This window comes from Peromyscus leucopus, chromosome X (genome assembly GCF_004664715.2).
Source record: "Peromyscus leucopus breed LL Stock chromosome X, UCI_PerLeu_2.1, whole genome shotgun sequence".
NCBI lineage: Eukaryota > Metazoa > Chordata > Mammalia > Rodentia > Cricetidae > Peromyscus > Peromyscus leucopus.
Genome location: NC_051083.1, coordinates 18,198,302 through 18,270,390, shown reverse-complemented (window position 1 = coordinate 18,270,390; position 72,089 = coordinate 18,198,302). Strand labels below are relative to the sequence as shown.

Genomic DNA, 72,089 nt, shown 5'->3' with positions numbered 1-72,089 from the left:
TATCATATGGTTACTATGATAGGACTCCCTAAGATTTCTAGTAACACTTATGATATTCAGCTAGGGTTTTTGTTTGTTTGTTTGTTTTTTGTTTGTTTATTTGTTTGTTTATTTGTTCGTTTCCCTTGGGCTTTCAAAGATTTAAGCTGGATCTATCTTGTCTTCAGGGAGAAGGACCCATATGATGACTGCACACACCCAAAGAGCAAAATTACACACTTTCAACACAAAAACACTGCTCATGCTTCAAAGGGAATGTAACATGGTTTGTTTTGAAGTGAAATGTGAATGGCTATGGACTGGGAACACAAATTCAGGTTATCCTAAATATCACATTACCACAGGGTGACAGTTTCTAGAAGTGTTACAGGGTTTCTGAGGTTGTTCCCTCAGCTTGCTGGCCCACCACCATTCTTGGAAATGCTTTTCTTGTCTGGATAACTGTTCCGGTTACTATTTCTAACCATGGGTCCTTGGTCTAATTCTGTGCCATGGGACCCGAGAACCTGGTGTGCTGGCTGGTTTTTGTTAACTTGACAAGAACCTAGATATATCTAGGAAGAGGACTCTTAATTGAGAAAATGGCTCCATCCAGATTAGATGTAAGCAAGTCTGTATGGCATTTTCTTCATTAATGATTTGATGTGGGTGGGCCAAGCCTATGGTGGGGGGGGGTAGTGCCACTTCTGGGCAGGAGGTCTCGAGTTGTATAGGAAAGCAGGATAAGTAAGCCATGAGGAGCAAGCCAGTAGGCAGCATTCCTCCACGGCTTCTGCTTCAGTTCCTGCCTCCAGGTTCCTGCTGTGACTTCCTCTAATGATAGTGTAGCCAGAGAGTTGGAGGCAGAAATAAACCTTTTCCTTCCCAAGTTGCTTTTGCTGGTGATGTTTTATTACAATCATAGAAACTAGAGCTAAGATACCTGCATAGTTCAGCACATGGACTGAGACTCAGATTTGTACTTATTATATCACCTAATAGTATTGGTGACAGGGGTAGAAATAAAAGGCCAGAGTTATAAGAAATCAAGATTCCATAGGTTTATGAGCATAATCAAATCTTATTTCACAATCAGAAAGGGAAAGAGCATGCCAATAAGAGTTACATTGTAATATTGTTCATTTATTTCATTGGTAAAATAGGAATATTATTTAGATTTTTTAATACTACCTAATTGTATTATAGGGTCTTTGTATCCTAAAGACTCATTTAATCAAGAAAATAGGTTTTTAGTGTATAAATACCATGAATATTGTTGATTTTTAAAAATAATTTGAAAAATAAGAGTCAACCCAAATCTTTGAGTATCTATAAAAAGAGTAAACTTCATTCTGCTTGCTAGATGTGGACACTGAGTTTTCCCAGCACCATTTGTTAGAAATACTGTCATTACTGTGATGCGTATTGGCAATGTTTGTCAAATATCTGAAGGCTGTAGTTGGGTGCTCTCATGTATGGATCTTATTTTTTGTTCATTTCATCTCCATGTCTGTTTTTGTGCCAATAACATGCTATCTTTATTACTATAGATCAATAACCTATCTTGGAATGATAATATCTCCAGTATTTTTCTTTTGGCTCACGATTGCTTTGGCTACAGGGTCTTCTGTGGTTCCATATTATATTATATTATATTATATTATATTATATTATATTATATTATGTTATGTTATGTTATGTTATGTTATGTTATGTTATGTTATGTTATGTTATACTATACTATACTATACTATATTATATTATATTATATTATATTATATTTTTCTGTGAAGAATGTTGTGGGGATTTTGATTGGGATGACATAGAAACCTGTAAACTGCTTTTGGTAGAACGGTCAATTTTACAATGTTCATTCTACTAATCCATGAATATGGAAGTCTTCCATTCTTTCAGTGTCTTCTGCTATCTCTTGCTTCAGAGATTTAAATTTTTCATTGTAGCTCTTTTATATATATATATAATAACTTGGTTAAGTTTATTCCTAGATATTTTCTAGCATATTGTGAATTTGAATTTTCTAGCATATTGTGAATTTGAATGTCCCCATGATCTCTTTGGTAGCCTGTTTTTGTTGAAAGGCTACTAATTTTTATAAGTAGATTTTGTATCCTGTCACTATGATGGAATTTTTGATCATTTCTAAAAAATTTCTAGTGGAACTTTGTACTCTCTTATGTATAATATCATATAAGCTACAAAATGGGATAATTTGACAAATAGTAGTAGGAAAGCTGAATGTACACATCTATAATAATGTAATTAGGCCCATATAATCAGCTCCAAAGTGGATCAAAGACCTCAATGGGAAACCTGAAACACAAAACCTGAGAGGTGAAAACATAAACAGCATCCTATAAGGGAAATAATTTTCTAAGTAGGATTCCATTTGCCCAGGAATTAAGACCAGCAATTGACAAGAGGGACGAAATAAAACTAAATCACTTCTGAACAGCAAAGAAAACAATCAATATAGTAAAAAGGAAGCCCACCGAGTGCAAGATTATCTTGGCTAGCTATACATCTGACAGAGAATTACTATCTAGAATATATAAAGAACTTAAAAAACAGCCAAGAAAACAAGCAATACAATAAAATAATGGGCTATGGATCTGAAGAGAGTTCTCAAAAGGAGAAATAAAAGTGGCTTAAGAACTATTTCAATGTGTTCAGCAACATCATTAGCAATTAGGGAAATACAAGTAAAACCAACTTTGAGATTTCATTTTACCCCAAGTCAGAATGGGTAAGCTCAACAAAACAATTGACAACAAGTGCTGATGAGGTTGGAGGGAAAGGGGAAGCCTCATTCACTGTTGGGATTGCAGACTGGTGCGGCAGCTCTGGAAATCAGTGTGGAGAATTCTCAGAACACTAAGAGTAAATAGACACTGCGCCCCAGCTATACCACTCCTTGGCATATTCCCAAAGGACTCAACATCCTACTCCACAGATGCTTGCCTAGTCACGTTCACTGCTGAACTCTTCACAGTATCTAGGAAACAGAAACAACTTAAATATCCTGCAACTGATGAGTAGATAATAATAATGTGGTCCATATGCATTATGGAAAACTATTCAGCTGTAAAGAAAATGTAAACATGAACTTTGCAGGTAAGTGGATGGATCTAGGAAAGATCATATTCAGTGAGGTAACCCAGACCCAGAAAGACAAACATTGTATTCTCATTGGAGGCTCCCACCTCTGAACCTTTAGATGTGATTACATAACGTGGTGTAGCCATAGATACGAGGAAAGGAAAAAAAACAGATCATGAGGATGGGGATAAGAAAGGAAAAGTAGAACAAAACTGGAGGAGGGGATTTAGCTGGGAAGGGAGAGCAAGGGCAATGCAGATTGAGGGGATGGAGGAGGGATAAATAATACTAAGGATGTTTGAAAAATTACCGGAAATTATGTTGTTTTATGTTTACATATATATATGTATATATATGTATATACATATATATACATATATATATATATGTATGTATATATATATATAGTTTAAATGAAGTTAAACCACTTGGGGTAACAATTGCTTCCCACAAAAGCCACAGACTATATCTAACAAAACTCCCAATTCCAGGAATGAGATATCTTCTTTTGAGTTATTAGTTAGGGGAGCCCACAAGACTCCCCAAACAGTATAGGCTATTACTGTTGCCCTTGGTTGCCTTCCAGACACTGAAGGTAAGATCCTGTTGCTGAAGGCACCACACATCTCAGACACAGGAATTAGAACTGAGGTGGAAATAACCTGAAACCTCCTCTCTGAGGACTAGCTCTCGTAGTATCTGAAGGAGCTGTGCAATCTGCCAAGGGAGAAAAGCAATAAGTAGTCCCACCTCACAGCTGTAAGTACTATGGATCACAACAGTGAACAGGAGGGTAAGGTGTCTGTCTGGAAGAGTGCAATACTTGTACTTATATCTTGAAGAGAACCATTGGCTTTTCTAATTAAACGTAAGGTCCACTCAATGGGAGGAACTCAGTGTCTGGTACTGTATATCTATCTGGCTTACTACCCATGGCTGGTGAGGTCATGGACCCTTGTAGTACCTAACACTGCCACTTCCCTAAACAAGTATAATTCCTAACTGCATTCTAAACATTTATCCTTAGAACCACAGATAAGCGTGGCTCTCACCCCTCATCAAAGAACTTCTTTTTGCAACAGATGGAGATCATTACAGAAAACCACAGCTTATCAAAAGTTCAAAAAAACCCCAAACAACTAACTGTGATGTGCACAGCCCCAACTGATACTACCTCTACAGTTAAGGCTAAGGAAATATCATAGAAGAGGGAGGTAGAATGATCGTAAAAGCCAGAGGACCAGACTATCTGCTGCAAGATAGCGTCTTCTAAGCTGGGCAGTGGTGGCGCACACCTTTAATCCCAACACTCAGGAGGCAGAGGCAGGTGGATCACTGTGAGTTCGAGGCCAGCCTGGTCTACAGAGCAAGTTCTAGGACAGCCAGGCCGCACAGAGGAACCCTGTCTCAAAAAAAATCAAAAAGGAAAAAAATGATACCGTCTTCTATATGGCAGGGGAGCTTCACCCATGAACTCTCAACAATATGGTTGCCTAAACAAGACCTGAGCAATTATAATATAGTTGACATGCTGGCATGGAAGGGGGAGACTGCAAAAGGCCTCATCTTTCCTAGATGAAGAGGTACAAGCAGCTTCTAAGAGAGGAAGAATGAGTCTTCTCGAGATCAACCCTAAATACATACACATATGAGCAACACTAAATGGATTCAGCAGGCTATATTTATATAAACGTGTGTGTGTGTGTGTGTGTGTGTGTGTGTGTGTGTGTGTGTGTGTGCGTGCGCAACAGTAATAATTACTTACTTACTTAATTAATAATAAAATAGAACAAGAGACCATGAATTTGAGAGTGAGTGGAGGACATGGGAAGAGTTTGAAGGAGGAAAGGGAGGAGGAAGTGATATAAATACAGAATTCATATAAGAAATTTACCAAAAATAAATTTAAAAAGAATTGAAAAAAAATTCAAAAATAGTAAGTGGTGTTTGTCTTAGTTTCTTTTCCTGTTACTCTGATAAAATATTCTGAAAAAAGGCAGAGTGCTGTGGGATGTTCTGTATGTCCTGTGGGAGCCCGTTCTTGGGTTCCTTGTGGCTTTACCCAGCAGGTCCGCATAGAGGATGATTAGGACCACGGGCCTGAGTGCAGGTGTCTGAGATGGTCTGCACTTGGCTGTGCTGGGGGATGGTCTGTATGTCAAGTTGCTCTGATTGGTCAATAAATAAAACCTGATTGGCCGTGGCTAGGCAGGAAGTATAGGCGGGACTAACAGAGAGGAGAAATAAAAGAACAGGAAGGCAGAAGGAGTCACTGCCAGCCGCCTGCCAGGACAAGCAGCATGTGAAGATGCCAGTAAGCCACAGCCACGTGGCAAGGTATAGATTTGTAGAAATTGATTAATTTAAGCTATAAGAACAGTAAGCAAGAAGCCTGCCACGGCCATACAGTTTGTAAGCAATATAAGTCTCTGTGTTTACTTGGTTGGGTCTGAGCGGCTGTGGGACTGGCAGGTGAGAGAGATTTGTCCTGACTGTGGGCAAGGCAGGAAAACTCTAGCTACAGCAGAGTAAGTGGTAAAAAGTTGATTTCAGCTCGCAGTTGAAAGTTAGAGCCCATCATTGCCTGGTCGGTCAGAGACAGGTGCCCAGGCAGGTAGCCACATTGTATCTGCAACAAAGTAGCTGTGAGAATGGGATGAAAGCATGAATGCTAAGACTCATGCAGCTTTCTTGTTTTGATTCAGTCAAGTATCCTCACCCATGGAATGGTCCCAGTCACAATTAAAATGTGCCTTCCCACATTAGTTAATGTAATCAAATCCTTCACAGACTTTCTCATAGACAACCTTAATCTACTCAATCCCTCACAGGCATGCTCAGAGCCTTGTATCCTCAGTGTCAGCTGACCATTCTATCACAGTGATCAAGTTACTTTAAGATAGTTAGAAATCTTAGTATGTCATAGGACCTTAAGAGCCTATCTGCCGATCAGAGTGCCTTCTGATCTCAACAGCAGCAATTGCCTCCTGCCTTTTCTGGGTTCATTGGTTACCTTATTGATACAGACTCTACTTGTATTTCTTTCAGCTCACTTCTGATCAAAATATATTATGTGCATGTATGGTTTAAATCAAGGAACTAGGTCTGGCCTGATTAATGTTCTATTATAACTGATTCCAACTATCTCCTTGAAGAGAACATATCCACCATGGAAGTACAGAAGTGTTTGAAGTCCACAGGTCCAGTAAATACTTTCTTTATTTCATGCATGTTCCTGGGCATATACAAGGAACAAATTTTCATTTGGGGTATAAGCAGACAGAAATAAAAAGCTGGCTAGCATTAAAGATATAAAAATATTGCATATTCCCTGAAGGAGGAGTACACAGACTTATCTCTCTTTCCTTTTGAAGGGGAATTTTAATTCCTCAGTGGGCTCACAGAAATATTTGTTTATGCACATCTGGCTTATTGGGCCTTTCCTTGTGTCTCTCTCCCTCTGGCCTCCAAGGCTCGTGTGGAGATTGATGAACCCAGGATTCCCTTCCAGACACTGTGATGACTGTAGAAATTGCTAGGATGACAGGAGCTAGAGAGGTCTAAAAAAAAGGGAGAGATCTGACCAGCACTTGATCTGTAAGAATGAACCAATAGTGAGTCAGTCTCACAAGGCAGTATAGTGTTTGCTGAATGTGAGCCAAAGCAGCAATATCTTGTATCTAAGCAGCAGTCTTCTTATCAATAATAAAATCATAGTTGGGGAGTGCTCACCCATACAACATTTCAGATGGGCTTAAGACTGGTGCCTGAGGAGTGTTTCTAAGTCATAATAGTGCTATGGGTAACAAAGCTATTTATAGCAAGCGGGTTTCTTGAGACTATTTTCTCAGATTATCTCTTAGGGATCTCATTGTTTTCTGTATCCAGCAGACTATTGGCTTCAGGCATTGTGCAGGTGTTATTATATCACAAAATCTTAGAATAGCATCTCTCTCAACCTGTGGGTCACGACATGGGGTCAAATGACCCTTTCACGGGAGTTGTATATCAAATATTTACATTACGATTCATAACAGTAGCAAAATTAAAGTTATAATGTAGCAACAAAAATAATTTCATGGTTGGGGGTCACCACATGAGGAACTGTATTAAAGGGTCACAGCATTAGGAAGGCTGAGAATCACTTTCTAAGGGGCTCCCTGAATGGTGGTCACCTTGAAGGACAAACTACTGTCATTGTGTAGACTCTTGTGAAGTCCAAACCTGTGAATAATTTAATTCACTAATGACTTTACAATCTTTGAGGCCTTTTCTATTCTGTATTACTCAACTAATACTTCTGCTTAGTTGGTAAAGGTGTCTACTTATACCAGGAAATACTGTATGTCCTGAGACTTAGGCATATGGGTGAAACTTATCTGCCAGTCTTCCCAAAGGTACTCACGTGGGACAAGTTGAGTCTGTTCCCAAGTGGAAGATTCGGTGGAGAGTTTTAAGAATTTTCCAGGCCGGGCGGTGGTGGCGCACGCCTGTAATCCCAGCACTCGGGAGGCAGAGGCAGGCGGATCTTTGTGAGTTCGAGACCAGCCTGGGCTACCAAGTGAGTTCCAGGAAAGGCGCAAAGCTACACAGAGAAACCCTGTCTCGGAAAAAAAAAAAAAAAAAAAAGAATTTTCCATGGATTAGCCTCAGGTAAGAGCAATGTTCACTCTCTTTATCTGGAGCTATTCCGTGGCTTCTCCTTATGCAAGGGCCTGTTTCTTACCCCCCCCCCCCCCAGAATACTGTGGATGTATTATCTATAAAATACTTCCCTCCAAACTAGAGGTGCTCACTTGGCTTCAAGTAGAGAAAGAGGGCTTCTAGAAGTGGCCTTTGCTGCCTGGTCAGCCGGACTTTTCCCCTCTGAGGTCTCATCTAGCCCAGTTGATGCTGCTTGCATGGCATCATTGCAATTTCAGAAGAAAGGAAAACCTGCGCTACTGGCTGTGAACAGCAAGTCCAAGAATCCAGTAGTTGTTTGGTCTATGAGGTCAGACGCCTCAGCGGGTCTTCAGTATATACTGGAATCCAGAAGAAGTAGGCACTAACGCCAGTGAAGGAATGGACTTCCTATCAAGGGGAGGGCAAGCAGGCAAAGAGCCAAAGCTTCCTTCTTTCATGTCCTTATACAGGCTTCCAGCAGAAGGCATGTTCCAGATTAGAGGCAGAGTTTCCCAGCTTAAAAAATCCTGATTTAAGTTGTGTCTTTCTACCTCAAAGATCCAGATTAGAAGCAGATCTTCCCACTTCAAATTAAGCAAAATTCCCTCACAGGTGTGCCTTACATTTTGGGGGTTTTAGTTAATTCCAGATGTATTCGAGTTGACAACCAAGAATAGCCATATGAAGTCCACCCCTTGTCAACTTGACACACAATCATACATCCTTATGTTATGCTTAATTTCCAAATGAAAACAATAACTGAGCCATAATAATGCCTAAACATGCTATAACTCTCCCAGGTATAATTGCAAATGCATTGTATATTTTTAACTAAGTCATAATTACACCTGACATGATATACCTATCCTTTGTACAACTCTGTAAATGCATTATAAATTTAGAATAGGTGCCAATGTCCCTTAAGGGACAATCTTTTAGTATCTCAAACTTAAATATGATAAGCATTGATATTTATTCTCTTAATTGGTGTTACATCACATGATAAAGGAAATTGAGGAAAGAAAACATAAATATCTGTATAAACACATTCCTAACCAAGTATGACAGAAACATTCATGTCAATTATAACCCCCATTTCTGCAACTAGTCAGATGGTCTTAGCTAGTATTTATAACTTACCTTCCTCTACTACCCTTAGTTTTGGTTACTATCACTATGATGAATCACTACGAACAAAATAAAGTCAGGTAGGAAAGTGTTTATTTGGCTTATACTTCCACATCCATATTCTATCACTGAAGTAAGTCAGGACAGGAACTCAAACAGGGCAGTTATCTGAAGGCAGGAGCTGATGCAGAGACCATGGGGGCATGCTGCTTACTGGCTTGCTCCCCATGGCTTGATCTACCTGCTTTATTATAGAACCCAGGACCACCAGCCCAGGGATGATTCCTACCCACAAAGGGCTGGGCCCTCCCACATCAATCACTAGTTAAGAAAATGCCCTACAGTCTTGCCTACAGCCAGATCTTATGGAGGCATTTTCTCAACTGGGGTTCCCTCTTCTCAGATAACTTTAGCTTGTGTCAAGTTGACATAAAGTTAGCCAGCAGTAAGCAAAAGTTGATAGACCTCCCAGTAGTGTTTAACAGGAGAGCTGGAGGCTGTCGGATAATGTCTCTCCTTCCATATAGTGATATGGGCATAGAGGAAGATCAGGAAAGCATACTTAGAATCTGTATAAATGTTAACCTTCTTTGCTTTGCTTAGCTCCAATGCCCTTGTAAGAACTGCCAGTCTGCCAGCTCAAAGCTGGTATCTGAGAGGCAAAGTGCACTTTCAACTGTCTCATTGAGCTGGTGCCTACCACATAATCCAGCCCCACGGTTCCCTGTTCCATAAAAGAACTTCCTTCTGAAAAGAGAGTCCAATATGGGCTTTCTAAGGACATCTCTTTAAGCTCCTCTTGGGCTCCAGAGTTCTGAGAGTCATTTCCCCACAGCTATGTTCTGAGCCTCCAGCCTCTTCTAGAAGGAAGGCGGCTTTATTTAGTGAAGAACAAACTCTTGACTGGTAGGCCCCTCTGGGGTGGGGATATGTGCAGCTGTAACATGAAACTATCTCTTACATTAGAGACTGCAACTTTTGCTGGACCTCACAGCTAAAGTTACAAGACAAGACTGCTATCCTACTCTGTACTCAGCCTGTTTGTTTAGCCAGCCTTTAAAAGAACAATGTAACAATTAACTTTACTTTCTCTGGCTTTCCCATGTAATCAACTTCTCCAACCTGAGCTAATACAAAGCCACAATCTTAAATTATGTACTTTTCCATGCTCCTGACCCAGAATAATGCATCTTTTGCTGAAAGCAGAATATACAGAAGTGGAAAGCAATCTTCCAAAATTTGCCATAAAGGTTGAGAGGCACCCTTTGTGAAAATTGTTGATAAATGATGCTGGCAGTACTCTTTGTTGTCTGGGTCAACTGGATCCAGTGACTTAATCACTTGTAAAACTCTGTTAAAATTTTTTCTGGGAAGCATACTGTTCCTTCCCCCATGTGATCCTTTCTGTGCTGTTCAATCAAGGCAGAGTGAAGACCTTTGTGAGGGACAGACACACACAGACAGACACAGATACACAACATCCACACAACAGACAGTCACATACCATACAGACAGACAGACACAGAGAGAAGCACACAAGATTGATAAACACAGCTCATACAACAGACAGACACAGAGGCAAACAGACAAACACAGTCACCCACAGGGACAGACACAGGAACAGAGTCATAAGGCAACCTTCAGGCAGGCACGAATTCTGACTCGCATAATAGACACATAGAGGATGGAAGACACAGAGAACGAGAAGTAGAGAATTCTAATCTGGACTCACTCTTGGTTAAATGACTCCAAGGGGAAGTGCTTTTATTTCTTTCCTTAATGTGACACCGATGCCTTATTGGTAGCTATAAGTTAATCACTAGTGCTTTTAATTCACACAGGGGACTGCTTATATCTTAGGAGGCAATTATTAGTTAGCCAGAACTTTCCTTTAGAGGATAACAGGCCTGCTCATCCATGTTGTTTCATAATCTGGTTGTTTCTCAAGGTTCATTTGGTAGCTTCAAGAATTAAGAGGGCTATTGTTACTACTGCCCTAAGGTAGGCTGGCCACTAGATATATGCGTTTTTGAGACAGAGTCTCACTATGTACCCCTGGCTGCATCTGTAACTCACTCTGTAGACCAGGCCTCAAACTCAACAGAGATCTGCCTGCTTCTGCCTCCCAAAGTTCTGGGATTAAAGACATGCACCACCATATCTAGCCTAAATCTAATTATTTGCTTAAGCAGGGCCACAGGTCTTGGTCAGAACTCCCAAGACCACCCATTTCATTTCTGACCTATAAAGATCAACTACTTTTCTAATTGGAAGGCTCAAGTCTGCAGTTTCAAGTGGAGCACATTTTAACTAACTGAAGGAATGTTGTGTCTCTGGTTCCCAAGTCAAGAGATGCATTACCCATGCCTGGGTATCTTTTATTAGCTGATACAGAGTAAGTTATTGCCCAATGTCCAGAGATTCATAACCAGCAGAATCCTGCGAGTCCTGAGAATCCTGTGAGTTGTTTGAGAGCCTCAGACAGCAGATAAGAGACAGTGGACTTTATCCCTTCTTTACGTAATGGCTTAGTCCCCTGTGACCAAATGAGCTCCAGTATTTTGCAGTGTCCTGGAACAGCTGAGCTTTAGATAAGGACATTTTATGGCCTATGTTTGACAGGAAGTTGAAAAGGGCCTTACTGCCCCCCTGCCCCCCAAGCTTCTTCTGTGGGGGCAACAGAGAAGGATGTCTTCTACCTATTAGAGGACCAAAACATGAGAATGAGAAAATTCAGAAAAGTCTTTTGTCAGTGACTGCCCAAATACATGGGACCTATCTCTAAACTCTTGGATCAGCACTGTCCAAGTCACTTGAGCAACTACATCCTGTATCTAAGGGATCCTTAGAGGTAAAAAAAATGCACAAGAAGGCATAAGCTATATTTTAAGTCCACAACTGTGAACCATTTAGTTCCCTCGGGAATTTGAGTCAGCTCTTGCAATAATTGGCAGCTACAGAATGGATGGGAACTACAACTTCATTACTGAGGTCAAGGTCCTTGTATTAGCATTTGTTTCTTTTCTGTTGCTATGCTAAACTGCCATGACCTGAAGCAAGTTAGGGAAGAAAGGAGTTACTTGGCATGAAGTTCACCAGGGCTATACTCTGCAGTGACAGAGAAGGCATGGCAGTAGACAGGCACAGTGACAGGAGCAGGGGCTGCCTGATAACATTTTCATCCACACACAGGAAGCAGAAAGAGAGAACAGAAAGTGGGGTGAGGCTATGCAGTCTCAAATCCTACCCTCAACGACAAAGCTCCACCTTCTAGAGGTCCCACAACTTTCCCATACAGTGCCACTAACAAGGGACCACGTGTTCAAGTACATGAGCCTATAGGGGACATACATCATACAACCTCTACAGTCTACTCCAGTCCCTAAATGCTCGTGGCCATCTCATGATGAAAAATGCATGTAACCCAACTTCAGAATTGCACATACACTTTAACAATCCCAACACTGCTCAAGAGTCCAAAGTCCAAAAAGTCTCTTTAGAGACTCAAGGTAGTCAGTCTTCACTATGACCCCTCTGCGATCCCCACCCCCAACACACACATCATTCTCTGCATAAGCCTGGGGTGTGTCTTAGTGAAAAGGCAACCTTCATATAAGGCATTTCAGACCATTTTCTCTTTTTCTTTTCTTTTGTATGAAACATGAACACATCTTTATTAGAATGTTTAAGTATATATACATATATATGTATATATAATTTTGTTGCACTTATTTAGTCTGCATTTGTTTAATGATGTAAGGATGTGTGTTTAACTATGTAAAGATGTGCTGCATCTATTTCCTCTTGCCTCCTAAGGCACCTGATTGGTCTAATAAAGAACTGAACAGCCAATAGCTGGACAGAGAAAGGATAGGCAGGGCTGGCAGGCAGAGAGACTAAATAGGAGGGGAATCTATGCTTGGAGGAAGAACAAGAGAAGGAGGAAAGAAGGAGGGACATGTGTGGGGTCAGAAGCCAGGCAGCCGCCAGCCAGCTAGACATAGAGAAGCAGTTAAAGTGAGATAATACAAAAGTAAAAAAAGTAATAAGCCCCAAGGCAAAAGGTAGATTGTAGCATGAACCTTAAAAGTTCTTATTAATAAAATCAAACCTGTGGTCAGTTATTGGGGTGAACTGGAAGATCAGAGAACCAGAACAAGCCACAGCTAACCTCACCTGGCCAACTTCTCAGCTGGTCTTGTTTCCTCAGACTGGAAGCCTCTGTGTCCTCATATCTGAATGGCTCTCAGCTGAACTGTGCTGAAGCCTGAAAGCTTAACCAGCCAAATGCTTCTAGTTTCTGGTCCTCATGCCTTATATACCTTTCTGCTTTCTACCACCACTCCCTGGGATTAAAGGCTGGCTTTCTGGGATTAAAGGCATGTGTCACCATGCTTGGCTTTTTCCAATGTGGCCTTGAACTCCCAGAGATCCAGAGGGATTTCTGTCTCTGGAATTCTAGGATTAAAGGTGTGAGTGCCACCATTTTCTAGGCTTTGTATCTAGTGGCTGTTCTGTCTCTGACCCCAGATAAGTTTATTAGGGTGCACAATATTTTGGGGAACACAATACCACCACAGTAGATTAAAAAGAAACAGATTAATTTAAGTCAAAAGAGATAGCCAGAAATGAGCCTAAGCTAGACCAAGCATTCATAATTAATAAGAAGTCTCTCGTCATGATTTGGGAGCTGGTTGGTGGCCTAAAAGAAAAAATCCTGGTACACTATATATTTCATAATGTATGCATGTATAAACACATACACACACAAACACACACATACACACATACACAGTTCCAACATACAGTGGCATGGAATATACATTCCTATTTGAAAAGGGAGGAATTCAAGCATAGTGAGGAAAGATTGGCAAAAAGCAAGACTGAAACCTAGCAAGTCAAACACCAAATATCAAATCCTGAAGTTTCTTTTGTAGGGTCTGGTACTTCAATTCAAAAGGCTTGCATAACAGCACCCCTCCAGCTTTGCTGCTGGTAATATACATGTCTCTCATGAGCTGGTTCCTCTTCATGTATGCAGCTCTCCTTGGCAGATGCCTCACAACTATGGCATCTTCACCACCTTGGGAACTCTACCACAACCTAGATTTCACCATCACACCATCATAAAAAGATTTCACAGAGACTCCAACCCTGCCATGTGTTTCCTAGCTTTAGCAGCTCTCTGAAAACTGGGGAAGTCTCTATGACTCCCTTAGTCATGCTTCTCTCCCTTGTGTCCAAAATCAGTGTCACTGCCAAGTTTGGTTGCAAGTTTTAGATGGACCTTGGTCTACTTGGATCACAGTTACAGCACTTTCTGTTCGTTGAAGAAAATGAAAATCTTGCCTAGGCAATTGATTTACAGAAGCAAGCAATCCCTTAGGCTCTCTTTCACAAGCTGGAGGCTCAGCTGGTGGGGACCTAGCCTATTGTTTTCATGCAGAGCAGGAAACTTTTCTTTAATGGCATGGATCTCTTTAACAATTACAGCCTCTTTTTCAGCACATAACTTGACTGCAATCTAAAGCTTTCTAATGCTCTTTTTCTCTGTACTACACATTTTTTTTTGCTCTTTTTCACTGTGGACCTGTATAAGAGCAATCAATCAGCACTAATTGTGACAAGACTCAATGTTATGCTGTCTTGAAATTTCTTTCACCAAACAAAGTAGGCCATTGCTTTTAAATTCAGCCTCATGCAAGTTCTCAGGGCACAGGCAGATTATTTACCAAAATATTTACACAAATGCCACCTAGCCCAGTTTATAATAGAGCCCCTATTCCCTCTAAAATCTCAGGAGCCAGGCTTCCACTGTCCACAATACTCTCAGCATTACTGTCTTCCAAGATCTTACTAGATTGACCTATTAACCTCTGCTCACAGGATTCAATGTCTTTCCAAGTTCAAAGTTTCAAACTACTCCACATTTCTAAAATATCAAAACCCAAACCCCAAACCATCATGATCAGGTTCTTCATAGGAACATCCCCACTTTCCCAGTACTAATTTCTGTTACTTTTATGTTGCTGTGATAAAATGTCATGACCAAAAGTAACTTAAGGGGGGAAAGGGGGTTTAGTTTGGTTTATAGTTTCAGAGGGATAAACCCCATAATGGCAGAGAAGGCTTAGTGGCAGGGAGCCATAGTGGTAGGAGCAGGAAGATGGCTGATCACATTTATACCATACACAGGAAAAAGAGAAAGAACATGAAGTGGGTCAAAGCTATAAACATACAAAGATCCCCCGCATTATGTACTTTCTCCAGTAAGGTTCCACCTCCCAAAGGTTCCATAACTTTTCCAAACAGTGCTGCCAACTAGACTAGTCTCCACTTCCTACTGAGGTTGAAGTTGGGGTGTTACAGGGGTTACTGCAGGATGCTGTGGAATGTTACTTTAACAAGGCAAAGATGTGCTACATTTGTTTATGCTGCATTTGTTTAACTATGTAAAGATGTGTTGCTTTGCTTGTCTAAGGCACTTTATTGGTCTAATAAAAAGCTGTATGGCCATAGCTAGGCAGCAGAGAGATAGGAGGGCAGAGACAATAAGGAGGAGGAGGATCTAAGAGAGAGAGGGGGAATGAGGAAGAAAGAGAGGGAGATGCCTGGAGCTAGCCAGACAGCCACCAGCCAGACAGACACAGAGTAGGGCATACAGAATGAGAGAAAAGTAAAGAGCCCTGAGGCAAAATGTAGATGAAGAGAAACAGTATAAATTAAGTTATAAGAGCTAGCAAGAAATGAGCATAAGCTAAGGCCGAACATTTATAACTAATAATAAATCTCTGAGTCATGATTTGGGAGCTGATTAGGGGCCCAAAAGAAAGCCTGTTACAGCAGGACTTGATTTAAGATTATTAACAACAACTCGTACTCTCTTCTGGGTCTCTGATGGGAGAAGAGGTGAAGTCTTTTAAGCTGAATTTGTATAGGCATGGCCATAATGGCTCCACCAATCTTTTCTTGAATTGCCTAGACTTCTGGATTTATGTCTGCTTCCACCAGAGACACACAAGAGTTTTCCCTGAGGGTTATAATAACAGCAGTACATATGGTGTAAGCTAGGATATTTCTATTTAGCAAAGGAGTTGGGCTCTCAGACATGATATAGAAGGAATGGGTGAAGAAAAGGCCCTATTTACAACCTAGAGGTTAGGAGAAGCTTCTGGGTAGGGGATTTCCTCACACCACTTTTACTGTGAGTAGAGAACAGTTCAAAATTTGGAAGAAGAACTGATAATCTAGCTCTTGTATCTAGGGGAAAACCAATATTCTCTCCTTCTGTGGTTCTGGTTAACGGAGGCTCCAGATTGAAGATGTGAGAAATAAAGGGATGTCTGGGCCCTCTCATCACTCTTGCATTGCTTGCTGAACCATGAGGAACACCTCAGCCCCAAGGTGTCTTCACTCTTGGTGCTAGCAAGAGCTCTAGTCTTCTCTTTGGCAGATGGAACATGGCTTAAGGGCCCTTTTCTTTAGTTCAGGGCATTTCCATTTGAAGTGGCCCTTTTGTCAACATTGACAATGGGGTAGAAGTCATTTTTCCTTTTTCCTGGGGGTTAGTCTTGGCTTAATTTTCTGTAGCATATCAGTGAGGGCCATTATGGTTTGTGTGTGTGTGTGTGTGTGTGTGTGTGTGTGTGGTGTTGTTGTTGTTTACCCCTTTCCTTAATTTTTCTTGATCTTGAGTATAAATGATTTTCGTAGCACTTTTAATGAGGTTGTCTAGAGTATGTTCCAAGTCTAAGGGATCTTTTGCAACTTCTAGATGATGTCTGGGGTGGACAGAGTTATAGAGATCTCTTGGGATCATGTCGCCTTCCATAGAAACAGAAACTATGTCCATATATTTAACTAAAGCCTCTCTCAGGCCTTCACTTTTCTCCTCTGATCCCTGAGTTACCTGAGAAGATTGAAAACTATTTCAGGACTTAGAGTTTTCTGGATCCCTTTAAGACACAAGACAGAAAGTATCTCCACTGTCAGTCCTCCAGGTCTCGGGTCGGGGGCGGGTCATCCTGTGAGACTGCTTGTCTCCCAATTGGGAATTGGTTTTCTTCTTGTATTCACACCTCATCTATTACCGCATTCCTTTTGTCATTCATTTCATATATCTGTTCCCCATAACTTTCACCAGCCTCTAAATCTGCTGTCTTTTTAGTCGGGGGTCAGGTTCCAACTTAAGAGTAACATGATATCATCTCAAGCAAGCTCAAAGGATTGGGTGAGTCACTGGAAGACCTCCATACATTTGGCAGGGTCTTCAGAAAAATGTCCAACATCAGCTTTTATCTGCTTCAAATCTTGTAATGAAAAGTGCTTATGCACTTGATTGGTTAATATCAGTCTCATGACACTAAAGGAAATATATATATTTGGGGATGGACTTGGGCCTTGGCGGGTTCTTGGTCTTTGGGGTAGAGAGGGAAAGGATACTGAGAAATCATTATTCCAGGTTCTGTGGATAGCTGTAGCTGTGAAAAAGCCTTTAGGAGCTCAGGAGCCTCCTGGTATGAGGGCAGCCAAGAGTACTGAGTTGATATGGCGCTCTGCATAAATCTGGGCTGTGTCTTAGTGAAAAGGCAGCCTTCACACAAGACATCTCAGGCCATTTTCCCTTTTCATTATCTTTTAAATGAAACACAAATACATGTCTTTATGAGGATTCTCAAGAAAGAACAGTGCATTAGCACTCTTTTCATTTGATAGAAAATACAAGTGGCCCATGTTGTAGCAGGAAAAGGGTAAGAACTCCCCAAGTTAGTGCCAAGTGGCTCCACAGGAATTAACCATTCACCAAAGAAAGGAGGTTTCCTTGATAACATTGTCTCTGCTGTAGAGTCCAGCTAAATAGCCATTACTTTCCCAGAAGCCTTTATTCCAGCACCAGCTGACACCTTTGCTCTTGCCACTCAACTCTTCATGACTCGGGCCAAATGCCCACTCCTCAAACAAACTCACCTAGGTTGCCTCTGGAGTGTGCAGACCATCTCTTTTATACATTACTGCTCTGTCACCCCCAGGGGCACAATTGGAAGGTGGGTAACAACATAAGCTTATATCAAAAGCACACTAGAATACATCAGTATGGCACTTTGCCATACACTTAATAACATTATCGGACATATGCTTCCTCTTCAAATGATCGGGTGGGGGGAGACTGCACACCCAAAGAAAATTTCTCAGTCATGGTAAGTAACATTTATGGAGATTCAGTGAGCAAGGTATGAGGGATTCAAAGTGGCCTGTGTTCATCTATACCCTGCCCTGTACACAGGAATGAGGTCACAGATGACAGAAAACAGTATCTCTGGCTTAGTCCAGGTTTTCCCAATTCTTCCTGGTGTTACACAGAGTCATTCTGCCTGTTTGTTTCAGGTTAGTGGTGCCTTTTTAAAAGGAAGACTAAAGAATAGTAGCAGAAGAAAGAATGAGGGGGAGTTGAGGGGAAACAACCTTGTAAGGAAAAAAAATAAATAAACAACAAAACCCAAATGTAGTACAATGTTGATAACATAGAGCTGCTGGAAATACTGCTAAAATAGACAGTGTTATACACAACTGTGGCTAGGGTGGATGTTAATGAGCCAAACAGGGCAGAGGCCACAGACCAACATGAGAGCTTTTCAACGGGCTGCTGAACTGACTGGATTGGCTGTTTCGGCTTACTCTTTCGATGGTGAAAGAGCAGACTACAGCAGGCCTAGCGACCCCATGAGCCTGTCTCAGGTCCGCTTAGGGTGCAGAGACATCCAGGGGACATTCTTGCCTTCACACAACCGTGGGCAGTGCAGACTGCTTTCCAGGGCATTAGCATGTGCTGCAATCAGGTTGGTGTGAGGCTGCATCATTGCAGTGTCAGGAGGGAATATGTCCCTTAGGAGGGAACGTGTACTGGTTAGCTTTTGTCAACTTGGCACCAACTAGAGTCTCCTTGGGAGAGGGGACCTCAACTGAGGAATTGCCTCCATCAGATTGCCTAATGTAAGTCCATGGGGCCTTTTGTTGATGAATGAATGATGTAGGAGGGTTCAACTCACTGTGGGTGGCATCACTCCTGAGAAGGTGGGTCTAAGCTGTATACGAGAGCAGGCTAAGTAAGCCATGAGGAATGAGCCAGCGAGAAGCACTCTTATGTGGTCTCTGTTTCGGTTCCTGCCTTGAGCTACTGCCCTGCCCTGACTTCTCTCGGTGATGCACTGTGACAGAAATGTAAGCCAAATAAACCATTTCCTCCCCCAACATTGATTGGGGTCAGTGTTTCATCATGGCAGCAGAGAAGCAAAGTGGGTCAAAGAGACCCTTTCCTTGGTCTGGTATGTCTGGTAAGTTCTTGGGCCTGGTTTCCTTGATATGATTTTAATAAGTCCATATGCCCCCGTGGTCTTAATTCTCCCCAATAAACTTACAGAGTAGATTTCTTTCTACTCCCAGCAATAAGGCATTTATCAGTCTGTGCTGGATGGGTGGTGCCTGAGAGAAGGAACAATTTTTGGGTTAATCTAGAGGCTACAGGCAAACTTCTCCTTTACAATGGAGTTCAAAGCTGCTTATAAAATGGAGTCTTTTAGGGCAATGCACAGCCTGAAAACCACTGTTTTAAATAATATGGAGTAACTTAGAATAGGGCATAGCCTGATCTCAAAAAGGAGCCTTGTTGACGATAAATGGCTACCCATCTGTAAGACAAAAGAAGATGTTAGAACATCTTTCATGTCTCCTTAGCCTCCCTCTGCAGAGTATCCATTGCAGAGTATTCCTGTTCCTTTATCCTCTCCTTATGAGTGACCAGGAAGAAAGGAGAGATGTGTATTAAATTATGGTGATATTTTATTTGTACTAAAATGTGATTTGTATGTTAATAAATAAAGTTGCCGGGGGTCAGAGCTATTAGCAAGCCATAGCAAAAGCTGGAGGGGGTGCATGCCTTTAATCCCAGCACTTGGTAGGCAGAGCTAGGTAGATCTCTGTGTGTTCAAGGATACAGCCAGCATTGGAGACACACGCCTTTAATCTCAATACCAACCATAGAAGACTTGGAAGTCTGTACAGACAGGCAGTGACGAGGAGGTCATGTGGTTGGGTTTACAACCAATGAGAAGGCAGAACAGAAACTCTACAAAAAGACAGACACACAGGAAGTAGCTCTCTTTCGGAGAGGTAGGCAACAGTGACAGTGAAGGGTAAGGTTTTTAGCTCTTAGCTATTGCTCTGACCTCTTGGCTTTCATCTCTGTATTGGCTCTGTGTTTCTTATTTAATAAGATGGTTACATCTACATTAAATACCATATGCTATTGTGATGAGACCTCAATTTCCTGTATCTGTTCTTCCTCATGAGGGCCCCAAGGAAAAGAAGACTAATTGCTGTTTACAGGCATGGCATGACTCTATATGACTCTAATATCTGTGACCTTGATGACTTCTTCCTGCATTTTGCCTAATTTTTGCCTTCCTATGTTGGACCCACCATCAGTTACACAACAACATCAACTTTCAAGTAAAAGTTGTGCCTTGTATAATAAAACCTACATCTAGTGACTGATGGAAGCAGATGCAGAGACCCACAGCCAAGCACTCGGCCAAGCTCCTGGAGTTCAACTGAAGAGAGGAAGGAAGGATTATAAGAGCATGCGGGGGGGGGGGGGGGGGGGGGTGGTGTCAGGATCATGATGGGAAAAACCACAAAGATAGCTGACCCAAGCTAGTGGGAGTTCATGGACTCTGGGCTGACAACTGGGGAGCCTGCATGGGACTGAACTAGGCCCTCTAAATGTGGGTGACAGTTGCATGGCTTGATGTGTTTGTGGGTTCCCTAGTAATGGGACCAGGATTTATCCCGGGTACACAAACTGGATTTTAGAGCCCATTCCCTATGGTGCGATGCCTTACACAGCCTTGATGCAGGGGGAGGGGCTAGGTCTGGATCCAACTAGGTATGCCAGCCTGTGTTGACTACCCAAGGTAGGCCTTACCCTCTATGAGGAGGGGATGGGGTGGGATAGGGGAAGGCAGGGGGAGTGGAAGAAGGGGACAGAGGGGGAACAGGGGTTGGTATGTAAAAGGAAAGAAAAAAATTTAAATAAAAAAATTATAGAAAAAATAGTTGTGCCTTGTATATCAAGAAATTCAGCCAACAACAATTTGGGAGCAAAAACTGTGTCTGTGTGCCAGGAAATTCAGCCAATCTCTAATGATTGTATAGACAGATCAGTTCCTTTACAGGCTGAGCCTTGAATATCCTCCTTCGATGTTTCCTCTGACCTGTCTTTTCTTAAAATTCATAATCTGACAGTCCATATTACGTTTCTGAATGCAGATAGGAACTTAATACAGTAATGCTCAGTGTGATTTCCTCATTTAAAGAGGCTGTCAGTTGAGGCTACCTAGGTTAAGAGAGCCAACAGCTAATTCACCGTACACAACTCGGACTTGAATCCTTGTAATCTAGAGAATACAAAACACAAAAAGCAAAATGTCCAAAAGAATTCAGGAAAACAAGGTATCAGAATATTCTTTTCCCTTCGTCCGTCTAAGTCATAACAACTAGAATACAAAATAAAAAGGCATCTAGGGAAGAAACAAACAAACAGACAAAAAGTACACAGCAAAGGAGTCCTGAGGTGGGGATGGGGGAGAATACTGTGTCCCAAACAGAGAAAAAAACAGGCCTTGAAATGCTGGGCAAAGGGAGAGGACATTAAGACCTTGTGCAATCAGTGTTTCCAGCCTCCCATTCAAATATGGTTATACATGCTGCAGCTGTTGAGGCCACCTTCTTGCTGATGACAGCTTGTCTAACGCCTGACAAGTTATTGTTCAGGTCCTCGGTGGGATCTCTGCTTCCCCAACACTTTGTGCTGGGCCAGCATCAATCCACATGGCCTCCCAGATTCAGTCACCCGAGAGAAGTGTAATCCCCCTCCAACACCTGGCTAGTGTGTGCTTTTCTACCCAGGCAGGCACACACTTCAATGTCGCATGGAGCAGGAAGGATGTTCAGGCACACCCCTGGCTCCTAGATTCACAAACAGCAGAAATGGAGGGTTTAATGAGTTCTTCCATAGAAACCTGCCTAGTTGCAAAAACCATCCAGGTTCCCAAGGGAAACAGAGGTGTAAGGATAGCATAGATCACACTCCCCCCTTATAGGAGCCGATCTGAGTTCAGAGCTCAGGAAGGATGGAGGATGCTGAAGTTAAAGCAGGAATGAAATAGAACATCGCTTCAGTTCCCAACCAACACACCAAGATGAAGCAGAAAAAAAGGGGTTTTCAGTCTGATAGAGGCTTTCTCTCTTGCATCAGGGCCACCTTTAACCCAAGAGGTAAGGAGCTAGATACTCACTGTCACACAAAGTTTCCACTGAGTGAGTGGCGTCTGGGTTCATCTCCCCCAAATCCCAACAATAAAACTCACAGTGGGATAACGAGCTTAAAAATGAGTTTTGCTAGAGATTCACAGGTCTCGACAGAAGGATGGCAGAGCTCCCATATAGCAGGAGTGGGTCCCCAGAAATGGGAAAACATTGAAGGTACGTTGCCACCTGGAAGCTACTAAGAATTTACCACATGGACAAATGGGGGGGGGGGAGGTCAACTGGTTGTCTAGTTTGTCCATTCATGAGGAGTCCAGGTGTGTCTAAGTTTCATTCATGTCCTCATAGACAGTTTCCAGGAAAGATGCTGATTTAAGGGCATAAAATAAAAGAGCAATCCAAACTCCTTTTGGACATCTCTGGTGTCTGTCCAGGTCAGAAGCAAAGACATTTTAAGTTAAATAATTCTGGCATTTCTAGTCTCTGGCAAGGACAAAACTCCTCGTAGGGCAAAGGACATTACTGGCTCCTGGTATTTAGACAAGGAAAGACTGTTCATTTTCAAGGTCCTCTGCCTTTCCACAGCCCCTCAAATTTCTATCTCGTGATTTCATCAGGACAGTACACTTTTGTCACATATCACCATTTATTAGATGACAAATGGGTTGTTGATGCACAGGATAAAAAAGGATGGCATTTACAAATGGGGATTTTGGTTTTTTTATGCATATGGTTATTTCACCTGCATGTGTGTATGTGCATCATGCATGTGCAGTGTCCACAGAGGCCAGAAGAGAGCATCAGAGCCCTGGAACTGGAATTATGAAAGGTTGCGAGACACCACTTGGTACTCAGGTCCTCTGAAAAAGAAGACAGTGCTCTTAACTACTGAGACATCTCTCTAGCCTCGAAACTGGGAAATTTTTTTTCAGTCAGCTCATGAAGCACTTATTTACTGTGCTTTGACACCTTTTGAATTTGCTTCAAATGCTGAACAACCTCGAAGAGTCCACATTAAATTCTTTGGGAACTCTAATGATTTCTTTCAATTGGGCATTGTCAACTTCAAGTAGTTAATCACTCTGCTTCTTGTCTTCATGGCACTTGTCTCCTTTGCAAAACTCTTGAGCCACCACCGCACAGAACATTCCTTAGATCCGTGGCCCAAGGCATTGTGGATGTTTTGATTTGTTTCTGCTGCTTTATGACAGATTCTCAGCTCAATTAACAAAACTACTCAGATGTGCTCTTTGTCTAACATTATTTCCATACTCTAAGATAAATATGAATACACAGCAAACAGTAAGTAAAAAAAAAAAAAAACAGGAAATAAAACCAAAAACACCCTAGGAAATGTAGATTGAAATTATGTATAACATCAACATATTTGTTAAGAATATTTTTCAGTGTAAACAAGTGAGTTTTGACAATGTAAACTTTGCAAGCACTCCAGGATCAAATTAATACTAAAAAGCACAATACCCAAATCATTAAACCATTTACAGTCATCAGATCCAAACTAGTGAGTTAAAACAAAACAATGTGTCAGACACTTCAAATTGTAGTCAGGACCCAGAAAATGCCTCACACAACAGCTTTTCTTTACTGTAAAAATTTAAAATTAACTGTCAAGTTTCTGTGCTTTAACTAACGGCTATTAAAAATGAGAGAAAAAAACCAAACACACAATTTCTATATATTAATGTTAATAAAACACACACACACACACACACACACACACACACACACACACACACACATCCTGCACTATGACAGTCAATCTAGCCCAGGCTAGATTTCTACCCCATGCTCTTCTTGTCTTGTATTCCTTTCTGAAGCTCCAGTGCAGGGTTTACGGTCATGAGTCAACATTCGTAGCTTCTAGGTTTCTTTACATTAGACTATACATGAAACACCTTTTTACCCTTTATTTTTCAGATCTCTCAGTCATTATATTTTATAATTTTACATTGAAAGCAGGCTGCTTTATTTACAGGGTTTTTGCACAGGTTTCTCAGGTGGGAGGAGGTGAAGAGTAATACTGAAAACTGCTGCCGGGCACTTGGGTTCACAGTTACACTGTACTGTTTTTCTAGGTTAGAAAAGAAACTAGGAAATATAAATAAAGAAAAATGGATACATTTAAAAGTTTGGCCAGACAGGGGAGAGAGACAGAGTTCTAGTTTCTCTCTTTCATTCCTGTGGCAGGCTTATCATTTCATAGAAGAGATTAAAGAAAAGCCAAGAAACACACACACACACACACACACACACACACACACACACACACACACACACACACACACACACACTGAACTGCAAGGTGATTCTGTCAGAACCCTGTGAGGTCTTCTCCTGTAATACAAGGTCCTCCACCTCCCACCACCAGGGCTTTACCCCTCCCCACAGCAGAGCATGGGATTCGATTCCTGGGGAAATCTTAATGCTTGGAGGGCACTGTCTCAGTAGCTGACAGTCAACAGAGGGGTGTGAGTGAGTGTCTCCCATCAGCATATCCCAGTCCAGCCAGAGCCTCAACACAGGATCGCAGCTACAGCTCTAGACTCTTGCACAATTCCTACATCTGCAGCACCTTCCACTGGCACACGTTTCCTTTTACCACACTTCCTTTCTCCAGACTTTCCTGGTTCTTGAGGTGCCAGAGAATTTTGGAGAGTGCCCTTGGTGTTTGGCATTAGATAAAAGCCTCTTGGTATCACTAGCAGAATGTTGGTTCGCTGCAGTTCTGATCCTGTTTTGACTATTTCCACCAGATTAGGTCCAAAATCCAAGTTGAGTTTTACCCCTTTTGGATGATTTGTCCATTTTTAGTTTAGTTGACCCAAAAGGAAAAAAAGGCTGTTGTTAGTGTTGTGTAAATTTTTAGGGTCAAACTATGGCTCCTGCCAACTACAACAAGTAGGCTCAGCAGTCCATTGACCAAAATGACCGTTAAAGAGGCAAGTTACAGTGGAAAGAAAACAATGGAGATTTACTTAATGTGGCCACACTGAGAAGGACACAACACCCAACAAAGTGTCCAGTGACCCCCAAGTCCATCCTCAAGCTACTACCCTCAGGTTAAGGTATAACTACAGGGCAAGAGGAACGCCTAATTAACCATTCCTGGCCAAAATATGAGGAGGCCCAGTAAGTTCTACAAGGTTTGTGGATTTGTTTTCTGGGAGACAAGTTTCTCCTCTGGCTAGCACCAGGGCTGCAGGCTTTCCTGATGCTGGGAACAGATTCTTGGTGAAATGTTAATGCCTTGTCCATTGTTTCAGTGGACTGATAGCCATAGGGGAGAGGCAAAGTGTCTTTCTTCAGAACATCAGCTCCCTTGCTAGGTTGATTACATGACCTTGACTGTCTCCCAACCCTCCCTTCTCCTCTCTCTCTCTCTCTCTCTCTCTCTCTCTCTCTCTCTCTCTCTCTCTCTCTCTCTCTCACACACACACACACACACACACACACACACACACACACACACACTGCTCTCAATCTGTACTCTGAGACTTAATTGGTGGTTTCTGTCATAGTCATGTCCAGAATCTTTTCTATGATGTTGCTTTGGGTCAGTCCTGGGCACATGCAGCTTAACATTAAGCGTGAAAACCTCACCTACTCATGGAGAGTATCTGAAGATTCAGCTGTTAAGCTCATTCTACTCTTCATTTTCTGTGGACTACAGAAGCCATTTACCAATCTTCAGTCTGGAAGGGTCTGCCTTCTCTTATACACTTCATCGTCATGCAAGTCAAGGAAAGTCCATGGGTGGGATTCCTCCAGCTCTGAGGAGCATGTGGCTTTCCAGGAAGACCTTCACTTTCTCTTTGTCTGGTAACAACTGTTTCAGGAAAGCTAGTCTTTCTCGGTCTCTGAGAGAAATATACAAAAGCAGTTTTACAGCAGAGGAAAGAAGGACCTCATTTACAATGTCCTTTGAAGAACAGGGCATGCACACACTCTGGTGGTCTCTTTCTATTGCTTGTTGGAGTAGAAGACCCCATCCTCTTCAGTTGGTATGTGGAAAGACAAATGGAAGAACATCCTATTTTTCAGGAGGAGATCATCATAGCTTTCAGAAAATGTGATAAATGGGAAGCTTTGGTGTTCAAAAGCCAACAGGAGCCCCACCATATGCCCCACATGCAGATTAGGATAAAAGGCTCTCAGCTACTTCTCTATAACAATACCTACCTGCTTGCCACCATGATCCCAACCATGATGATATTGGACTAAGCCTCTGAAACTGTAAGCAAGCCCCAGATTGAATATTTTCTCTTAGGAATTGTCTCAGTCACGGTGTCTCCTCACACCAATAGACACTTTCCAATCAATATGCATGTTTACCTCCTTAAGTCCACCATCCAAGTAGCAGTGCATCACTTAATTTGTAGTGATGATGATCCCTCCTAGCATAGCATTCCTGTATGCTCCTGACACCCATTTCACTAACTCACAAGCTACAACCACACTATATGTTGTTATCTCACTCATCATTTAGAAAACAAAAAGATATAAAGTATAAAAGATGCCATTTTTCTCAATGAGTTCCTTGACTGACTTTACGGAAATCCAACTTTCTGATTTGCATTATTTTCTTTCCCGTCTCTTAAGAGTTTCCCAGGACAGGTTTCCTGAGACATTTTTTTTAATTTCAAAATCTTTCATTTACTCCTCAATGACAGATTTCCTGCATGTCTAAGTGTAGACAGGTTGGGATATATTTTCCCTCTCAATGGGCATTTGGAACAGTTCAGTCCACTCTGTTTCTCTGCATGGAGTCCCGAGAGAAAGCAAAAGTAACCCAACCACTGACTGGCTCAGGTCAGTGCAGCTCATTTGACTCAGAAAAGAAAGACAGAGAGCAAATAGTTGCCTTTCACGGAATTTTAGTTTTTAAACTGGCAAAAGTTACCTGGGGTCTGTAGAGATTCCTTGAATTTAGTACAAATTTTGCATTTGCCCTAGCTATTATTTTACTGAAGTAAGGCATGAGAAGAACAGCGCACAGACATGAAAGCAAAAATCATCTGTATTTTGCAAAGGAAACACACACTTGTGAGTCTACAGAGCAAAGCCATTCATGTGCTCACCACCATGACCATTGTACTGAAAATGACTGGCACTGTTCAAACCTGGCTGGTCATTGACTCTGAGGGTCCCCACGGTAGTATTTGGGTCATCATACATGTCTCTTTTTTAAAATATCAGGGCACAGGATTCGACTCCATCTTGTTGTTCACAAGGAGACACTCCTAGGTTTGAGACTGTATGTTTTCCTTGAGCCCCGTCGGCACTGGGTGTTTTTCAGGCAGAGTGTATCAGCAGTGAATGACTAAATAAATCCCTCCACATCTCAGCAACTCTGACATGATGGAACTGTAGCTCTCATCCAGAACTGAGCCCCCATTCACATGCTGGGAGGTGGAAAAGACCCACAAACCTCAGTTAATTGCAGGGCAAAGAGTTGTGCTTAGCAGCAGAATGAAATTCCTTCCCATTTTCAGATACTCGATAAGACATAGGGTATTTTCTGAACCATCGGGCTCAGTTTAAAGAAACGATCCAGTTCAGTAACTCCACCATCCCCTTGGTTACTGTGACTCCTTTCCCAAATCCTTGCCTCTCCCTTCTATCAAGTCCTTGAGCTAACACATGAAGTCCACCCTGAGTGTATTGGCATCTCCTCCACTCAGCACTCTGCACAATAGCTTCTTTGACAAGAAGGCCCAGGGCCACTACTTTTCAATACATTGTAATTTAGCATCGTCGTTATCTCTTGCAATTTTCCTGACAAGCTGCAAACTACAGCTACACCATGATGCTCTCTAAACAAAATAATCCCAAACCTAAACGGAAATGTGAATCATAATCAGTGCTTAAGCATATGATGTACATTTCAGGAACATTATGAAGAGGTTTCCAGGTACTTACTACAATCCTCTGTGCTTGGAACTCTGTATGCCAATAATTACTGAATATTATATTGCAGCAGAGACATTTTCAAGAAAGAAAAAAAAAAGGCAAGCTCCAGGTCTAAAGGGATGAGCTAACCCCTCGCCCCACAGACACACAAGATCTGAGAAACTGTATTTTGTTTCTCCACACATTCCAGGCTGCACATATGGGGAACACACACGGGGGGGGGGGGTGAGAGAGGAGCAGACAGACAGACAGACAGACAGAGACCAAGGCAAATAGAGACACACAGAGAAAGAGACACTGAGAATGCTCCAGAATAGTGAGGGGAGTGTCAGTGTTCAAGACCAGAGTGAGGGCACGTGACTCTGATGAAGCCAACTTTGTATCAAACAAGGAGGGCTGGGCTAGTCACTCCCCTCCACTCCATCTCCTGCAATCCTGCTCCTGTGCCTTAGGCTCAGCACTTGGTAGGGGGCTGTGGTCACAGATCTCTTCTCTCTGCTCGTGTCCAGAAGCAATCTGCTGTCATGAGCAGCCACTCACCCCCTGCATGCGAAGGGAACGACAGCAAGAGGTTCAAGAGGGACAGCAGGAGCCCGGAGGACTCGTCCAGAGTGATCCACATCTACAGACTGCCAAGCGGTGTCACCGAAAGAGAGGTTCTCTCTCTGGCGCTGCCGTTCGGGAAGGTGTCCAACCTACTGTTTCTGAAGGAGAAGAACCAGGCCTTCATGGAGATGAACACAGAGGAGGCCGCCAACACCATGGTCAGCTACTACACCTGCGTGACTCCTGAGCTGCGTGGGCAGCCGGTCCACATGCAGTTGTCCTGCTACAGAGAGCTCAAGGTGAGAAGATCCCGCAGCAAGGAGGGTGCCTCTAGCCAGGAGGGCGAGCCCAGGCAGGCAGGTGCCTCCGGCCAGGTGGGTGCCCAGCCAGGCCTGCCAGCTGAGAGCTCAGACCAGGCAGGAAACGTGGGCTCGGCCGCCGCTGCCGCCGCCGTGGACACAGGGAGAGTGGTGGCCAGGCGAACCCCTGTGCTCAGGATCCTTGTGGAGAACTGCTTCTGTCTCGTGACCTTGGAAGTGCTGCACAGGCTCTTCTCCAGGTTTGGCACAGTTCTGAAAATCATCACATACAGTAAGAACAACCGGTTCCAGGTGCTGTTGCAGTATGCGGACCCGCTGAGTGCCCAGCGTGCCAAGCTGTTCTTGGATGGGCAGAACGTCTACGACGCCTGCTGCACACTGCGCATCACCTTCTCTGGGTTCACTGACCTCACAGTCAAGTACAACAACGACAAGAGCCGCGACTACACGCGCCCAGACCTGCCCTCGGGGGACAGCCAGCCCTTGCCAGCCCAGAACAGGGCCACAGCCCTCGGTGCCCTCGGTGCCCCCGTCGCCATCTCAGCTTCTTCCTGTGCAAGCACTGGATTACCTCACACCTTTGCAGTCCCTCAAGCTGCAGGCTTTGCCTTTGTTCCAGAGGTGTGCAGGGCCCCGGCGCCCCTGGCCGTGCCAGAAGTGGCTGTGGCAGCGGTGGCAGCAGCTGGAGCAGAGAGCCAAGTCATCACCTCAGGCTCCCCGGCTCTGGCGAACGCTGTCCTCCTCGTTGCCAACCTCAACCCTGAGAAAGTCACTCCCCAAAGCCTCTTCATTCTGTTCGGCGCCTATGGCAATGTGCAGCGGGTGAAGATCCTGTACAAGAAGAAGGAGAACGCGCTGGTGCAGATGGCCAATGGGAGCCAGGCTGAGCTGGCCTTGAGGCACCTGAACGGGCACAAGCTGCATGGCAAGTCTCTCTGCATCGTGCTGTCCAAGCACCGGAGCGTGAAGCTGCCCCGGGAGGGCAAGGAGGACCAGGACCTCACCAAGGACTATGTCAACTCGCCACTGCACCGCTTCAGGAAGCCCGGATCCAAGAACTTCCAGAACATCTTTCCGCCCACTGCCACCCTGCACCTCTCCAACCTGCCCACCTCGGTCTTGGAGGAAGACCTCAAGAAGCTCTTCTCCAGTGGCGGGGGTTCTGTCAAGGCTTTCAAGTTCTTCCCAAAGGACCGCAAGATGGCGCTGATCCGAATGGGCTCGGTGGAGGAGGCCATACAGGCTCTGGTGGAGCTGCATGGTTATGCCCTAGGCCAGAGCAACCACCTGCGAGTCTCCTTCTCCAGGATCACCATCTAGAGGACCCTGCTGGGCTCACTGCAGACAGCTTCCACCGCTCGAGGAAAGGACACTTGAAAAGCCACTGGACTGACCTTAACACTTGCTACTGGAGAGAGAGAGAGAGAGAGAGAGAGAGAGAGAGAGAGAGAGAGAGAGAGAGAGAGAGAGAGAACTTACATGATTTTACAAGGACTGACTGTGGCCACCTTAGGTCTCACGCAGCCAGCCCCCTTTTCTGGGAAGGAGCTGCAGACTCTGGGCCACATCAGGGGCCCTGGACTCTATACCTGCCACTTTCCCGCCCTTGAGACCTGCCTGCCCCCACCCAGCTACTGTTGTGGTTTGCAGGGGAAGTGGCCTCCAGAGACTCATGCCTCTGAACTCCTGGTCACCAGCTGGGGGCACTCTTTGGAAAGGCTGTGTGCCTTTAGGAGGCAGACCTCACTGGAGAAGCTGAGTCACCTGGAAGGGCCTGAGGGTTTCCAGCCATGCCCCACTTCCTCTGCTTGCCCTGCTCCTTCCTGACTGCACCAGTGATGCCAAGGGCCAGCCTCCTTCTCTTGTTCCTGCGCCTGTTCCTGCCGCCATTGCTTCTGCACCAAGGTGGGATGTACCCTGCCCCCTTCCTGCTTTCTGGGAGGGGGTTTGTCCTTGAACGATGAGAAAAGTAACAAGGCAGAATGAGGCCTGGGGAACATGTGCTATGCAGGGCTTCGAACTGGTCTGGGGGAGGAAGGTGGCAGAGTTGAGAAATTTGTGCTGGCAAGGGCCTACAATGCTCAGATAAGAGCTTCAGGGCCATTCTGGTAGTTTGGAAGGCCAGGAGAGCAATGCAGGCAGTGGAGGCCCAGCTTGTGACCTTTCAGAGGGGCATGAGACTCCTCTGGGAACTGGGCTGGAGGCCTATCTGTGTGAAATTCTGGCAGAGACCCTAGCTGCATTTGGCTTGTGTCCTGTGAACGTGAGTGGGGCAGATTGAAAATAACGGGGCACTTAGTTTGTTGGGAGAAGCTTGGGGACAGGATAGCATTCAGGCTCTGTGGAGGTTACCGCCCCATTCTCTCACACAGGTCTGCAGAGACAGAGCAAGGAGTGGAGCAGAAAGGTGTGAGACCTCTGCAGATGGTCAAGGAGAGCAAAGAGTTCAAAGTTACAGAGCAAGCATTAGCCCCGGGACAGACAAGCCTTGCAGTCTATACCGGCACAATGGGAAAGGTGCCAAGAGGGCAAGGCCGTGCCCTCTGCAGGCTGTGACTTATCACAGTACAAAGGTGTGGGAAAGGAGAGGCATGGACCGGGACACCGCTGAGGGTGTCTTCTGCTCAAAGAGACCACCCCGGACAGCCATTTGCTCTGACTGAAACCACCAAGGTGGACAGAGATGACTACCACTTGGGTCTCAGGGTATGAGGTAGGACATCTCAGGCTGGTGTGGCAGCACCCTCCACCTGCTGCTGGCTTTGCAAGCAGGCAAGAATGCATGGTTGCGGGATGCTAGAGCTTTGGGTCGAGGGTCCATGAAGCCACTGAAAGTAGGCAAAGTGTGGCGGGAGCATATTCTCCACAAGGAGGCCCCCAGGTTACTGCTATAAAGCCGGAGAGGCCAAGCCTAGTTTACAATAGAGACCCCAGGATGGAGGGGGTGCCCAGAGCACAGGCCATCCCACTGAGACAACATGTGGGTGGGCTCAGAGTGGAGCCAGACCGAGATAGGGACTACCTGGGCCCCAGCTGGGGGACCGGGCTACGCCAGGACTTTGGAAGCAAGATGGTTCCCATAGGAGCCCCCGGATAATGGACATGAAGCTGCAGCACTTCCTCTTCAGGATTCCGTCTCGGTTTGGTCTCATCTTTCTTTGCTGCGTCCACATGTGTACTCTCTGCCATTGCGTGTTTGTTGGAAATATATATCTCTCCTGTTTTTGATTTTGCAGGGGCTAACATTGAGAGAGTTGAGTCTCAGGAGAGACTTGTACTCCTGAACACTGTCGGTTGGAACTGTTCATGATCATGGGTGTCTCTGAAGTTGGAATGGGTATAGTTTGCCTTATAGTGGCCACGAGCCTGTGGGGGCCAGGGGCACAATGTAGTGGTTAGAATGTATACGCTCACGGGGTTGAATGCTCATTTCTTGGCTGGTGGCACCATTTTGGAAGGTTGTAGAACCCCCGAGAGGTGGAACCTTGCAGGAAGAAGGGAGTCAGTGGGGCCCGGGGTTCTTGTGCTTCCATAGCCCAGGCCAACTTTCTCATGGTCTCTGTGCTTCCCAGCTGTGAGGCAGAGTGGTCAGCCTTCTCTCACACCACTGCCACCACGCCTTCCCTGCTACGGTAGACTGTATCCCCGCAGACCGCAAAGACAATAAACCTTTCTTGCTTTAAACCGCTTCTTGCCGAGTATTTGCTCACAGCACTCAGAGAGATAACTCACGTTGTCACACACCCATGTTTACCACCTCAGCGGGTTAACCACCGAGGCTGGGCTCTCCTCCGGGTGAACTTGTGCTCCTGCTTGATGGCCAGGGTAGGCAAGCACTTGGGGCAGGGGTTCTCAACCTGTGGGCCACGACCCCTGGGGTGGACTGACCCCGTCACAGGTGCTGCCTGAGAGCATGAGAAACCACAGGTGTCTACTTTACGATGCATTGAAGTAGCAAAATCACAGTCATGAAGGAGCAACGAGAGTAATTTTGTGGTTGGCGTCACCACACCGTGAGGAACTGGATTAAAGGGCCGCAGCATTAGGAAGGTTAAGAACCACTGTCTTGGGCATTGGGAAAGGCCCCAGAGTCCCAGAGTGACAGCTCACATGTTCACGTGCTGTCCTGTCAGCAATCGTTCCTCAAACTGTTTGTCGATGCCCGGGTGTAAATAAAGCAAAGAACGGTGTCAGGCTTATCACCGTTCAGTTAAAGGTGAACCAGGGGTAGGGGCCCAGATGACACGGTGATGAAGACCAAACAGATGAGAGCAAATACTCCCAGCTGTGCCTCCCTGACCCAGAGTTAACAGAGCGAAAAGGTAAGTTCATGGTAATAAATGCGGTGAGCTGTCTGTCTATCTCCTATCTCAAACACGCATCCTGGCTCTCCGGGCCGCACAGGACAGCAGCCTTCAGCCGACTGCATAGTTGACGTGACAATAACAGAGTGAGCTTAATTATTTTCCTCTTTGGTTGGATCTAGGAAGTGGAGCAGACTCGAGGCTCCGGTCATCCTAGGCGGAATGAAGAGCTCATGCCCCACTTTAACAAATGGCCCCAATGGATAGAGCCTTGGGGTACCTGCTCCCTTCTTCTCCCCTGGTGCTTCCATCTCTGACACTCCAAGGTGTGGCTCTCTCCTTTAGCTTTGTTAAATTAAAGCTCACTAGCCTTCCCTGTGCTCTCTGCCCCATTCTTTGGGAGGGCAGACGCAATGCTGACTTCAGGCAACTTTCCTCGGTGGTCAAGGTGTGATTCTCCAGCTCTCCTGCCATGAGATATGGGTGCAGGGGCTCAGATAACTAATGATATAACCACAAAAGGCATGAGATCCAGGCCCACTGGGTGACAAGAGGCTCTCGCTCTTTCTCTTTCTGTCTGTGTGTCTGTCTCCCCCTCTCCCTCCCATCTCTCCCTCTCCCTGCCTCTCCTCATCCCCTCCACCTGGTTACTTTGGCCTCCCCAGGTCCTGAATGTTTTCATTTTTCTTGTCCACTCTCCCCGTGGTTCCTTTACATCAGGCCTCCACCTGCTTCCTTGCCGGCTCGTTCCCCTGGCAAGGGGCTCCTCTGGTGGCACCTCCCGACAGCAAGGCTCTTGTTGGGGTTTGATGTCTCTCGCTGGCATGAGACAACATGACCAGAAGCAACTTGGAAAGGAAAAGGTTTGTCTGGCTTGCACATCCTGGGCGGTCCATCATTGAGGGAAGGCAAGGCAGGAAGTTGAGGTGGGAAGTTCAAGTTCCTTGAGGTGGGAACTGAACAAAAGCTGTGGAGGAATGCTGCTTAGTGACTTGTTGCTCCTGGCTCATTTACTTTGCTCCCAACCTGGGAATACCTGCCCAGGGACGGCCCCGCTCACAGTGGGCTCGGACCTGCCATGCCAACCATTCATCTAGAAAACGCCCCCAGACCTGCCTACAGACCAGTCTGATGGAGACATTTTCTCAGCTGAGCTTCCCTCTTCTCAACTGACTCTAGCTTGTGTCGAGTTTACAAAATAGGAACCAACAGCGCTCCGCTCTAGAAGACTCCATTTCCCGGCCTCCCCTCACTGAAAGCCATTGGAGCTTGCTGCCTGTGCCCTCTCCCTAGGCCTCTGCCATTCTGGCCCCTTCTCCCTCCACATCCCCAGGATCCTCTAACCCCATGAGCCACTCAGCCAGCACTGGGGAGAACTCCTTTGTCTGCATCCTCCTCATGCCCTGTGGCCCTCCCTACACAGGAGTTTCTCCGCTGGTGGCTAGCCTGCTCATGGACAGCCCCACGGCTGCCTCTCCCTCAGGCCCTGTCCCTTGAGAGGCTGTGTTAGACTCTCTGACCTTGCCAGCCTGGCACTTGACCTTCTTTTTTCCACCTAGCTCCCCAGTCAGCTCTGAGTGACCCTCCTCTGCTTGTCTCCCTGCCAGCATTTGGACTCACTGGACTGGCTGATTTGGGGGATACAGGCTTTTCCTGTTCTTCTCTTCTCTTTGACCATGACCGTCTAGCTACTTCCACGTTCTCGGTTTTTGTTTTTTAAATACTGTAATATGTAAATGAAAGACCTAAAAAATCAGTAATATGGGAGATATACAATGTAAAAATAAAAGTAAATTCTTTGTTATCTAATATGATTTAATATGCCAACATAGAGCTTTTGTTAGAAATAAATGCTTTTTCTGAAATTGATATACAGTGGGAAAAACTAACAAAACCTGCATTTTGATGTATTATCCAAGAAGTTTTGTTAGAGAATAATCACAAAAGTTATAGTTTATAGTATCATCTGTGTTGGTGGGGCAGTACTGCTGGATCTGTATAATCAGAAGAAGGAAATTACAATCTTACATTTTTCCCTCATTGATGAAATAGCTTAATGTAAATCTGAACCTGCTAGAAAAAAAACATTGGTAAAATATTTCCAGGTTTTTACATGTAAAAGAAGTTTCTGAAAAGGGCCTCAGTAGTACTGGAACTATCTCTAAACCAACAGGGCTGTTGAGACTGCTCAGACAGTACGTTGTTTTTGCATTGCTAGCTGAAAGATCTGAATTTTATACTCAAAATTCCTGTTAGAAATACCTGGTATGTTGGTGCGTGCTTGTAACTCCAGCCCCTGGGAGCCAGAGACGGGCAGATCCTTGGCCTTGTGAGCCTACTTAGCGCACGCACGTGCGCGCGCGCGCGCGCGCGCGCACACACACACACACGAAATTTATGGGATAGATGGACTCTTGCAGGGCTGCCACAAATTTGAGAATAGACTGACTATATAGACTATATAGTGAGTTCCCAGTCAGCTTTAGCTACTTACTGATATTTTGTCTCAAAACAAAATGAAAACCAAAAACACTTAAGAATGAAACAACTTATTTTTATGAAAATCCAGGAAATATATTTGAATCATGGAAAACATGTACATTGTATATTAAGCACGTTATAGTTATAATCGTAATCAAATACATGTTAATGATTGTTCTAGCAGCCACGGAAAACTGTTTTCTTTAATAAGATTAGTCACTGTTTAATCATGTCCTGTTCAACTGGATTTATAGGCAATTGGGAGCTGCTGGAAGTGGGTGCCAGAAACAAAGCTATGGTTGTCTGAAGGAGAGCAACCTGTTAACCCCTGAAACTTCTTCTCCCCAGCCCCTTACATTTCTTTTAAAGCTATGAAGGCCTAAACACTTCAGACCATTTACCCAGTCACATATGAAAAGATGAAATGTTTTTCTTTAGAAGCTGAAACTCCAAATCTGGGTGTTACATTTATGATCTTGTGTGTGTCTGTGTGTTTGTGTGCACATATGAAGGTGTGCCTGCAGAAGCCAAAGGATAGCATGTGGGAGTTAGTTCTCTCCTTTCTCCATGTGGCTTCTGGGGATCCAAATAAGTCGTAGGCTTCGTGACAAGTGCTTTTACACACAGAGATACCTCCCTGGTTCCCCAAATCGTTTCAATCATGAAGAATGTGTCACAATGGTGGCTCTGGGAATAGATGACGGGTTCACCATTCTGGAAGATGGGGGAAGAGGCTTCCCTGGAGTCATCGTCTACAAATTCACTACCTATTGCAGGAGGGTGCCTCCCACAATACATTGCCTACCTGATGAAGAAGAGTATCTTCTCCAATGCAGTATGCACTGTCTCCCTGGGGACCAGTCCTTCCTGATACCTTGGCTTTGTACACCTGCTAACCCATGAGACTAAAAGAAGGCCAATGGCATCCCTGCTTGCCTTTTCCCAAATTGCACGGAAGGACATCATCCTCAAAAAAGTGTCAACAAAAGAAGGCAGCACCCCAAAGAAGTACAGTGTCCCATTTATAAGGAGGCTTCCCTCTCAGTGTGCTTTGTTCCTTACCAAACTGCAGGAGTCATTCATTCATAGCTTAAAGTCTCCCAGAATACTGGGAGGTAAGAAGCATGTTGAAAAGACAGTGGGAAAGTCAGCATCCCTATATTTGTTGTTTTTGAGTTTCAAAACTCCCAATTATGTCCCATGGTTCCCTGAAATGGGCAACATTCCATAACCTAGCACTTAAAGGAGTCGTTAACTGTGACATACCCATTTATATTACAAGGTATTCATCTCTAGCAATAAGAAAACATTTGATTTCTTCCAATTTGATATTTATCCATTTTAGAATAACTTGTATCACCACATTATACATTTGTATCTAACCATGTCAATAACACAGATGTCTAATGGGACAAGTAGACAAGGTAAAGTTAAAGAACACAGGTGTGAAGCCTATAAAAAGAAAAGAGTATATTTAAGGATTAGGTAAATAGCAAATATGTAACAACAAGTGAAGTCAAGGGCATCGCAGCACTGTAAGACAGTAGTCCCAAATATTACTTCCATCACAAATGAAGTATTGATGATCAAACATTGCAAAGACAGGGCTTTATGTAATAGTCAAAAACAACTCAGAAAAACAAAAACAAAAACCCAGAATGTGGAAGTAGCTAGACGGTCATGGTCAAAGAGAAGAGAAGAACAGGAAAAGCCTGTATCCCCCAAATCAGCCGTCCAGTGAGTCCAAATGCTGGCAGGGAGACAAGCAGAGGAGGGTCACTCAGAGCTGACTGGGGAGCTAGGTGGAAAAAAGAAGGTCGAGTGCCAGGCTGGCAAGGTCAGAGAGTCTAACACAGCCTCTCAGGGGACAGGGCCTGAGGGAGAGGCAGCCGTGGGGCTGTCCATGAGCAGGCTAGCCACCAGCGGAGAAACTCCTGTGTAGGGAGGGCCACAGGGCATGAGGAGGATGCAGACAAAGGAGTTCTCCCCAGTGCTGGCTGAGTGGCTCATGGGGTTAGAGGATCCTGGGGATGTGGAGGGAGAAGGGGCCAGAATGGCAGAGGCCTAGGGAGAGGGCACAGGCAGCAAGCTCCAATGGCTTTCAGTGAGGGGAGGCCGGGAAATGGAGTCTTCTAGAGCGGAGCGCTGTTGGTTACTATTTTGTAAACTCGACACAAGCTAGAGTCAGTTGAGAAGAGGGAAGCTCAGCTGAGAAAATGTCTCCATCAGACTGGTCTGTAGGCAGGTCTGGGGGGCGTTTTCTAGATGAATGGTTGGCGTGGCAGGTCCGAGCCCACTGTGAGCGGGGCCGTCCCTGGGCAGGTATTCCCAGGTTGGGAGCAAAGTAAATGAGCCAGGAGCAACAAGTCACTAAGCAGCATTCCTCCACAGCTTTTGTTCAGTTCCCACCTCAAGGAACTTGAAGTTCCCACCTCAACTTCCTGCCTTGCCTTCCCTCAATGATGGACCGCCCAGGATGTGCAAGCCAGACAAACACTTTCCTTCCCAAGTTGCTTCTGGTCATGTTGTTTCATGGCAGCGAAAGACATCAAACCCCAACAAGAGCCTTGCTGTCGGGAGGTGCCACCAGAGGAGTCCCTTGCCAGGGGAACGAGCCGGCAAGGAAGCAGGTGGAGGCCTGATGTAAAGGAACCACGGGGAGAGTGGACAAGAAAAATGAAAACATTCAGGACCTAGAGAGGCCAAAGTAACCAGGTGGAGGGGATGAGGAGAGGCAGGGAGAGGGAGAGATGGGAGGGAGAGGGGGAGACAGACACACAGACACAAAGAGAAAGAGCGAGAGCCTCTTGTCACCGAGTGGGCCTGGATCTCATGCCCTGTGTGAATGCATCATTAGTTATCTGAGCCCCTGCTCCCATATCTCATGGCGGGAGAGCTGGAGAATCACACCTTGGCCACCGAGGAAAGTTGCCTGAAATCAGCATTGCGTCTGCCCTCCCAAAGAATGGGACAGAGAGCACAGGGAAGGCTAAGTGAGCTTTAATTTAACAAAGCTAAAGGAGAGAGCCACATCTTGGAGTGTCAGAGATGGAAGCACCAGGGGAGAAGAAGGGAGCAGGTACCCCAAGGCTCTATCCATTGGGGCCATTTGTTAAAGTGGGGCATGAACTCTTCATTCCGCCTAGGATGACCAGAGCCTCGAGTCTGCTCCACTTCCTAGATCCAACCAAAGAGGAAAATAATTAAGCTCACTCTGTTATTGTCACGTCAACTATGCAGTCGGCTGAAGGCTGCTGTCCTGTGCGGCCCGGAGAGCCAGGATGCGTGTTTGAGATAGGAGATAGACAGACAGCTCACCGCATTTATTACCATGAACTTACCTTTTCGCTCTGTTAACTCTGGGTCAGGGAGGCACAGCTGGGAGTATTTGCTCTCATCTGTTTGGTCTTCATCACCGTGTCATCTGGGCCCCTACCCCTGGTTCACCTTTAACTGAATGGTGATAAGCCTGACACCGTTCTTTGCTTTATTTACACCCGGGCATCGACAAACAGTTTGAGGAACGATTGCTGACAGGACAGCACGTGAACATGTGAGCTGTCACTCTGGGACTCTGGGGGCTTTCCCAATGCCCAAGACAGTGGTTCTTAACCTTCCTAATGCTGCGGCCCTTTAATCCAGTTCCTCACGGTGTGGTGACCCCCAACCTCAAAATTACTGTCATTGCTACATCATGACTGTGATTTTGCTACTTCAATGCATCATAAAGTAAACATCTGTGGTTTCTGATGCTCTCAGGCAGCACTTGTGACGGGGTCAGTCCACCCCAGGGGTCGTGGCCCACAGGTTGAGAACCCCTGCCCCAAGTCCTGGCCATCAAGCAGGAGCACAAGTTCACCCGGAGGAGAGCCCAGCCTCGGTGGTTAACCCGCTGAGGTGGTAAACATGGGTGTGTGACAACGTGAGTTATCTCTCTGAGTGCTGTGAGCAAATACTCGGCAAGAAGCGGTTTAAAGCAAGAAAGGTTTATTGTCTTTGCGGTCTGCGGGGATACAGTCTACCGTAGCAGGGAAGGCGTGGTGGCAGTGGTGTGAGAGAAGGCTGACCACTCTGCCTCACAGCTGGGAAGCACAGAGACCATGAGAAAGTTGGCCTGGGCTATGGAAGCACAAGACCCCCCGGGCCCCACTGACTCCCATCTTCCAGCAACGTTCCACCTCTCAGGGGTTCTACAACCTTCCAAAATGGTGCTACCAGCCAAGAAACGAGCATTCAACCCCGTGAGTGTATACATTCTACCACTACATTGTGCCCCTGGCCCCCACAGGCTCGTGGCCACTTCATAATGCAAACTATACCCATTCCAACTTCAGAGACACCCATGATCATGAACAGTTCCAACCGACAGTGTTCAGGAGTACAAGTCTCTCCTGAGACTCAACTCTCTCAATGTTAGCCCCTGCAAAATCAAAAACAGGAGAGATATATATTTCCAACAAACACGCAATGGCAGAGAGTACACATGTGGACACGGCAAAGAAAGATGAGACCAAACCGAGACGGAATCCTGGAGAGGAAGTGCCGCAGCTTCTTGTCCATTATCCGGGGGCTCCTATGGGAACCATCTTGCTTCCAAAGTCCTGGCGTAGCCCGGTCCCCCAGCTGGGGCCCAGGTAGTCCCTATCTCGGTCTGGCTCCACTCTGAGCCCACCCACATGTTGTCTCAGTGGGATGGCCTGTGCTCTGGGCACCCCCTCCATCCTGGGGTCTCTACTGCAAACTATGCTTGGCCTCCACAGCTTTATAGCAGTAACCTGGGAGCCTCCTTGTGGGGAATATGCTCCTGCCACACTTTGCCTACTTTCAGTGGCTTCATGGACCCTCGACCCAAAGCTCTAGCATCCCGCAACCATGCATTCTTGCCTGCTTGCAAAGCCAGCAGCAGGTGGAGGGTGCTGCCACACCAGCTTGAGATGTCCTACCTCATACCCTGAGACCCAAGTGGTAGCCATCTCTGTCCACCTTAGTGGTTTCAGTCAGAGCAAATGGCTGTCCGGGGTGGTCTCTTTGAGCAGAAGACACCCTCAGCGGTGTCCCGGTCCATGCCTCTCCTTTCCCACACCTTTGTACTGTGATAAGTCACAGCCTGCAGAGGGCACGGCCTTGCCCTCTTGGCACCTTTCCAATTGTGCCGGTATAGACTGCAAGGCTTGTCTGTCCCGGGGCTAATGCTTGCTCTGTAACTTTGAACTCTTTGCTCTCCTTGACCATCTGCAGAGGTCTCACACCTTTCTGCTCCACTCCTTGCTCTGTCTCTGCAGACCTGTGTGAGAGAATGGGGCGGTAACCTCCACAGAGCCTGCATGCTATCCTGTCCCCAGGCTTCTCCCTACAAACTAAGTGCCCCGTTATTTTAAATCTGCCCCACTCACGTTCGCAGGACACAAGCCAAATGCAGCTAGGGTTTCTAACAGAATTTCACACAGATAGGCCTCCAGCCCAGTTCCCAGAGGAGTTTCATGCCCCTCTGAAAGGTCACAAGCTGGGCCTCCACTGCCTGCATTGCTCTCCTGGCCTTCCAAACTACCAGAATGGCCCTGAAGCTCTTATCTGAGCATTGTAGGCCCTTGCCAGCACAAAGTTCTCAACTCTGCCACCTTCCTCCCCCAGACCAGTTCGAAGCCCTGCATAGCACATGTTCCCCAGGCCTCATTCTGCCTTGTTACTTTTCTCATCGTTCAAGGACAAACCCCCTCCCAGAAAGCAGGAAGGGGGCAGGGTACATCCCACCTTGGTGCAGAAGCAATGGCAGCAGGAACAGGCGCAGGAACAAGAGAAGGAGGCTGGCCCTTGGCATCACTGGTGCAGTCAGGAAGGAGCAGGGCAAGCAGAGGAAGTGGGGCCTGGCTCCAAACCCTCAAGGCCTTCCAGGTGACTCAGCTCCTCCAGTGAGGTCTGCCTCCTAAAGGCACACAGCCTTTCCAAAGAGTGCCCCCAGCTGGTGACCAGGAGTTCAGAGGCATGAGTCTCTGGAGGCCACTTCCCCTGCAAACCACAACAGTAGCTCAGGTCTCAAGGGCGGGCAAATGGCAGGTATAGAGTCCAGGGCCCTGATGTGGCCCAAAGTCTGGAGCTCCTTCCCAGAAAAGGGGGCTGGCTGCGTGAGGCCTAAGGTGGCCACAGTCAGTCCTTGTAAAATCAGGTAAGCTCGCTCTCTCTCTCTCTCTCTCTCTCTCTCTCTCTCTCTCTCTCTCTCTCTCTCTCTCTCTCTCTCTCTCTCGACAGTAGCAAGTGTTAAGGTCACTCCAGTGTCCTTTCCTCGAGTGGTGGAAGGTGTCTGCAGTGAGCCCAGCAGGGTCCTCTAGATGGTGATCCTGGAGAAGGAGACTCGCAGGTGGTTGCTCTGGCCTAGGGCATAACCATGCAGCTCCACCAGAGCCTGTATGGCCTCCTCCACAGAGCCCATTCGGATCAGCGCCATCTTGCGGTCCTTTGGGAAGAACTTGAAAGCCTTGACAGAACCCCCGCCACTGGAGAAGAGCTTCTTGAGGTCTTCCTCCAAGACCGAGGTGGGCAGGTTGGAGAGGTGCAGGGTGGCAGTGGGCGGAAAGATGTTCTGGAAGTTCTTGGATCCGGGCTTCCTGAAGCGGTGCAGTGGCGAGTTGACATAGTCCTTGGTGAGGTCCTGGTCCTCCTTGCCCTCCCGGGGCAGCTTCACGCTCCGGTGCTTGGACAGCACGATGCAGAGAGACTTGCCATGCAGCTTGTGCCCGTTCAGGTGCCTCAAGGCCAGCTCAGCCTGGCTCCCATTGGCCATCTGCACCAGTGCGTTCTCCTTCTTCTTGTACAGGATCTTCACCCGCTGCACATTGCCATAGGCGCCGAACAGAATGAAGAGGCTTTGGGAGTGACTTTCTCAGGGTTGAGGTTGGCAACGAGGAGGACAGCGTTCGCCAGAGCCGGGGAGCCTGAGGTGATGACTTGGCTCTCTGCTCCAGCTGCCGCCACCGCTGCCACAGCCACTTCTGGCACGGCCAGGGGCGCCGGGGCCCTGCACACCTCTGGAACAAAGGCAAAGCCTGCAGCTTGAGGGACTGCAAAGGTGTGAGGTAATCCAGTGCTTGCACAGGAAGAAGCTGAGATGGCGACGGGGGCACCGAGGGCACCGAGGGCTGTGGCCCTGTTCTGGGCTGGCAAGGGCTGGCTGTCCCCCGAGGGCAGGTCTGGGCGCGTGTAGTCGCGGCTCTTGTCGTTGTTGTACTTGACTGTGAGGTCAGTGAACCCAGAGAAGGTGATGCGCAGTGTGCAGCAGGCGTCGTAGACGTTCTGCCCATCCAAGAACAGCTTGGCACGCTGGGCACTCAGCGGGTCCGCATACTGCAACAGCACCTGGAACCGGTTGTTCTTACTGTATGTGATGATTTTCAGAACTGTGCCAAACCTGGAGAAGAGCCTGTGCAGCACTTCCAAGGTCACGAGACAGAAGCAGTTCTCCACAAGGATCCTGAGCACAGGGGTTCGCCTGGCCACCACTCTCCCTGTGTCCACGGCGGCGGCAGCGGCGGCCGAGCCCACGTTTCCTGCCTGGTCTGAGCTCTCAGCTGGCAGGCCTGGCTGGGCACCCACCTGGCCGGAGGCACCTGCCTGCCTGGGCTCGCCCTCCTGGCTAGAGGCACCCTCCTTGCTGCGGGATCTTCTCACCTTGAGCTCTCTGTAGCAGGACAACTGCATGTGGACCGGCTGCCCACGCAGCTCAGGAGTCACGCAGGTGTAGTAGCTGACCATGGTGTTGGCGGCCTCCTCTGTGTTCATCTCCATGAAGGCCTGGTTCTTCTCCTTCAGAAACAGTAGGTTGGACACCTTCCCGAACGGCAGCGCCAGAGAGAGGACCTCTCTTTCGGTGACACCGCTTGGCAGTCTGTAGATGTGGATCACTCTGGACGAGTCCTCCGGGCTCCTGCTGTCCCTCTTGAACCTCTTGCTGTCGTTCCCTTCGCATGCAGGGGGTGAGTGGCTGCTCATGACAGCAGATTGCTTCTGGACACGAGCAGAGAGAAGAGATCTGCGACCACAGCCCCCTACCAAGTGCTGAGCCTCAGGCACAGGAGCAGGATTGCAGGAGATGGAGTGGAGGGGAGTGACTAGCCCAGCCCTCCTTGTTTGATACAAAGTTGGCTTCATCAGAGTCACGTGCCCTCACTCTGGTCTGGAACACTGACACTCCCCTCACTATTCTGGAGCATTCTCAGTGTCTCTTTCTCTGTGTGTCTCTATTTGCCTTGGTCTCTGTCTCTGTCTGTCTGTCTGTCTGCTCCTCTCTCTCTCCCCCCCCCCCGTGTGTGTTCCCCATACGTGCAGCCTGGAATGTGTGGAGAAACAAAATACAGTTTCTCAGATCTTGTGTGTCTGTGGGGCGAGGGGTTAGCTTATCCCTTTAGACCTGGAGCTGTGCTTTTTTTTTTTCTTGAAAATGTCTCTGCTGCAATATAATATTCAGTATTTATTGGCATACTGAGTTCCAAGCACAGAGGATTGTAGTAAGTACCTGGAAACCTCTTCATAATGTTCCTGAAATGTACATCATATGCTTAAGCACTGATTATGATTCACATTTCCTTTTAGGTTTGGGATTATTTTGTTTAGAGAGCATCATGGTGTAGCTGTAGTTTGCAGCTTGTCAGGAAAATTGCAAGAGATAACGACGATGCTAAATTACAATGTATTGAAAAGTAGTGGCCCTGGGCCTTCTTGTCAAAGAAGCTATTGTGCAGAGTGCTGAGTGGAGGAGATGCCAATACACTCAGGGTGGACTTCATGTGTTAGCTCAAGGACTTGATAGAAGGGAGAGGCAAGGATTTGGGAAAGGAGTCACAGTAACCAAGGGGATGGTGGAGTTACTGAACTGGATCGTTTCTTTAAACTGAGCCCGATGGTTCAGAAAATACCCTATGTCTTATCGAGGATCTGAAAATGGGAAGGAATTTCATTCTGCTGCTAAGCACAACTCTTTGCCCTGCAATTAACTGAGGTTTGTGGGTCTTTTCCACCTCCCAGCATGTGAATGGGGCCTCAGTTCTGGATGAGAGCTACAGTTCCATCATGTCAGAGTTGCTGAGATGTGGAGGGATTTATTTAGTCATTCACTGCTGATACACTCTGCCTGAAAAACACCCAGTGCCGACGGGGCTCAAGGAAAACATACAGTCTCAAACCTAGGAGTGTCTCCTTGTGAACAACAAGATGGAGTCGAATCCTGTGCCCTGATATTTTAAAAAAGAGACATGTATGATGACCCAAATACTACCGTGGGGACCCTCAGAGTCAATGACCAGCCAGGTTTGAACAGCGCCAGTCATTTTCAGTACAATGGTCATGGTGGTGAGCACATGAATGGCTTTGCTCTGTAGACTCACAAGTGTGTGTTTCCTTTGCAAAATACAGATGATTTTTGCTTTCATGTCTGTGCGCTGTTCTTCTCATGCCTTACTTCAGTAAAATAGTAGCTAGGGCAAATGCAAAATTTGTACTAAATTCAAGGAATCTCTACAGACCCTAGGTAACTTATTGCCAGTTTAAAAACTAAAATTCCGTGAAAGGCAACTATTTGCTCTCTGTCTTTCTTTTCTGAATCAAATGAGCTGCACTGACCTGAGCCAGTCAGTGGTTGGGTTACTTTTGCTTTCTCTCGGGACTCCATGCAGAGAAACAGAGTAGACTAGACTGTTCCAAATGCCCATTGAGAGGGAAAATATATCCCAACCTGCCTACACTTAGACATGCAGGAAATCTGTCATTGAGGAGTAAATGAAAGATTTTGAAATAAATGTCTCAGGAAACCTGTCCTGGGAAACTCTTCAGAGACGGAAAAGAAAATAATGCAAATCAGAATGTTGGATTTCTGTAAAGTCAATCAAGGAAGGCACTGAGAAAAATGGCATCTTTTATACTTTATATCTTTTTGTTTTCTAAATGATGAGTGAGATAACAACATATAGTGTGGTTGTAGCTTGTGAATTAGTGAAATGAGTGTCAGGAACATATGGGAATGCTATGCTAGGAGGGATCATCATCACTACAAATTAAGTGCTGCACTGCTATTGGATGGTGGACTTAAGGAGGTAAACATGCATATTGATTGGAAAGTGTCTATTGGTGTGAGGAGACACCATGACCGAGACAATTCCTAAGAGAAAATATTCAATCTGGAGCTTGCTTACAGTTTCAGAGGCTTAGTCCCATATTCTTGCAGTCATCATAGTTGAGATCATAGTGGCAGGCAGGCAGGCATGGTTCTGGAGGAGAGAGCCTTATAACTTAATCTTCAGGTTGAAAGTAGCAGAGACAGAGAAAAAAACACACAAAGAGACAGAGACTTGGCATGTTGTGGGCTTTATCAACCTCATAGCCCACTCCAGTGACACACCTTATCCAACAGGGACACATGTCCTAATAAAGCCACATATCATAATCCCTCTCAAACAGTTCCACTAACTCGGATTGAAACATTTTCATTCAAACTACCACAGAAATTCTAGGGAAATCACAAAAAGGTATTTTAAAATAGCACAACCAATATTCTAAGAATGACAATAATGGAATCACATAAAATGTTCAATTAAGATTAGAAGATCATGGGCTAGAGAGATGGTCAGTAGTTAAAAGCTCTGTTCTTCCAAAGGACTTTGGGTCAATTCCCAGCATCCTCATGGTGGTTCACAACCATCCATAATTTCAGTTCCAGAACATACAGGATACACAGACATACATGAGTATAAAACACTCAAACATAACATAATATAACGTAACATAACATAACATAACATAAAGAAATGTAAAAACAAGAAAAAATTGGTATAATCAAAGGGTCAAATTGGTGTAATCAGAAACAAAAATAACATGGAGTGAGAAGAAAACATTTGTTGGTGACTATGGGTCACATGGATCAGATTATAAAACGTCTTTAAAATGGGTACAATATAAGTACTCCCAATAAACCACTAGTGTTCAGGGTGGATTATGAAAACAAGTTATAATTGGTATGCAAGGCATTAATATTCAACAAAATGACTGTTTTTGTTGTTGTTTAAAAAAGAGATTTAAGAAAGGCTCACTCCAAAGAAAGTTGCAGTAGGTGCATTAATTACAAATCAAGCAGATATCAGATCAAGAAATGGCCAGTAGGAAAGATAAACATTACAAGTCACAAAAGTGTCAATTCTCCAACAGAACATCATATTCTCAAACAAGTGTGCCCCAGTGACAGTGTCAAAACATGTAAGACTAATCTTGGCGAATGGCATGGAGAAGTTCATAGTGGTAATGGAGAGCTCCACTCTCCTCTGCCAGTTATTGGTAAACCAAGGAAGCATATGATGAGGAATCGGGTAGAGACGCTGAAGATCATTGGCAGTCATCTCACTCTGCTTAGTATTTAGAGAATATGCCATATCCAAACATAGTCGGATTCAAGTATCTCAAGGCAACAAGAAACAATTGCAAAGAGAATTCATTCTTAGATACAAAAAAAATTAACGAATAGAACAGAAGCAATGTAAAAGACATTTCAAAAGTTTTAAGATATCATTAATATCATGGATATAGAGATGGAATATAAATTTGTTGTAAACACATGTATGCACATACACACACACACACACACACAAACACACACACACACCCAACTATCCATATATGTATGTGAAATCTTCATTGAATGTTATGTGAAACTTATGATTTAAGTAACTTTAGATATAAAGAAGTAAGGATAAAGACAAAAGCTGAACTTATTATGCATTATGTGATCATGAACTAAATTTTTGCCCACCAAGAAGAATTTTAGCAAATCGACACCTTTGAATCTTTCACAGGAACTGAGAAACTAAAAGCATGGTAAATGAGGAGGAAGAATTTTTATAATAGGCAGTGGTATGGATAATAAAGCATCAGAGGCCAAATTTTCCATAAAGCAATGCAATAATTTCAGGGAAATGGGCTTCAATTCATCTTAAGCTTCTTATAAATATTCAGGATCAATAAAATTTGTAGTACCATGTCCATACCCCATGCACACTCCTTTGTTCTTTCCACAAATGAAGACTAGCAAGCACAGCGATTGGTCATTAATACCCCCTTACAATAAAAAGAAATAGAAATGTATGATGAACTGGCTGGTTCAAAGAACAAGAATCTATGTAAGAGACTAGAACCCAAGGAAGGTGGAAATGTAAAAGATAAGTGGAAAAGCACAGGATTTCAGGAAATACAAACCCAAATCATAGGAGCATATCAAAATGCACTGAGACCTGACTGTAAGGGCTGCCACTGCCGGCCATGGCAGTGGTTCCTCTAATCCCACACCTGTGAGGCTGGGGCAAGGTAATGATGTTCAGGCCCGTCTCAAAAGAAAATAATATACCATAAAATAAATGAAAGTGTTAAAAAAAGAAAGGGCAGTTGTTGTCCACAGTTTTATAATTTGAGCAAAAGGAGAGGGATAAATGGTAAAATATCAGATAACAAACTAAAATATAAGTTTCATCATAATATTAACATAAAAAGAAATAGTTTAATAAGCAAGTCAGTTGAAGAACAAAGATAAGTCTTCCCTGATGAAGACTTTCAAAGAAACTATGAGTATACAGATTCACAGCTGGCATTCAACAAAGAGCAGATGAAAAACCAGACTACTAGATTCACATTCATTACCGACTGGAAAATGGGTAGTTTGGTCCACACTTCGACTACACTAGTCCTGACTCTTTCAGACCCTTTGTCATGGACCTAATTTGCTAAGCATTTCCCGCTAATGTTCTCTTACATCTCCAGAAGCTCTCCACTAGGGTCCTCTTGACATCCCAGTTTACCCAGTACTGACTCTGGCCTCCTTTAAAACATCCGAAATACTTGAACATAAGTTCTACTATTATGTACCCCGAGCTGTTGTTACACTTGTCCCTGTGACCAAATAACTTCCAGGTGACAAGACAGACATCCACATAGGTCTGTACCTCAACTCCATCACTTGATGATCTTTTGGGGGACAGATTGCAAAAGAGCATGAGTTAAACTCGGTGTTAGTTAGTTTATATGTTTATTACTCATTTTGATTATTTTTCACAACTTTCAAATTTAAGAATTTATGAAAATCAAAGGAAAAAACCCACTAATTTGAGAATCCATTATACCTCAAATTTTTATTTATCTATTTTTATTTATCTATTTATTTATTTTTGTTTTTTCAAGTCAGGGTTTCTCTGTGTCATAGCCCTGCCTGTCCTAGAACTCACTCTGTAGCCCAGGCTGGCCTTAAACTAGAGATCCGCCTGCCTCTGCCTCCTGAGTGCTGAGATCAAAGGTGCATGGCACCACACCCAGCTACCTCAAATATTTATATAGTCATTAAGAATTTAAATGCAAAGGACAAGCTTGTCAATAATATAATGTGCTGAACTATGAACTATGAATATTATGTAGGTCTGTATTTAAAAACTGAATGGATTTATTCATAATGACTTAAGAACTGGTGAAAAATTAAAAAGTACATTTAAAAAATTCTGAAACTAAAAAATTAAATGTGTCTTTTATTGTCTGTCATTTATATCTCAAAGAAACTTCAAAATTATGCTTTGTTAAGTAAATATTCAAAAACTTTATCTGGACCTTATCCAACATTAGAGGATACCAGTAGATTTCATCGGTTATATTTAGTTTTCTATCCTACCAACTAAACAATCTTCCTACGACAGTGTTTTTTCTTACACATATTGTCAGGTACTATCCAAAAGTATACTGAGGAAAAAAGTATAATAGATATACACGATGCCTCAGAGCTCACTGCCCACTGGAAGTGGTGTAAAATAGCCCAAGAAACTACAATAAATTGTTATATGTGTTTTTATTTTAGGTGAAATTCAAGATCCCCTTAAAACTGGATACTCAAGGAGTTAGATGTGAGGGAAGCATGGAGAACTGTAGCTGTGTCCTAACTGCTGCTGTGTCTCCTGTGGCTACACATTCTTGAAGCAATAATTAGGTTGGTTCCTCTTGCTGTGGAAGAAGCTAAGGCACCAGGCACTTCCCAGAGGCTCCACATGCATACCAATGAAGGGTCTGCATCCTCAAAGGACTTGGCTTCCTAAGAGTATCATTTGCATTCAAATCCCTCCTTGTGGGCCTTACAAGAATATCATGGAAAGAAACAGCCTTAAAAGGAAAGCTCATCAAAATTTGGGAAGGGGCAAAAGGCAACTGTACCTCCATGAATATGCCACCCACCTCATAAACAGTCATTTAAAATCTACCACTCTCTGTATAAGTCCCAGGTTTCAAACAGCTATCTCATGCGGCGAGCCCAGGACCTGGTACCACTGCCTAGTTGCCTCCCAAACAGATCAAGCCAATCAACTGTCTCACCTATTCAGAGGGCCTGATCCAGTTGGGGGATCTCAGTCCTCTGGGGTGGCCTTGATCTGGAGGTGGTGGGAATGGGGGGTGGGCTGGGGGCAGGGGAGGGGGGCAGGAAGGGGGAGAACAAGGGAATCTGTGGCTGTTATGTAGAACTGAATAGTATTGTAAAATAAAATAAATAAGTAAAAAATTTAAAAAAAATCTACCACTCTCGGTCCAAAGGACTACTAGCTTTGTGTCTGTCTACTCCAGTCTCTCTAGAGTATATATTTTGCTTTTCTAAATAAACTTAAGCTGTCTGTGTCTCTCCGCTGATTTTTTACTTCCAGAAGATAAGAACCAAGAAGAGCGTAGGGCGTGGTGGCCCATGCCATTTTGGGAAGCAGAGGCAAACAGGTCTCTATATGAGTGTGAGAACAACCAGGGCTACATACAGGGACCCTGTCTCAAAGTACAAACAAAGTAGCAAAAAGAAAACCTTGAACCAGTAACAGGGAGAGGATTCTACAGCTTCCTGGAGCAGGTGACGGGCATGTATCCAAAGAACCAGTTATCTGGGTGAAGAAGAACAGAGTTGTCTGAAAAATAGAAACAAAGAGCCTTCACCATTACTTGGAAAACAGAGAATGCATGGGGAGGGGAGATTTTTTACTCAGGCCTTTAACAGCAGATTATAAAGTATGTATTTATGCGGCAGGCTCTTCCTACAGATTCTAATACTACTGAGGAAACTGAGGTTTCCTTTGAGGGTTCTTATTATCATTAATAACAGAATTTAGAAATGCATTAAAAAAAAAAAAAAGCTCCAGGACAATTTTGTTAGAATTTAAGACAAAAACCCAGTACAGTTGAGGTGAAAATCCTGGCAGCTGCCAGAAAAGGAAATGGAGAAAAGGTCATGCATGCCTCTTAAGTTAGATATGGAATAGAAATAGACAGCTTATTAAGGAAAAGAAAAACCCTCCCAAGAATGGAATTAGGCTGGTCAGTTGAGGAAAGAGCCCCCAGAGCAGCCGACCATGTGGTGTATAGTCTTTTGTTTGTTTGTTTGTTTTTTGTTTTTTGTTTTTTGTTTTTTCGAGACATCTCTGCGTAACTTTGCGCCTTTCCTGGAGCTCACTTGGTAGTCCAGGCTGGCCTCAAACTCACAGAGATCCGCCTGGCTCTGCCTCCCGAGTGCTGGGATTAAAGGTGTGCGCCACCACCGCCCGGCCAAGGTGTATAGTCTTTTATAGTCCTCTTGCCCTCCTTGTTTTTACTTTGAGGACTTGTTCCTCGGGTGGGGCCAGGGAAGGAAGGGCTTCCAGTCTTCTGCAAACTGACTTTTTCACTTGCTACTCTCCTATCACAGTAAGAAGACTGATGAGCAATTTAATTAATATTGGAATCTTACCTACCTAGAACAATATTGAACACACATGTGCTTCATGATTGCTAACTGAATGAGCAAATGCCATGCTATAAAACTATTCAATATATACTTGAAAGGTATGTATATCTCAGACTAACAGAAAAAAAAATTAACAAATACTGCTAGGGGATGTCTTTCTGTATGCTGTGAATATATGTTGTTCCCATTGGTTAATTAATAATAAACTGCTTTGGCCTATGGCAAGGAAGCTTAGAGGCAGGCAGGAAATTCAAGCAGATAGACAGGAAGAAGAAAGGAGGGAGAGGAGGAGATGCCTGCTGCTGCCATGAGAAGCAAGATACCAGCAGACCAGTAAATCCACGGAACACGTGGCAAAACACAGATTAATAGAAATGGGGTAATTTAAGTTATAAGAGCTAGCTAGCGGAACTGCCATAGGCCATGCAATTGGTAATTAAAATTAAGCCTCTGAATGATTGTTTTATAAGCAGCTGTGGGGCCTCTCGGCTGGGCGAGACACAGGAAAACCTCCAGCTATAAAATACCTCTGCAGAAATAATTAATTAAGCACACAGATAGCAAACATTAAAACAGCAGGGATGGATATATGCTCAGTGGAGAACGGGCCCCATGGTAGAACTTATTTGTAGCAGGCAAAAGACCCAGGGTTTCATCCCCTGGTTCCATCCCCAAAATTGCTTTTTTAAAAATCCCCCCAAAATAAATATTTTTATACCTCCAAGATTACACATAGTGTGGACTCAACAAAAATAACTTTGGTTCTGATCAGGGTTGTAGCAGTACACTCAGAAAGTTTTCAATCCTAGTGGCAGACTGTTATCATTTTGCTGAGCTCGTCACTAAGGCAGTAGTTTCAAGTTTTAATTGCCCATTTCAGAAATAGTGAGACCATTTCTTTCTCATACTTTGCAGAAAATATGAATGAACAGATTACTGAGGAAGATTTTAAGTCATAATCCAAAGCCACTGCATATGAATGTGAGAAATCACAAGGGCTCCAACACAGGAGGAAAGTTCTTAAGGTACAACAAATTTCTACTTTAAGTGGTGCTTATCAGTTTTAAAGATTTTCTATATTTAAAATCTTTTAGGTCATCTCCATGATAAGCACAAATAAAACATAGAACAAAAGGAAATGAAGAGGTAATAAAAACAAGTCATTATTTTTTTTAAAAAGCAACTAATCACAAAGGCAGGCAGTAAAAAGCAGAAATGGGAGAGAAGAATGATATAAAGCATACTCAAAATTCCCCACTAAAATGCACTGCTAATTCTGCATATATGTTGAAAATATGCATGAGTGTGGGTGCATTAACCTATGCATGCACATGTGGATGCCAGAATATCTTCATGGATGCTATAATGCCTTGGGTGTCTTCCTTTACCCGTCCCCCTTAATTTTTTGGAGACATAATTATTTCATTAAGCTTGAAGCTTGTCATTTGGCCTTCACTGGCTGGCTAGAAAGGCCCTGGGATCCATCTGTCTCCACCTCTGGTCCCCACCATGGGGATTAGAGGTATGTATGGTACCACACCTAGCTTTTACTACAAGTTTGAGATCCAAACTCAGATCTTTATTCCTGGACACCAATCACTTTACCCCTGAGTCATCTTCCCAGGTCCTACTAATTATTTATGTTAAAATTAACAAGCATATCCAACTCCATGTGTTGCCCTGTATAGACTCATATATTTGAACAATTGGTCTTCAGTTGATAATGCCATTTGAGGAGTAGGGGCAGCCTTGCTGGCGGAAGGACTTCACTGGGAGTAGGCTTTGAGAGTTTATAATTGCACCCCACTTGGAATTTGCTCTGTGTGTTTTGTGTTTGTGGTTGAAAATGTGATTTCTCAGCTTCCTACTCCAGCCTCTTCCTTTGATGCTGCCCCTGCTAAAATCAACTCTTCCTTAAGTTGCTTTTGGCCATGGTGTTTTACCACAGCAACAGAAAAAGAAGTGTCTTAGTTGAGTTTCTATTGCTGTGAAGAGACACATGACCATGGCAACTCTTATAAGGAAAACATTTCATTGGGGTGGCTCACTTACAGTTTCAGAGGTTCAGTCCATTATCATCATGGCAGGGAGCATGGCGGCATGCTGGCAGACATGGTGCTGGCTGCATCTTGATCAGAAGGCATCAGGAAGTTGACTGAGATACTGGGTGGTATCCTGAGCATCAGAAACCTCAAAGCCTGTCCCCAGAGTGACATACTTCCTCCAACAGGGCCATACCCACTCCAACAAAGCCACACCTCCTAATAGTGCCACTCCCTATGGCCTTATGAGGGACAATTACATGCAGACTACCACAATAACTAAATACATCCTATCAATTACTTTTCATCTTTGATAAATTTCTTTGTGATTTATTATCTGTAAATGTCTTGTATACTTATTTTTTAAAGTTTTTTTTTCAAACTAATTTATTTAGGCAGTAGGGGTGAATCTTCTGAGTACCAGCTCCAGTTCTCCATGTTTGATGACATATGCAAGTGTTGTCTTCAGCAATAGGGCCTTACCATCAGATTGTAGAGAGCAACCAATAGCCTTAGCAATAGCCCGTGATGTTTGGGGGAGTCTATGGGACCTCTATGGCCAACAACTCAATAAGATATAACCCATTCCTGGCACTAGAAATTGTAATTGGTGGCATAAGATGTCTAGCTGGGGCACTGTGTCACTTGTATGGTGATTCCATTTAAATTTCATTCATATATATATGAATATCAAATATATATATATATATATTCTTTTTGAGACAGGGTTTCTCTGTGTAGCTTTGGTGCCTGTCCTGGATCTCACTCTGTAGACCAGATTGGCCTCAAACTCGCAGAGGTCCACATGGCTGTGCCTCCTGAACGCTGGTATTAAAGGCATGTGCCACTGCCACCGGCCTCATATAAGTGTGTATTTTAAGAAGCTTCTACAGCAGTAGGTGTTGTAGAATATTAAAGATGTTTTGCATTTGTTTATGCTGTGAAACATTTGTTTAATGATGCAATGGTGTGTTGCATTCTTTTATGTTGCATTTGTTTAACTCTGTGAAACTGTGTTACTTTGCCTGTCTAAAACACCTGATTGGTCTAATAAAGAGTAGAATGACTAATAGCAAAGCAGGAGAAAGGATAGGCGGGCCTGGCAGGCAAAGAGAATAAATAGGAGGAGAAATCTGGGTAGAGGGAGACCTAGGAGAGAGAGATGAAAGAGGACTCTAGGGGCCAGCCACACAGCCACACAGCCAGACATGGAATAAGAAGGAAAGAAAAGATATAGAGAAAGGTAAAAGTCCAGAGGCAAAAGGTAGATGAGATCATTTAAGTTAAGAAAAGCTGGTTAAGAGCACTGGTTGCTCGTCCAGAGAACCCAGGTTCAATTCCCAGCACCCACATGACAGCTCACAACTGTCTGTGGCTCCAGTTCCGGGGGATCTGACACCTCCACACCAATGTGTATAAAATAAAGTTGCTTTTTTTTAAAAAAAAAAAAAGAAAGAAAGAAAAGCTGGCTAGACATAAGTGAAACTAAGGCCACGCATTCAAAAGAAAGACCAAGCCTCCATGTGTATTTATTTGGGATCTGGGTGGCAGGCCCCCAAAAGAGTAAAAGAGTGAAAAACCATCACCAACAAGTAGGTTTCCAGTTAGCTTCTCAAAGGGCCTTTAGTGTTCATTGGCCCTCTCCATGCTCCCTCCTTCCCCCCCCTCCCATCCTCCTCCGCATTTCATCCTCCTCTGTCACTTCATAGCGCTGTACTCTATTTCCTCTTTCTTGGGCGAGCCTCTCCTACTACTGATCCCTAACCTCTGCAGTTATTCAGATTGTAGCACTTAAAGCTTAAAAGCTAAGCTCCACATATAAGAGAAAACATGCAATATTTGACTTTTGGGGTCTGGGCCATGTCACTTAGGATGACTTTTCTGGCTCCATCCATTCACTTGCAAATTTCATAATTTTATTTTCATAAAAGCTGAATAATACTCCATTGTACCACATTTTCATTATCCATTCATCAGTTGATGGACATCTAGGCTATTTCCAATTTGGGGTTATGAATAGAACAAAAATGAACACAGATGAACAAATATCTCTGTAGTAAGATGCAGAGTCCTTTGAGTATATGCCCAAATTGGATCTGGAGGTAGATCGATTTTCAGCTTTTTGAGGAACCTCCACACTGGTTTCCATAGTAGTTGTACCAGTTTTCACTCCCACCAGCAATGACTAAGTGTCCCCTCCCCTGCGTCTTTGCCAGCATGCATTGTCATTTGCATGCTACTAGGTGAGAAAAGCAATCATCAGTATAACCCAGCTACAAACCCTGCAGCCTACAACAGTGAACTCCTTATAAGATACAGGTATAATAATGGCATAAATGTTAAAGGATTAACCAACCACCTTTTAAAATTAGATTTATGGCCCACTCCATGAGATGTAACTTATACCTGACACTGCTAAATTGGCCAAGAATATGTGACTTGATAGGTCATGGGCATAAGGGAAAAACTTACTAGGACAATGCTGCTGAAGAAATATAGCGATAAAATAACTCCTAGTGACATATTGCTATACCCACGGATCAGTATATCACTTAACCCTCATCACAGAAGATTCTTCTTGCGGGAGATGGTAATTAACACAGAGATCCACAGCTGGGACAGTGTGCAGAGAGTGAGAAACTTCAAAGAACTCAGTCCTAAATAGGAGGTCTACATCAAACCCTCCCCCCAAGGATCAGGGATGGATCTATACAGAAGAGAAGGAGGAGGCAGAAATAGAGTGTAAAAACCAGAAGTGATGGATGACTCCAAGAAAATGGAGTCTTCCAGACAAAACAGAACTGATACACATATAAACTCAGAAAGATTGTGACAGCATGCACAGGATCTGCATGGGTTCAAACCAGCAAAATTCCAGCACTGAGAGGGGGAGGTAGACACAAAGTCCTACCCTTAACCAAGAAGGCGTTTGAAATTGATACCTTCTGGGAAAGGAAAATCAGTTTTCTTCAATGGACTGTCACTGGGTATATCAACCACATTTCAGGGTACGTCCCATGCCCAGAAGTAGTTGGCAAACACAGACCAGACTCCATTATTTGGGGTGGGGAGAGAGAGAGAGAGAGAAAGGGGAGAGACAGGGGGAGGGAGGGAGGGAGGAAGAGAGAGTTGTGTGGGGAGGGAGGTGGGGAGGATCTGGAAGAAGTTGAGGAAGGGGGAAAACATGATCAAAATGTATGAAAACATATTAAGTAGAAAATATTAGCTTTCTGTCCTTCTCCCTCCCTCCCTCCCTCCCTCCCTCCCTCCCTCTCCCTCTCTGTATCTCTGTGTGTGTCTATGTGTCTGTGTGTGTGTCTATGTGTCTCTGTGTTTGTGTGTGTCTGTGTCTGTGCTGCCATGTATAGATGGTTCTCTTCTGCCACCTTGAGGAGTCCAGATGGTCAAGCACAGGCCCTCAGGCTTATACACAAGTTCCTCTACTGTCTGGGGCATCTTACTGGCCCTGTTTACTTATTTTCCATACCTATATACCCACGGTCACATCAAAAATTTTAGGCAACTGGAAAGGTTTAAGAAGTTCTGACCTAACTTACCCAGAATGGACTGAAGGGAGCACTTGGCTTTATTCTTCAGAGTCCAGGGGACCCACATATAGCTAAATAGCAATAGGAGTTTTGCTACAGCCATCGAATCATTAACCTCCTTGAAACCAATTGCTATAGGAACAGACTAATCTACAAAATTACATACAGGAAAATCTGTTCCATGAATTCAGAGTTCACTCTTAAATTACAAAAGGACTAGTCAGGAATTCTCCCTAGGGGTCACCACAGTAGCAGAGGCTTACTTACTATTTCTCATGCTTATACTGTAAGCCCCTCAAGACTTGTGAGTAGCCAGGCCCCACCTATGAGGACCTCCAACAGCCAGGCTCTGTCCACAGAACACTCTGAGGGCTGTAACTGCTAGACCCATCCCCCCCAGATGAAGGCAGTCAAGCTCTGGATTCGAAAACCCACCAATCCCTACCCTAGAAAGCTCCACCCCAAGAAGTCCTATATAAACCCTGTCTTCTGCTCAGTTCTCCACTGCTTCTCACCTGATAAGAGGCAGCCACCCTCTTGGATTTTTCCTTCCCAATAAATCTCTTGTGTGAGGTTTATTATGTGGGCTGACTTTGCAATATTCCCTGGCTCGCAACTGCTAGGATACCTTTCCCTTCAGAGCTGTAACACTTGTATTGGGGAGACCTCACCCCCCAGAGTAGAGCTGTAACACTTGCAGTGAAGTGGAGAAGCCTTTCCCTCAGAGCTATAACACTTACATATACGAACTTTACTAAATTCAAATGTCAGCAGACACATTTTCTTAAGACTCTTACTCTTCATGCTATACAGAAAAACAAAGTGAGCACTGAAAAAAAACTTTCCTGCCCCATAACTATTCAGGGTCTGTGGTGGTCTGAGTGAGAATGGACCCCATAGGCTCATCATTTTGGATGCTTAGTCTTCGTTTGATGAAACTGTTTGGGAAGGATTCGGAGGTGTGTCACTGGGAGCAGGCTTTGGGATTTCAAAAGCCTATGTCATTCCACTTAGCTCCTTTTCTCTGCCTCATGCCTGTGGATCAAGATGTGAGCTCTCAGCTACTGCTTCAGCACAATGCCTACCTGCCTGCTGCCTACTGTCATGTTCCTCACCATGATGGTCATGGGTTCTAACCCTCTGGAACTGTGAGCCCCAAATTAAAGTCTTTCTTTTATAAGTTGCCTTGGTCATTGCATCTCTCCATAACAATAGAAACATAACTAAGACATGGTCAGAGACTGGGCCCTCACAGCCCTAACAGGTGAGGCTCAGTCACCAACACCCAACAGGCCAATTAAATACACAATTAACAGTGAAAAGAAGAAAAATATTTATTCAGCGAAGCCTGTGCTGGATAGTTTTATGTCATCTTGATACAAGATACAATTAGTTATCTGAAGTAGGGGGTCCGGGAGACCTCAATTGAGAAAAAGGCCTCCATAAGATCGGGCTGTAAAGCATTTCTTTTTCTTTCTTTCTTTTTGTTTGTGAGACAGGGTTTCTCTGTGTAGCTTTGGAGCCTGTCCTGGAACTTGCTCTGTAGACCAGGCTGGCCTCAAACTCACACAGATCCGCCTGCCTCTGCCTCCCGAGTGCTGGGATTAAAGACATGCGCCGCCGCCGCCACCACCTGGCTAAGCATTTTCTTAATTAGTGATTGATAGGAGATGGTCCAGCCCATTGTGGGTGGTACTGTGGGTGGTGCCATTCTTGGACTGACAGTCCAGGGTTCTATAAGAAAGCAAACTGAGCAAGCTAGTAAGCAGCCCCCCTCCATGACCTCTACATTAGCTCCTGTTTCCAAGTTCCTACCCTGTTTGAGTTCCTCTCTTGATGCCCTCTGATGATGAATGATGATATGGAAGTGTAAGCCAAATAAACCCTTTCCTTCCCAAGTTGCTTTGGTCATGATGTCTCATTACAGCGATCATAACCCTAACTAGGACACAGCCACACTGGAAGGAGGAACAGGGCTGTGTAATGATTCCCTGAAACAATCTTCAGGGTCCTGGTTTAAACAAAGGGTCAGAGTTATGCATCACTAGGGAGTCCTGATCACAGCATGATCCCCCTTGTCCATCATTTTTGCCTTGGCTGGTTTCTCCTGCAAGGTGGTCTGACAAGCTGCAAAATTCTTTCTAAGAGACAAGGTTCCCTCTGTCCTACACCAAGATGCCAGACTTTTCCTTCTTCCAGCGTGAGATTGCTGGAGAAATTCCAATGCCTTTGGGTATACTATCTCAAAAGTCTCCTAGCCAAAGGGAGAGGCACACAGGAGTATCTTCATTCTTGCCAGGTTGTTTACATAACCCAACAACTATTCAGTAAATGGCTCAAACAAATCGTCAAAATGACAGGAGTCTCAAAAAACCTTCTTTCCAAACTGGTGCCAAGGGCGCAAAGCAAACCCAGGTCCAGACTAATAAAGTTCACCAGGAGTTCTCAACGTCATAAAACTGAGCATCTAGAGTACTCTTCACAAGTAAGAGGTCCTTTGTTACAGTTATGGATTTGAGTCTAGAGGGAAGTTATTGGAGTTTCCAGGTTCTTATGCCACTTTTCCATGAATAGTACAGAGACACATGAATAGTTACAAGAAAGGTAATAGTTTATTAAAGGAGAGATACAGAGGAGTTTTGGAGGTGTGCCAAATCTGGCCTAGGGTGGTGGGTGTAGGCTGGGATATCTGTGACATTTACGGGTCATTTGCACAGCACCGATTTTCTTAAGTTCCTATAATGCAGGAGGTATTTTTGAGACTGCTTCCTTGATTGAATGAGGTCCAGGTAACCAAAGGACTTCTAGTCTTTCCAGTGCTTCTGACTTCTATGTGTGATTCTCTGGAATCTCCTCTACCATTTTCACTCTGCTGGGCCGTTCCTTTACCAATTCAAGGACAACTCACACCCAAAGGGTCAAAGAATCAGGACAAAACACTCAGCTGCTTGGAATTCTCTGGAATTCCACCCCAGTAGTGGTTGGGGTGGGGTAGAAGTCTGGGAGGTTTTGGAAGGGTTCAGTCAGTAACAGGTTTGCCTCCTGGCTGGCTTTACCAATGCTTGTTATTGGGGATACTTAGATTCACAAATCTACTACATACATAGTTTTCCTGTATCATAAAGAAAATTAGGAAGGAGAAATTGATAAAGGAAATCTAATTATTTATAGTTTGGCCAAATTAAGGACAGAAAAAAATCATGATTTACTCCTATTATTTCTTTCTTTACTTTAAAGAAACATTTTTCAAGATTTATTTATTTCATGTGAATGAGTGTTTGCCTGCATGTATGTATGTGCATTGCATGCCTGGTGCTCACAGAAGTTAGAAAAGAGCACTGGATCCCCTGGAACTGGAGTTACAGATGCTTCTGAGGCACCATGTGGGTGCTGGGGACTAAACCCAGGTCCTCTGCAAGAACAACAAGTTCTCTCAACCTCAGAGCCACCTTAACCTCTCCAGCACTCTCCTGTCCTTCTGTAGTACTACTACAGCTTTTATACAAAAGTCGAAGCAAAAGCCAGTAATACACAGCTGTTAATTTAATGGTGATAGAAACTGTCGTAACTTCTTCCTGAAAAGCAAGTTCCTCCTTTGGCTTCTCTTTAGACTACCCTTTCCCCAGCATGAGATTGCTGGGGAAATGAAGAGTAATTCTTCAGGTTCCACTGTTACAATAGTCTGATAGCTAAAGGGTAGGGGCACAAGTTCTCGCTTTAGCATGACTTCTCTCTGGCTTGGGCACCAGCTCTAAAATCGGGGTGGGGGGTGGGGATGCCCTTACTGTAACTGTCCTGTCTGGTGGGAATGTATATATTCTAAAGAGGTGCCTGTACTTCCCTCTTAGATGATCAGACTAGGGAAAGAATGGATCCCAATAAATAAGAATTTCCCCAGGAATCTCCTGCTGGGAAAGGACATGGCTGAAGCTCTGGCGGCATTCCAGAGTAGGAACTGTCCTCCTTGAGAAAGATTTGCAGCTAACCTTGCTGGAGAGGCCTGGAGCTGAGGCGCTGAGGCAAAGGTGGACAAGGAGCCACACCTTGCCGATATGCTTAGTTATACATACCTACTGCTTTCTGTTTATGTCCTATGATCAGGTCACGGCACTTCTACCAACCTGTACTTGAGGAGGAGTCACTGGATATCCATCCCTTCTCCCTAGGTAGCCACATGGAATACATCTCCTTTTTTTTTGTTTTTCATTATTATTGTGACTCCTTTAATGGGCTTGTTGAGGACAGAAGTCCACACCCGGCTTGTTAGGGCACAGGCTATGTTTATGAACCCTAATTCTGGTAACATGATCTTAGGCTAAGCGTTAAAATTTAACTCTTTGTTGTTTCCACCAATATATTTTAAAATTTCCTTGATTTATAGCTTTCTTTGTTCTGCAAGTATAAAACGTCATTGATAAGTATTTTTGTATCCCTGGTGGTATGTTTCTCCGCCAACAATAAGCCAGATCAAGCTGAATCAAACAGACCAGATATAATGAGAAATGCAAGGGAGACTGTTTAAAGGGTAAAAGGAATTTATTAGGAAAGAAAACTCACTAAACACAATAGAAGAATCATTGCAGGATCCTGGAAGGCTGAGGTACTGTCCCAGGCTGTTCTTCGGCCTGAGTCAGTCCACACCATCCAAGCCCACCAGGGAGAGAAGAGAGCGCTCTATGGCCCTCTCAGGTCTTAAGGGTAGCCCCGAGGCCACGCCCCAGGGGCTGGTACTTCAAGATTATAGGTTGAACCATTACCTGCTACATCTCTAGGAGCTGGACTTCAAGGTCATAGGCAGAACAGACAGACATCTATTACATCTCCCCCTTTTGCCTAAATAAGAAAGTCCTAACCTAATATAAAACTACATATAATAGAAATGATTATCAAGTCTTGTCCAGGAGAGGGGAAAGGTAACTGTTCAACTAAGCAAAGCGCCCCCAGGTGACTCTCAAGTCCTGCAGAAGTGAGGCAGTGGCGAAGGGAGGAGGAGAAATCACATGGCAGGTCTAGGAACCCAAGTTTAAACACTCCGTAGGCGGGGCCTTGCGCTCCCAACTGAACAGTCATGAAACTGCCTCACCATGGGAACATGGAACCTGGGGTAACCTAGCTCTGGGTTTCATTTCCTAGGCCATAGTCACTCAAATTTGGCTCCAGAATAAACGCTCTCATATTCCCTTTGAGGAGAGAGCTAGCTGTATTTTGCATCACCATTTATAAATAATACATATGATAGGAAATTATAACCTTCCTGGCAGGAATAAAGATATTCCTCTGAGGCACGTATTTCCCTTCCTGAAATGAAGATATTATAATGAGACCCTTATGTCCCTTTCTTGTGCTCTGAGAATCTGATGCTGTGCATCCCAGATAAACTGAGTGTCCCCAGGAATCTCATAGGAAAGTAGGAAATGTGGTGGTATTGTGTTCCCCAAAATATTGTGCACGCTAATAAACTTATCTGGGGTCACAGAATAGAACAGCCACAATATTAAACATAGAGGATAGGCAGTGGTAGCACACGCCTTTAATCCTAGCATTCCAGAGACAGAAATCCCTCTGGATCTCTGAGTTCAAGGCCACATTGGAAACAGCCAGGCATGGCGACTCACGCCTTTAATCCCAGAAAGTGAGCCTTTAATCCCAGGGAGTGATGGCAGAAAGCAGAGAGGTATATAAGGCGTGAGGACCAGAAACTAGAAGCTTTTAGCTGGTTAAGCTTTTAGGCTTTTGAGCAGTAGTTCAGCTGAGAGCCATTCGGATGAGGACTCAGAGGCTTCCAGTCTGAGGAAACAGGATCAGCTGAGGAACTGGTGAGGTGAGGTAGCTGTGGCTTGTTCTGTTTCTCTGACCTTCCATTATTCACCCCAATAACTGGCCTCAGGTTTGATCTTATTAATAAGAACTTTTTAAGATTCCTGGAAATTCACAAGGAAAGGGCCTGGAGTGTGATTTCAGCTGGAGGAGGAGCTTCTGTCTTCGAAAGAGATTTATCCCAGTTTTGACATTTGTCAAACCACATCCAGAGCAGACTGCAGTGGGATGATGGAGGCAGAACATACTTTCATCAGGAGTGTTTCCCTGTGTATACTTCTTGCCTTCTTTAAACCTAAACCTCATGTCAGGGTCCTGGAAGACAGACTTGGGGTAGAGCATTGGATCTCTTTATCCCTGCTCCTAATGTGCCCACATTGAATGACTGTCCTTTTTCTGATTTTCACTATTAAGCTATCTCTTTAATTGGCCTATTAATGATTCGTAATCCTAGTTTGTTAGAATTTCCAGGGCTGAGGCAATGACCCTAACTCTGATACCAGGACCACTCTCCAAGAAATATAAATAACTTCTACAATTTAATAAAAAAAAATCAAAGAACCTAATTAAAAACTGAGCAAAGGGTTTAGTAGTAAGTTCTCGACACACCAGCTGAGCTAGCCAGAGAAACAGGTAAGCTAACTAAAGTCTACTCTCTCTCGTCCAAATCCAATCCCTAGTCACATCCCTAACGGAACCCTGCTGCCGCCTTCCTCCCCCCATCACATCTCCGGTGAATCCCACAGACCTTCCCCTCCTAACCTCCCCCCTATTTGTTGCTTTATCCCAGCCCCCAACTCCAGCAGGCATTCCCTGCTAACCCATAGGCCACTCCCGCCAGGAAAGCAGGTAAGCTGACTACAGATCTTCTCACTCAGTTCCTCTGGATCTAAGCCTCCAGTTGTTAAGTTTCAAACCTGGGACAAACAAACAGCTGGGGTGCCTATATAACATACCAAAGCTAGACCTGGCTGTCAGGTTCTCCCAGCATCCCTCAGGCTCACATACCCTGCCTTCTACCCTGAACTCTCTAGCCCAAGGGCTGGGTTGTCCTTCTCCAAGAGGCGCTTCCCTATATAATCTAGACATTTTGGTTACCTACCCTTTTTGTACCTTCGGCCTCCTGGCTGCAGCACCTGGTTCCCTCTCTCCCTTCTCCCTTTCCTCTCTCTCCACAAAGCCAAGCTCAGTCTGGTCAGTTCCACTCTGGACTCTCCCAGATGCCCCTGACTCTGACTGTGCTCTCCCACATAAACTTTCTAGGAGCAGTCTTGTCCTTTCTTTTCCTTCTTCTTTCTTTCTTTTCTTTTCTTTCTTTTTTTTGTATTCATCTGGTGCTGAAACCTCCAGAATAGCTTAAATGAGCTTCCTCCCCAAGGAACTTGCTGCTCTGACCCAATTCTATGAAGATATGTATGGATATGTATGCTGGCTTTTGCTATCCTCCACATTTGATTCTAGAGTCGACCTCTTCAGCCACTTCTTCCCTTCACCTTAGCTAACCATCCATCTCTCCTCACCTATTCAGTAAGTGTCCTCTCTCCCGGCTATGGCCTTTTGGGCTGCCCACCGCATGGCCATACTCCCTTTGGGGCCCCAGTATGTGGGCAATTCTCCTTACTGTCCGGTTGGAACCTCCAGCTCACTCCTGCTTGACCCAGAAAGCTCCATTCCTGTCTCTCCAAACCCCGCCCACTGAGAGAATCTCAGAGGAAAGCTAAGGCACCCAAAAAGCCCACTTCTGCATTCTTGGTGGTTACAACGGCTTCCTCCCCTGCTGCTGCCAGCAGCCCTGCCTAAGCACTTCAGCTTTTGACTATACTTGAGCACAACCCCAGCTTGTGGTGGACACGTCATCACCCCTTGCCTACAGCCTATGTAAGCTCCCTGCTGTAGTTTAGGCATGTGATTTCTTCTGCCTCATCTCTGGGGCTGGAGGACTCCCCTGGAAGTTGCTTTGCTCAACTAAACCTGTTCCTTTATTTTTTTCAGTTCAGCTTGATCTGGCTTACTGCATCAGCAGAGAAACCTATTATCAAGGGACAGAAAATCTGTTATGTACTCAGACACTTGCACCTCTCCAGCTGTTTTCTCCGCTACCTGCTCTAACCACTTGTCTCTCCCCTTCTACTGGATAAGTGTCGCTGCAGAGCTCCCTGCTTGCTCTGCTTTTACTACAAAAGCCACACCAGTGTGCCAAGAAGCTTCCTCTCACCCTATTGAGCCCCCCATCATGTGGAAAGGGATGCCTCTCTGTGGTGATACTGTGTTCCCCAATATATCATGCACCCTAATAAATTTATCTGGAGTCAGAGAACAGAACAGCCACTAGACAGACATAGAGGCCAGAAAATGGTGGCACTCACACCTTTAATCCTAGCATTCCAGAAGCAGAGATCCACCCGGATCTCTGTGAGTTCAAGGTCACACTGGAAACAGCCTGGCATGGTGACACACACCTTTAATCCCAGGAAGTGATGACAGAAAGCAGAAAGGTATATAAGGCGTGAGAACCAGGAACTAGAGCTGGTTAAGCTTTTAGGCTTTTGAGCAGCAGTTCAGCTGAGATCTATGAGGTTTCCAGTCTGAGGAAACAGGATCAGCTGAAGAATTGGCAAGGTGAGGTGGCTGTGGTTTGTTCTGCTTCTCTGATCTTCCAACATTCACTCCAATACCTGGCTCTGGGTTTGTTTATTAATAAGACCTTCTAAGATTCGTGCTACACCTCTCCTCTATGATATAGGACATTTCTCTCTGACAAGTCTCTCAGTTCACTTGGGGACACCACAGATTGAAATTCTTGTGACCAGGACATTTACCTCCTCTGCTCATTCATGGCTCCTCAACTCCTTCCTGGAACTTCCTCACCTCCCTCTAGGAGATGCCTGCATGCTCCTGGGTCTGCAACCCTTTCCTTGCCCCCTTTCTCTCAGAGCTACCTGTTCTATCTCTCCTTGTGTCCTCCTGGGCCCATGTGTTTCCAGTATCCCTAAGTCCCACAGCTTCTCTATGCCCCTGTGGCTTCTGCAATATTAGAACCCTCTTTTGGGTTGAGTTCCTACTTGTTCCACCTTGTCCCTTATGGCTACACTGTTCTCTGCCTCTTGCTGTGGGATGTCTTTTTGTATGCTGTGAATATGTGTTGCTCTCATTGGTTGATAAAGCTGTTTGGCCTATGGTGAGGCAGCTTAGAGGCAGGCAGGAAATCCAGGAGAGAGACAGGAAGAAGAAAGGCAGAGGTGGAGGAGACACCATCCTGCCATCCAGGGAGCAGCATGTAATGGCACACAGGTAAAGTCATGGAACACATGGCAACATATAGATTAATAGAAATGGGCTGAGTTTAGTTCTAAGAGCTAGCTAGCAAGAAGCTTGAGCCATAAGCCATGGCCATGCAATTGGTAATTGATATAAGCCTCTGTGTGTTTATTTGGGTCTGAGTGGCTGTAGGACACAGGAAAACTTCCAGCTACATTTTGTGCTCACTGTTGGGCATTGATCCACAAGAGCTAAAAAAGCTTAAAGATTCTGAATGCACAGAAATGGAGCCACGTTGGGCTTCTTAGTCTCAAACTCTCATGCCAGTAGCAGCATAGAGACTCATCTCCCAACAGCTGCCTGTGAGATGAAGCTGGCCACCAGCCACCATAAGCTAAGTAGCATAGCATATTCCTGCTGCAGTACACAGTGGTATCTCCAAGCCATGCAGCACACTGTATGGTGGTTTTAGCTTTTGCTACTACAGAAAAAAAAGAAGAGGTTTCTAGGATACACGCTGCTGGATGGAGGCATGGACTCCCGCCTCCGAGAGTCAGCAGACAGCATGGCTCCCAGAGCTGGTGGTGAATTACCTCTGCCATGCTGAAAAGCTGAAATGGGCAACCAAGGCTGCCTCTTCAGTCCTAAACACACAGTTTATCAGTTTAAAATCTCTCCTGGTCAGAGAAGGATTACAGATTCACAATAAGGCAGATTCACATGGAATAAACCTCTAAATGGCTTATATTATGTATAAAAATGCATGTAGGCTTGCAAGAGAGAGGAAAAGGAGGATAAACAATTATATAAAGAAACAGTTTTAAGCATATATATATATATTTAAAGGTATCTTGACTTCAAAGTTTATATCTAAGAATACATTTCTTTGGAAAAGAGATTCCGCTTTTGTTTCCACAGAAGATGAAAACCTGTGGATTGCTTCCAGGCTAATACAGTTTAATCAGCCAAGACCCCCTGAAAGGTCTCCGATGACACCATGGCCCAGATGATCCAACATCCAAAAACCGCTTCAAGGCAACTGGCTAAGACAATGCAGTCTCACAGACTGCTCCAGTCAGGACATGACCATAATTCTTAATTTTCTCAGGATTCCCATAAGATTGATAGCACCCTCAACCAGCAGAAAGTAGTATGAGAAGCTATGCCCAAATTCTCAAAATATTGTTTATAAATGTTTATTTTTATTTAATAGGGGCTAATTATAAATACAATCTCTTTCTAAAAAGGAAAAGGGGATAGTATAGATATGATAGGATGAAATGGTAGATTATTGAATCTACATTTAAAGAGCAACAACTTGTTTGAAATGTTTTACATTGCTATGTATTTTAGCTTATTGATACAAATTAAAAGTTAATTTTGTTATACTGTATGTATATTTCTACTCTTGTTTAAGGTATTATGTCTGTGCAGCTCATTTGAAATTGTATGTATAATTAAGAAATACAGATTAATAATTAGTCTCCTATGATAGTCAAATTTATAATCATGTTAGTTAAGTTTTTTAGGTATACATATATATAATTCAATTAGGTAGGTAATCTTCAAACACTTCAAAGACCTACAGAATACAGCATTTAAAATGTTTTTCAAACTTAAGACTTTCTGGACAGTGAGACATATCTGCTCCTGGCAGCACTGATTTACTTCAAAGAGAAAGATGGACATCAAAGACACTCTATATGCAGTTTATCTTCTTCTTGGCAAAATAGCCATTTAAGCAAGAAAATGCTTTTGCCTGGACTGATGATAATATTTTGTATAAACTGGGAGTTGATTGTCCTGCTTTACACAGACAAGGTAGGTTTGTTCCCCCAAGTTCCTACTCCACAAGAAAGTCTGTCAGATCTTCTGGACCTGGCAGCCTAAGACTGATGCTGCCCTGAGACCTCTGCCCCAACGACCATGGAGGAACCTGGGGTAGCTCTCCAAGCAAACAGTAAGTCTCTGTCATTTTTAATAGATTTGGAAGCTGCTTGGTCTGTACTTCCTGTTTACTCAAGTGAAAGTCATCCTTCTCAGATCTCTGATGGTGTTGATGACTAGACTACTGATAGCTTTTTCAATTTAACCGCAGCAACTAAGGCCTCAGTTCTCTTCATGTGTAAAAATCAGGCTACAGGCCTCACTCTCCTAAAGCTCCTTCTAGGTCTAGACATAGTTTACCTTGTTATTAGACTCAGAAAAGAGATACACTCACAAAATAGATTTTGATTTACCTTTGTACTATTTCTTTACTTAACGGAACTGGCTTTATAATGACAGTAATCAATCACCTGTGTCTCCTGGTGAATTATTGAATAGAAAAAAGATGTAAAATTTACATAAGGTCTGAGGATATGAAAGCTTAAGTTGTGATGAACTAAGAAATTTATCTAAAAATGCATCAAAGTTGAAAAATACTAAACATCACTAGTGCTTACGGAAGTATAAATAATGGTTATAAGATATCACTTCACAGCCATTATGATTGTTATGATAAAACAAAATGAAAAGTATATGAGGGACAATGACAATCTGAAGTTTTCATATGAATATAAGAATGTTAGAATACTGTGTCATTGCTGCTGGGAATGGTGCTATTATGAACGTGGAAAGTATTAAGGCAGTTCTTCAAACATTGAAACTTAAAATTTACCATGTGATCCAAAACTTCTACATCCAAGAATAAACTCCTTGAACCTGAAATCACAGGTTTATACAGATATATCTGTACACCAATGTTCCTAGAAACAGTTTTCACAATAGCCAAAGATAGAACCGTAATATCCATGGAGGGAATCAGTGAAAAAAACAAACTGGTTTCATGCACCATTTCCTTTGCACCATGCATTCAAGAGAAAACAAAACAGAAATAGCTAATAATTTTTAATGTTTTAATATTTTCAGAAAATAGTTTTGATCAGATATATTGTTCATTTCATCTGTTTCTCACAGTCTTAGAGTGAAAATCAACCCATGTTATGTTTTTGAAATTCCTCTAATGATTCCCTAGCACAGTGAAAATAAAATAAAATTAAAATGTCTTCACCTTCTATAAGCCTTCCTTTCCATTTTGTATCAGCTATAATTCTCATATCCAACATTCTCAAGAGGGCATCTTGAAACTTGTTTACATTGACCTATCAAAAAACTTCAGGGCAATTTTCCCAGCCAAACACAGAACTACCAATTTTTCTCATAAACAAATTTGCAGCAGACACTTTCATTCCGTTGGTCAAGTCTTAAGAACATCTCATCCCAATCACCCTCTTCCATGCCTTTTCAGACTTGATCTTACTATCTGACTTCCATTTCTGCATTTCCCCCGTGTGTGATTATTTATCACTTCCTGACTCTTAATATTTATGCTCTATGAGCTCAGGGATCTCCCTTTCTTATTTCCTGTTGTGTTTATTGCATATAATAATATCTTGCACATAGTTGGAACTTGATTATTGTTGAGTTAATTACTATTGTAAATGTATGTGCACTGTGTGAAATTCAAATAGATGTTAGATGGGTAATGTTAGAATGTAGATAAGAATGTTGTGCTGCTCAGGCCACACCCACATGCAGAACCTCCTTTCTTACAGCCACAGTTGCTGTAAAGAATGGACAACCCCTAACAACAGATTTCAGAAAAATGGCAGGAACCATTCTTATTTTTCAAAGAAAGTGCACACATCTCAGGTCAACAGACTCAGAGGATATCAGAGGGCTACTAGTATAAAGGGCACACATCAACCAGATGTGTTTCTCCTCCACATCCTCCAAATGGAATGCTTCTTTTCCTGGATTTCCCTTCCTACCCAGGAATCAGAGAGAGGCTGGCAGCTGTGAAACATGGCTGTTTCTCTGAGACCTATGAGAAGGGACACGGCCCACCATGCTGCTCTCTGTTTGTATTCTCATAGCATTAATAACTCTTTGAATAAACTTCTTACCCATAAGGACAAACCTCAGTGTCCCTAAACTGGAGACCGTATAGGTGAAATGTACTCCCACAATACTGTTATGCCTAGATCACAGGGACCCCCCAGGGACCCCCCAAAGACCACCAGGGAGACTGAATCCCACATGTAAAAGCAAAGAGCCTTTTATTTCAAGCTCCTGTCCAACACAGGGGTGAGAGCAGAGAGCCCTGAGCTCAGGTGGGGCAGATTTTTTATCATAGCAGAGGTTGGGGTGAGGGGGTTTCCAGGATCCAGGACCCGGACTGGCTGACAATTGTCTAGGAGTATCTGTAAAACAAAAAAAAATAGGTGTGTGCTAGACTCAAGGACATCTGGCCACCTTTGGAATGTTTGGGATGTCAGGTACTTCCCCATCCCTGGGTGGATCCCTGGGTGGGATCAGCTTAAGGCTTTTCCTGGATCTGGGTGTTGCCTGCCAGGAAGCCTGTCACAGAAGCTGTGCCTAGGCCCCTAAGCCTGTCATGGCTGCTGTGTGGTCAAGCTATTTGGGGGCCCTTCACATATACAAGTGTAAGAACTGTTGTTTTTGTTTTCCCTATTAGAGGTGGCTAGCAGCAGGGCATGTTGGCACTCATCTTTAATCCCAACACTCACAAGGCAGAGGCTACCATGTGAGGCTACCCTGGTTTACATGACAAGTTCCAGGCCAGCCAGAGCTACATAGTAAGATACTGTTTTAAAAACAAAGCCAGGCGATGGTGGCGCATGCCTTTAACCCAGCACTCGGGAGGCAGAAGCAGGCAGATCTCTGTGAGTTCGAGGCCAGCCTGGTCTACCAAGTGAGTTCCAGGAAAGGCGCAAAGCTACACAAAGAAACCCTGTCTCGAAAATACCAAAGGAAAAAAAAAAAAAAGCCGGGCAGTAGTGGCACACGCCTTTAATCCTAGCACTCCGGAGGCAGAGGCAGGCCGATCTCTGTGAGTTTGAGACCAGCCGGGTCTATAGAGTAAATTCCAGGACAGCCAGGACTGTTTTACAGAGAAACCCTGTCTCAAAAAATAAGACGATGCAAAAACAAAACAAACAAAGACCGATATTCTACGAGTCTCCCTTACTTTGTAAAACATTTCTGCTAAGGCATTTAAAAAGTTTAATCCCTCCACTTGGTAATACTTTTGTTTACACACAGGCCCTGCTACATTCCCAGAACTTAGGGCAGCATTCCAAATTAACCTATTGGAAGTAGAATGTTGGTTTGAACCTCAGCCAATAAGGAACAGCCAAGTTCCCCTTTGAATTAGTGATAAAAGACAGTGTCTATTTCGGCTGTGTGTATTTGCTAGCCTGGTTTGGGTCATGGCACACACCTTTTAGGGGAAAGAAACTGTCTGGCTGGGTTACTTTTGCTTTATTCATATGCTCCTTAGTGCACCCCTGAGATTACTCTTTTCCAACACAAGTGGGAAAACTTTTTCAAAGAGGCCGAGTGGGGCCAAGCATAGTGAGACCTGCTTGGAATTCCAGTATTCATGAGGCTAAGGTAGAAGAACAGACAATTCAGGGCTAGCCTGAGCAGGATCACTGGATAGATTGCCAGCACCCACATGGCAGTTCAAAACCATTTGTAACTCTGGTTCTAGGGGATCTGATGCCTTCTTTTGGCTTCCATGAGCACCAGTCACATACATGGTACACAGACATATATGCAGACAAACCACTCATACGCATGAAGAAAAATTTGAGAAACTTTTATAAAATCAGAATGCATGAAAAGAAAACTCCCAGCATTATGTTGTAAAATAGAAGCACATTAAGCATTTGAAAAAGAGATGACATATCAGAGGAACATTACAGGAATCCCTTTTTTTTTTTAAATAGTACAGCTGTTTCTTCTGATGCTGCATTCTAAATGGAATACAAAATTAACAGAATTTCCCAGGAATAGCAGTTACTGGG

General features: G+C 44.3%; 2 protein-coding genes across 2 annotated transcripts; one reads left to right on the top strand and one right to left on the bottom strand.

The window, feature by feature from the left end:
* The first annotated feature begins 28,499 nt into the window (after positions 1-28,499).
* Positions 28,500-30,437, top strand: LOC114710012 (polypyrimidine tract-binding protein 1-like). The gene has a single exon (XM_028894040.2). It carries the CDS (start codon positions 28,668-28,670, stop codon positions 30,327-30,329), a length of 1,662 nt encoding a protein of 553 aa, XP_028749873.1. The 5' UTR covers positions 28,500-28,667; the 3' UTR covers positions 30,330-30,437.
* Positions 30,438-39,747: 9,310 nt separating this feature from the next.
* LOC114710011 (polypyrimidine tract-binding protein 1-like) lies at positions 39,748-44,048 on the bottom strand. The gene is given in 2 exon segments (XM_037199389.1): positions 39,748-42,658; positions 42,661-44,048. Coding segments are annotated over 2 exon segments (1,818 nt in total). The 5' UTR covers positions 43,937-44,048; the 3' UTR covers positions 39,748-42,116.
* Positions 44,049-72,089: the final 28,041 nt, after the last annotated feature.

Excerpts from the sequence above, each read along its gene's own strand:
- LOC114710012 (XM_028894040.2), top strand. The coding sequence starts at position 28,668 with ATGAGCAGCCACTCACCCCCTGCATGCGAAGGGAACGACAGCAAGAGG.